At 38.7% G+C, this 72089-nt stretch overlaps 1 protein-coding gene across 1 annotated transcript; it reads left to right on the forward strand.

Annotated features, from left to right (window-relative positions):
- The first annotated feature begins 33712 nt into the window (after window positions 1-33712).
- On the forward strand, window positions 33713-41970 carry LOC135465655 (cytochrome b-245 light chain-like). The gene is made up of 6 exons (XM_064742948.1): window positions 33713-33906; window positions 35154-35223; window positions 36863-36937; window positions 37690-37773; window positions 38039-38120; window positions 40687-41970. The coding sequence occupies exons 1-6, from the start codon at window positions 33849-33851 to the stop codon at window positions 40858-40860; spliced, it is 543 nt and encodes a 180-aa protein (XP_064599018.1). The 5' UTR covers window positions 33713-33848; the 3' UTR covers window positions 40861-41970.
- Window positions 41971-72089: the final 30119 nt, after the last annotated feature.

The raw sequence follows: 72089 nt of genomic DNA on the forward strand, positions 1-72089 counted from the left end.
AACGCTACAGGTCGTTATTAGGAAATTGCATAACAAGTAATGTTTCAGCCTTTCAATTGAAAGTTCACAGACTTCATGCATACCGTTGACACATTGCAACCATACTATCTTTAAAACCCAGTTGATCGGTAATGTCAGCGTATCTATAATATATCTTGTACCATCAGATCTTGTTTTCCTTTATCAAGGAATAAATAAAAAATAATTACGCCACCTCGGCAATATTGCATTGTGCATCTTTTTCGTGGTGAGAACATGATTAAATATCAAGTCATCAAGAAATGAGACAATTAAAGAGGACATAAGATAAACACTTATCACACTGCGGTGATTCAACAAATTTGTGCAGTGTTATTGGTACATGTTACCGTTATTATCCCCAGTTGGTAACCGCGAGATTACCAACGTGAGACACAGTGATGTGACCACACAGAGAGTGATCAGCAAAGACTCCAGATTTGTCCCTGTGAATTGAACTGCATCGGAAGTGAACAATTATGTTTGAGGGTTACAAGGCGACAGGGCAGCCACATGCATAAAGAACGTGTTTATACGTTTTGAATGCTGAAGCGGAAGAAGAAGAATCTGACGAAGACGAAACCGTCTAAATTGCATTACAATGCGGCCATCGATCTAGAAAATCCAATGATTCACACAACTTGTCCAGAGGGAAAAAATGATTAGTCGTGTTGAGATTACTCTTATAAGACCACTAATCGATAACACAACCTTTCTAACGTTCTTTTATACACAAGAACTCTTGTAGTGGTATTACTGGTGGATAATCCGTAAAAACAATATTTTATCGGTGAGCCCGCAAAAAAAAGAATGTAGCAATCTTTCAGTTTTTGGAGGCGGGGATTGTGCAGGATTCGACTGGTGATCAACAAACCCTATTCTTGTTAGGATGGGTACATTATTTTAGTATGGTAATGTAATTGGGTTGGTGAAATTGCTGGAGGCCAGAGGTTAAAACCAATTCTGTGGTTCACCGACATAATTCATACATCACAATAACGAATGGCTCTTAATGGCACTAGTGGACACGGGCGTCTCAAGGGGACCAGTCATCCAGGGGGGTCAAAATGTCGTTGTGGTTAAGTCTAATTAGGTCAACAGGCCACAAACATCCCCATTAACCATACCTGGAAACTCGCAGATAACGCTTTCTCTCCACCCGCAATCAAATTCGGGTTGCAGCACAAACGATCATACTCCTACGCATAATTAACACTGTTCTGGTCATTCCGAATATCTCTTTTACATATTAAAGTTGTGTTAGTAACGTTAAGAGCGAACAAGAAAGGCTCCGAAATTGTTCATGTGGCTTTACCGTAATACAGATTTCTTGCATCGCACAAGCATGCCGTTAAAGGGATCCAATTCTTCTGCCATTTAAAGATAGCTTTAATCTTTTCAATATTTGTAGCCGATTCCCAGTTTCTACTTACCACTAAGATTCCGCGTAGCGTAAGATCGTGGTTCAGCGGATAATATGTAAAACTACAAAATAGCAGGCAAGTGACAAGAGCCGAATCTAGTTGTTAAAGGCAACCTTCATGTCTAACAATTTAAGTGTTATTCTAGTGACACAGACCATTAAGCCGACAGGCAGCTTCACATACGACAATCTGGGGCTAAGCGACAGGCCGATGAATCTAAGAGGATGATACAGCATATGCCTGTCGCCGGCTACAGTTGCTTGAGGTTTAACGATGATATTAAGCCTCAACCAAAATGTCACTAATAAATAAATAAATAAACCGCTAGATGGTTTCTGTGGATAACGTCAGATGGACAGCTTGAACTAACTCGCCAAGCATGTAAAGGGTTTCCGTCTACCTTTTGTGTCTTCGAAGCCATCTTCAACAAAGCTAAATCTCACGCATACCTGAAAACCCCCACTCATTGTAACACAGTAAAATTTCCTCTCCTCTACCCAGTACAACGGCAATCATAGCGTATTTTTGTCACAATATCAGGTATATATTTCTTTCAGTGTCGCAGACAATGAAGACGGTCCTTTTCTCCTTTTTATGCGCCTGCGTAGACATCACTGGACATATGATGCATCGTAAAATTCCCATTTAACCGGCTAGACTGTTAATGATGTCCATAAACAGCGTATTGGCAGACAAGCATCTCTTGAATAAGACTGATGCCTATGTCACCCCGTTTTCAAAGTGCACTGGGCATATGCGTTAAATATCTACAAGTATGCCTAGACCAAAAACAGAGACAGAGACACAGAGAAAAAAAATAAGCCATTGTTCTAATCGTGTGACGCAAGCAAATAGGTGTTACCGGCTGTCGCGCGCTTTGTACTAACGGTAAAAACCGAATGTTCCTCCAGTGTCAAAGAGGATTAGCTTTCAACGCCGCCTCTGCTTTTATGAATTAATCTGCTCTAATGACTTCGTACTTCCTACATCTAAAACAAGACGTTGCCTCTGAGGTAGACTATTTAGTTGATTCCCGGAGATTTTGGATGATTTCAAAAACTGTTCGCACAAATTTTATAATTTTTGTGCAAGAGGCAAGTTATGAAATTTATTTCTTGGCAATTTCCTCACAGAAGTGGTTCTTCTCCAACGGGGAGACACAGACGACGTATTGGATAAAATGTTTTCCCACATTATTGGATTTTCAGTTTTGTCAAAACCAATCAAGGCCGTTGAAGAAGAGATCAGGTCAGACACAAAGGAAGGTGAACACTGCATCGATAACTTTTTGGTTATAATTACTGTGGTTTAGAGCTATTCTTAGAGATAATTATACTCGTGCATCATTCCATCATCACAGGTGTCTCAGGAAACTGGCCGCAATCAACGACTAAATATAAATCCTTTTACTGCGCGAGGTGGCTGGGTTTTTGTTAATATCATACTTGAGTAGACGATTTGCTTGTCATCGACATAAAATTTGCCTTACTACTAAGTGACAAAACACATGTTGGAATTACTTTCGCTGAAAAGTTTCTGCCCATGGATACTCTCTATTCCATTTCAATAAAAATCATCTCTCTTACCTACCATTTTTGACGACTACCTTTTGGCAAACTTCTTCCCAGAACTCTCCGTAGTGCTCTGTTCAGGGCGAATCCTAGCTTTAACACTGCGTTCTTGAACCCTTCGATAGTCCCGCTCACTGCTGCGCTCGCTCTGTCGCTCTCCTGAAATGCGATAAACTCGTTCGATATGGAGACAACGGCGAAATCAATTCGCTGAAAGACTCGACAGCTTTACCCTCCCGCATATATGAGCTATCAGGTGAGGAGCGTTTGGCGGAGCAGCCAATGAACAACGTACGTGTCTCTCCCCCATCATTACAGGGAGACAAGATCACGTGACCAACGTTATGAGTTAATGCACGGCTGGCTGTGTGGTTGATAAAGCAGTATAGCCGTTCACAGGCTTCCAACGTCACACAGTACAGAGGACTTGTCAGAAGCCTTGCCGTAAGGAAAGAATCCTGGTTCTTTAGCATTTTGCACTGAGCGCATTTGATTGAATATTTGACTTCTTAAATAAGAGATCATGTTTTCAAATCTGAGGATCAGACTGTTGTCCAGGTGAACTGTGGCACCCAGGAACATCTATTTCGACTAGAGGAACTCAAGAGAATAACAACCTGTGCCCCATTGATAAGATGCTTAGATCGAACTTGGTGGTTAAGTTTCATAGTACATGGCGAAGAGCAGGTGTTTTATTTGTTTAAATTGCATTGGTTATTGATGTAATATTCATATTGATGTGAATATATAAATGTTTCCAACAGAAAACAAAACACAATCAGTGTAAAAACATATATTTACGATATTTACTGGCAAATCGAAATCATGTGAACTTATTCCATAAATTAATTAATTAACTCATTCCTCATGCCTCACTATGTTATATTTCGGGTGAACCTCAGTTACTTCATCACATAATATACCCGGCACGAAGGATTCAGATACTGTTATAATATGAAACTAAAAACAATCAATGTCTTCTCTTCTACGCCTGCGCAACACATACAAATGGTGAAAAGAAGGATAAAAATCTGTTGCTTATCTCTGGAATGCAAATTCACAGAGTTCTTTTGTTTCAAATCCTTAAAATTCTACACTCGTGTCCGTTAATCTGCTGTGGTTTTCTTTGAAGCTGTTTCTTTTTACTTTTTATAAGAAAGAGGATTGAACTTGGATATGTAGCTATTCATTCTCGACAATATCATAAGGAAGACTACTGTCAACTTACATTAAACGGTGACAATTACTCTTTTGTCCTCGATGTAGCTACATCTCCGGAGTGTGCGCCATGTTTTTATTTCGACCATGCTAATAGTTTTTTTACTGATAAGATAGCACAGTGTGTTCGGCGTAAACCACCGGTCTTTGGCAAGTTACTGACGAACTTGCCTACATGTGACGTACAGATATCCACACCATATTTGTGGAAGACAAATGGCCTTCAACGAACTTTAGGCTCATTGAATAGCCACACAAGGGCGAAGGCCCCACGGGAATTAAAAATACCATTTCCGAGACCGGTTTTTGATGCCGTTTTCCTGTATTCTAGTGACAGAAGGGCACGCCTTTATACACTATGTCACGCCCTACAAGTTCCAAAGCCCGGCACCAAACATAAACTAGATAAATGTGTGATATTTGATGAAGGGTTTCACAGGGAATAATTCGAATTACATGTCGGTGTTTGAAATTCTGTCATTAAATACTCAGAGCTCATTATCCACCCACACAATACAGATATTATAAATTATCTTAACATCTTAAAACATGTATACGTGTACTTTTAAACTTTAATATTGAATTTGAATATGAACCACAAAAGAACAAGTTACAGCAAAAAATTCTGGAGAGGGTTTCACAAAGAACACGTAAAGTTTACGCTTTCGCATTTGGCAATGTGTGTGGGCAGTTGACTCTCAGAGGCCGCCACAACATACGGCGGCCTTCGTGCACGTTAACTTGAGGTTTACGGATTGAGTCTCAACCAAAATGTCCCTGGACACGGAATTTCTAAATTCCTCTCGATCTCACTGCTTGTGGGTTCTTGGTGGCAATAAGCGGTTAACGATACCGATGTGGACGAATTCTCAGTATAATGTTCACCTGTTTTTCACTAGTAGCATGTAAATATCTGTACGTCACATGTAGGAAAGGTAGCCATTAACTTGCCAAGGGTCGTGTGTTTCCCACAGTCACTCTGGTCTCCTCCACCAATAAAACTGGAATTGAAATGGTGCAAGTAAAACAATCTTGAATATGACAATCATCAAATAAAGAAATCAACAAAAACGGAAGCGCTAGGTAGCATCTGTAAATAATGCGTGATGGATTAATTGTACTAGCTCTCTTACCATTTAAAAGTCGTCAGTCTTCTGTACCTGCTGTTTCTGGGAACCCTTTTGAACAAAACGAATTCATTAAACAATACAGCTAACGTAGAAAAGTGTCGCTAACATTAAATAATGTATATACAGCTGGCAATAGGGTTAAACTGGGATTTCATCGAATGAATAAATTGATTTGCAACACACAGCTTAAAAGGATTGTTGCAAAACCCAGTAACGTGTTTTCTTTGTATTCTGGTGAAACCAGATTTCTTTTTGAAGTCTTAAAATTCAAGATGCGTGACTGTTGAAAATAGCATGTGTATTGGCACTTTCTGCTATGTTTTTATGTGCAAATTAAATTTCCCTCCGTCTCGTGATTTGCGTGCAGAGACTTTAAGCGGTCAAGCGTTTCTTCATCTCTCCCTATCTGCATTCGACGTTTGCTAGACATCTGGATTCCTTACACGGCGAATACACAGAAAACATTCGCAAATGTAATCTGCTGAACTTAATACTGAAACAAAAAAGCCGAACATGCTATCCGCATTTAAATGCTATAGTTTCGCTAAAAGTTTAATGGTGTCAAATGGAAAAGTTTTCGCTTTTTCAAAAGAAGCCTATTTACAGCATATTAAAATATACCCCAGCCGCGGGATATTTTTCTATTTATTTATTTATTTATTTATGCATGTATGTATTTATGTATTTAATTAGTTAGTTAGTTAGTTATTTAGTTATTTAGTTATTTATTTATTTAGTTAGTTAGTTTTTAGCTACGTGTTCACGCATGCCACCGGCGTCAGATTTATGGCAACTGGAGTTCCCGGATTTCCGAGAGTTTCCCAGGATGTAACTGACATGTTATCCCCGATTCATGGAGTTTTACCTACAGGACAAGCTCAAAATGCATGTCATCTTTGTGTAAGGCAAATGATTTCCAACTAAATCCATGCACGCACCGTGCGGGGACCGATTATTGTCACCAAGGCCCAAAGGGGTGTCGATGAGATTCTTATCCAAAACTAAGGTACATTTAGTCACAACGCCTCCTGTGTCCTACGACCTACCCAATCAATAAGAGTATAAAAGTTAGCCCTGAACACGAAACCACGCAACTGGCAAACGCAATAGCTCTGAATTTAATCACACGTGATAGTACGACACTTTCAGAAGGGGTTTAATATTCGGGATTAAGAATTAGAAAGAGGCTTTATTCTCTTTTTTTTACATAATATTGATTTGATGAAATTAACGACAGGAGACATTAGGACGTTACAAATGATACAAACTATTTAAGTGGCAAACGTATATTGATCAAACATTCGTGGTGATGTTAAATATTGATTTTGAGCCAGAAAAAACACTACAATGTGAAAAATGGCTAAACGACATTGTAGGAAGATTCCTGAAATGACGGCATTATATCATCATTTTGACTATAATGATCCACCTCTTTGGGCATAAAATAATTGTTTCGGATGAATTATCTTTGTAGTAACATTCAGAAAGCTATGGCAGAATTTTATTTCTTGAGTTTTCCTTTATAATATTCCTTCATCAAACCTTCTGAGCCCTTGTCCGTTTATTTCTCAGTCAAAAAGATAAATACACGGTTTGTCGCTCAGTACTAAATGTAATTAAAGACTTACAGCATGAAATACGTCCCCTTATTATTTTAGCTCTGCCAAGGTTTCATTCTAACTGATCAGGTAAAGGAACAAATAGTAGCAATTTACATTGTGCTCCTTAGCACAATGGTTTCAGAAGAATTAGAAAACAAAATCTACGAGGATACTAAATGTAAGTTATTAGACGGCAGTGCTCTTGAATTACTCGAAATGCTGTGTTGTCATCACATTTAACATTAAAGTATGAAGTAACCCTTTATCACTCAGTAATGAAGTACGAAGTAACCCTTTATCGCTCGGTAATGAAGTATGAAGTAACCCTTTATCGCTCAGTAATAAAGTATATAATAAGCCTTTATCGCTCTGTAACGAAGTATGAAGTAACCCTTTTTCGCTCATTAATGAGGTTACCCTTTATCGCTCTGTAATGAAGTAAAATGTACGAAGTTACCCTTTATCGCTCAGTAATAAAGTATATAATAAAACTTTATCGCTCTGTAATGAAGTATAAAGTAACCCTTTTTCGCTCATTAATGAGGTTACCCTTTATCGATCTGTAATGAAGTATGAAGTAACCCTTTATCACTCAGTAATGAAGTAAAATGTATGAAGTTACCCTTTATCGCTCAGTAACAAAGTATATAATAAGCCTTTATCGCTCTGTAATGAAGTGTAAAGTAACCCTTTATCGCTCAGTAATGAAGTAAAATGTATGAAGTTACCCTTTATCGCTCAGTAATAAAGTATATAATAAGCCCTTATCGCTTTGTAATGAAGTAACCCTTTTTCGCTCATTAATGAGGTTACCCGTTATCGCTCTGTAATGAAGTATGAAGTAACCCTTTATCACTCAGTAATGAAGTAAGAAGAAACCCTTTATCGATCAGTAATGAAGTACATGTATGAAATTACCCTTTGCTCAGTAATGAAGTATGAAGTAACCCTTTTGTATCCGTAATGAAGTATGAAGCAATCCTTTATCGATCAGTAATAAAGTATGAAGGAACCTTTTATCGCTCAGTACTGAAGTACAATGTATGCAATTACCCTTTGTCGCTTAGTAATGATGTATGAAGTAACCTTTTTTGTATCCGTAATGAAGTATGAAGTAACCCTTTTTGTATCAGTAATGAAGTATGAAGTAAGCCTTTATCGCACAGGGAGATATGAGGTAATCTTTTATCGATCAGTAATGAAGTATGAAGTAACCCTTTATCGCTCAGTAATGAAGTATGAAGTAACACTTTATCGATCAGTGATATAGTAAGAAGGTCCCTTTACTGCTCAGTAATGAAGTACAATTATGAAGTTACCCTGTGTCGCTTAGTAATGAAGTACGAAGTAACCCCTTATCGATCAGTAATGAAGTATGAAGGGATCCTTTATCGATCAGTAGTGAAGTATGAGGTAAGCCTTTATTGCTCAGAATTGAAGTATGAAGTAACTCTTTATAGATCAATAATGAAGTATGAAGTAACCCTTTATCGATCAGTAGTGAAGTATGAGGTACTCCTTTATCGCTCAGTAATGAAGCATGAAGTAACCCTTTATAGATCAATGATGAAGTATGAAGTAACCCTTTATCGATCAGTAATAAAGTAAGAAGGTCCGTTATCGCTCATCAATGAAGTTACCTTTTATTGCTCAGTAATGAAGCATGAAGTAATCCTTCATCGCTCAGTAATGAAGTAACCAGTTTTGGACAGTAGACGCAGCTGATACCACATGACAATGGTATCATTTCGAAGGTGGCCGGGGTGGGGAGGGTGATGGGGGTGGGATGTCGTATCCGTATTATGTGCGGCTATCGTTCCGTCACGCCGTCGGGTAGCAGGGCAACTCGGTAAAGCAACGTTTTTGTTTCTCTGTCGCTATGTCACAATATGTTGCTAAAATATTTTGCCTATAGGCTGAAGCTCTACGTAGCGCGCTAAATACTGTGTCACGGAGGCCTCCATAAAATTAATCTTAAAAACCGAGATAAAACAGAAAAACATCTTAAAACTTTCTCGTAAAATGTTCTCCAAAATAAACTAAATCGCAGAAAACAAAGATATCTAAAGAATATATGCTTATATATTACTTTGTGCTAACCTGAACCGCCCCGATGCTCATTTTGTGGGAGGCTAGAAATAATCTAGCCTCCCACATAAAGTTGCTACTCTTTAAGCATTTACATGAATAGTTACTATAAAACCATAACCTTATTTATTTATCTATTTGATTGGTGTTTTACGCCGTACTCAAGAATATTTCACTTATACGACGGCGGCCAGCATTATGGTGGGAGGAAACCGGGCAGAGCCCGGGGGAAACCCACGACCATCCGCAGGTTGCTGTAAGACCTGCCCACTTACGGCCGGAGAGGAAGCCAGCATGAGCTGGACTTGAACTCACAGCGAGTCGACGAGATCGGTTTAATGCTCACTGGGAAGGCGTTTGACCTACGTCTGGGGCTATATGTGTTAACAGTTTAAAGGCTGCGTGTAAGATTACATTTAGCCCGAGAGCACTTCTTGCACGCTCGCCGTCTATGTATATGAGTTTTCTCTGTACGGAAAATAAGTTGTCCTTTCTAAAATCAACTATGGATTGTTCTAAATATGTTTAGTATTTCTGTCCATTGGTCGAACGGATATATATATATATATATATATATATATATATATATATATATATATATATATATATATATAAGGTCAATAACGTCAGTTTCGCCTGTAGGGAAAGTCGATTTTGAAATAGTAGAGTTTTTTTGTATATGAGAACAGTTAATCGTTCCTGCTAGCTGACGCCGTCAATTTGAAATCTCAGTTTTACTATACACCTTTATCACCTGACCCACTGCTCTTGTGTGTGAGACTTTTGTTCTTATACTTAGAAGCTTATACTTCTCATCGCCTCTTTGTGCAGTGACGTGCCTTTATCACTGCTCCAATGTAAATTACATTCCATCCGGATATGGAGGCTGTAAGAAATTATCATCACTATCGTAAAAGAAAAACACTCTTCAGAAGGTTTACTGTCAAATCAACAATCAACTATCAGAAAAGTCAACAACCATATAAATCAATAAGTAAATAAATAACACACAAGCACTTGCAATTTTCTGAACCGCCATGGGTGTACGTACATGTGTTTTCCAAGGCTACGTGTTAATAACCTAAATCTACACACTAAGTTCCCAGACTGTGCTTAAGAGAATGAGGGTTAAAAACTTGATATGTCTGTCACAAATGACTTGTAACATAAGTGTAGACCTAATTATAGCGAGATGGCAAGCCAGGTGACATAACCCTTGGCAGGATGAGGAAGCACTGATACTGTCTTAGACTAGGCGTTCGTGTTACCTATAGCCACCACCACCAATGAAATAAATCCAGATTTTAAACATCTTCTTCTCAAGATTAACACCGTTATTCCCATTAAGCGTTAATTACTTCGAAGTCTTTGAGGCCAGTGGCTAGGATGTTTGTCTTTCAGTCACACGAGGTATTGGTTAAAAATGACCCACCCATCTTCCCATCTTCATTCAGTGATGTGTGCCCTGTGGGTGGCCATGGTGAAAAGAATAGGGATACAGCTCCAGGGGCAAAGCTAAGCTTGCTGTACAAGTGGCTGAACCCGTAGTTTAATAAAAAGACGTATAGTACAGAGAGTGAAACCAGAGCAACAACTCCAGTATGGTATCTGGGAAATGGTAACACGTATAACCCATGAAAAACGGTCTCTCGTTAATTACTTTAGTTGGAGTTTCATTCTCACTAATCCTGTAAATACTTGAAAAGTATTTATTTATTTATTTTATTGGTGTTTTACGCCGTATTCAAGAACATTTCACTTATTCGATGGCGGCCAGCTTTATGGTGGGAGGAAACCGGGCAGAGCCAGGGGGAAAACTTGGATTCTGAAATCCGCAGGTTCTGACAGACCAATCCACGTACTACGTGAAAAGTAGCACATTGCACACCTCTTAGCACCTTGGGTTACGTAGAATTAAGTAAAACAAACAAACGCAGTTTTACTAAAGTTAACGGAAGTGTATTAGACGTCGTCCCTGGTCTAAAATTACTCAAACTTCTGGGTTGTCATCACATTTAACATAAAACAGCATTAAAGTCAAGGGACCAGGTGGGCCTGGTGGTGTCCTGGATGGAGCCCCCTGTCCTTTAGTGCGTCCTGTGGTTTGATGTGTTGCTGGCAATGCTGTAGTGAAATACTGACGCATATTTTCAAACCTGTTTCTGTGAGTAATTAAGGATTTTTAAATATGGAAAGTTACACAGCCTTGCATTCCGTTCTCTCAATAAGCGAACGGCAAAAATTAAAGCAGAGCACGGAAAAATTTTCTCTCACAGATTTACCGACACTGAACAAAAGAAAGATAGAAAAACAGTTCGACATAAAGAGCTCATGTTCTTGGATTTACGATGGACAATCATTTGGCTGCACGAAAGCGAATGACAGCCACAAACTCCAAACTGAAGAAGTGTCTCCATCATTTACAAACTCAACCGATTGTCTTGATAGACATTGTTGTTCTTCGCTTTATTTTGTCACTTAATTTTTGCAATCCTGTATTTGGTGATAAGGTAGCATGTTTGCCATTCTTTTGCTGGGTAATTAACTATTTTATTGATAATCCGTAATCCTTTTTTTCGCATGTTGTCAGTTTTTCATTGAACAGTTGGGAGAAGCAAAAAGGCGTATTCTGCAGAAGACTAACTAGCGCATTGTGCTTTTGATAGATCATTTCTATGTCGGCAGAGTACTTAGATGACAGTTTGCACAAACCGCTCTCTACATAATAGTGGGTGGATGGCTTTTAAACTTTATCGGTCATACCGTTGGTTGCCTGGAAACCACAATTATAACACACATTTAAAGACAAATTGATTACGCCTACATGTTTCTAATGGAAATATCGAAGTGGTCAGCATTCATTAGGCAGAATAATTTAGTTTCATACATGATCGCTGACCGGAACGGACGGTAATCGCTTTGTAAACATAATGTTCCTCTCCAACTGAGAAACGACCGATGCTGTAGCGCAATAACATAGAAGCTGTCCAGTCGCTATAATTCCATTATGGTCATGCTGGTAATTATGCAGTTGGATCATAGGCAGTATATAAATAAACTGTGAAGTGCCAACGTCCACAATAATCATCACACATTTATCCGCACTATTGAAGAATACCCGCGCATTTGTGGCAGATTTGTGTATGGTAGGAAACCATCCAGACGCCCGGTTAAACTTCCGTAGATCGCCATACGCTCAAGATAAAAAATGTTATATTTAACAAAAAGTTTATTGTTTGAGTAATCCAAGAATATGTTTTGTTAATCTGTTATTTCAACATAAAGCGTATTATGCATTATACTTATTATGTATGATATTACAGTATTATGTTATAATAATACAATATAGCATCACTCAAACAAAGGACTTTCTGTTAAAATCTTTTTATTTATTTATTTATTTATTTATTTGGAGTTTTACGCCGTTCTCAAGAATATTTCACTTATACGATGGCGACCAGCATTATGGTGGGAGGAAACCGGGCAGTGCCCGGTGAAAACCCATGACCATCCGCAGGTTGCTGGAGACCCAAAATCTTTATCAAGTGTGCACACAATAGAACTTGTGGCGTTTAGAATCAATCGTTTTACTCTTAAATGAACCATTAACCATGGTCATGGAGCACCCATGGGATGCATATTATCGTCATAGTCGAAACCAGGAGAAAACTATTGCTTTGTTAAGCCGTAATTTTCACTCTATGTTATCATCGGACGGCGGGACATTGGGACCTGTGTGTAATAGCGAATGGCTGGCGACGGTATATGGTTGCTATCGGTAAAAGCCGTGACGTTAACTTTAGTACATACAAGTACATACATGTTGTATGAAGGCATCAATAATAGCCACAACTGGGAAATTCAATTCAAAACTGCGGAAGAGTATAAAGTGTCCAATAGAATGGCTTCAATATAAGGAATACTGTGTTATATTCAACATAATATCCCGTTAATCTAATACGCTCTTTATCCTGAAATAACAGATTGACAAAATATATTGTTGCAATACTCAAATAGTCTTCTTGTTAAACTTAACATTTTGTTTTTAATTCTTTGTGGGGCGGGGGGAGTATGGCGGTCGACGGGGGTTTAACCTGGCCTCTGACTGGTTTCCTAACATATATAAACCTAGCACAAATGCGGGATATTCTTCAGTAGTACGAATAAATGTATGATCATTATTTTTGGCGTTGGTACTTCACAGTTTTATCAGACACTGATAAATATGACAACAGATCAAAGAAAGAAGTACGAAAACGCTCAGATATATACCAGAAAGACAAAATATTTAAACAACAGAGTATTTAACAGTATACATGGATTTAGTACAATTAATTTGACTCGTGTTTATTTATTTTTTTTTATTCAGTTGGTATTTTACGTCGTGATCTAGAATATTTCACTTATATGACGGTGGTCAGCATTATGGTGAGAAGAAACCAGGTAGAGCGCAGAGGAAACCCACGGACATCCGCAGGTACTTGGCAATAAGTACATGCAGGCAAATCACATAACATAATCGGGTGTGGATTATAGAATAAAACTAAAAAGGCTAGTATCTACGGAACAAATTTACAGATTACCGAGATGGGGTTAAGACGTCAACATAACATCCTTTGTACATGTGTACATTTTCACTGTTCGAGACTCTTCTCAAATTTATCTTTTCCACAAAGAGGGAGCTTGTTGAAAAATTTCCTTTCGGAACAATCCAACTTATGTGTTTTAATGGGCCAACTTATTTTCAATGACTGTAAGGGTTTTTTTTCTGAAAATAAATAGTTGCAAAAGACTATTGTACAGCCTACATTGCTCCCAACTGCAGTGGGGAATTTGAAGCAAAGTCTTACCAAATACCTACATATAGATTCTCATTTTCCGCTTGCGTGAAACACGCTATAAATGGTGTTGTTGTTACGTGTAGTCATTCTTCTAAATTCAGGCTATTGTCAGAATTTATGTTGAAACGCCGAAGGCTGCTTCAAGGCATCCAACTGCTTCCTTCTGCTTAGTAGAAGGTCTGAAGGCGTATGTATGGTATCTTCGTAGCATCACATCGTCTTATCTTTGATGGGTTGGTATAACTGGGCTCAAAACGACAATCTGTCTGTTCCACACTTTCCAAAAAACAAATGAACACTGACTTTTACAATCCTCGAAGAAACTAAGTGGAAACAAAGAGAGATCGTTTTTATTACCCCACATTTCTTTTCTCTTATGAAACTGACGGACATAATCAAAACACTGTAAGGAGTAACAAGCTATTTTAAATGTTACTCCAAGTTTTACCTTAACTTTTCCCCCATCCATAATGCTGTCGTATAAGGGAAAAATATTCTTGAGTACGGAGTAAAATACCAATCAAAATAAATAAATAAATAAAAATTGTGACTTATCTGCAAATGGGGAAGAATCGTTTAAATACATCTTGGATAGTCATTCCATTCTAGATAACCCCCACAATTAAATGGACAGGTCCGTGACCCAAGGCCGAGCAGTTGTCAATCTTTCATCCAGATCCTTGTATGAGTTTTCCTAACTTCCTTGAGGGGTGATAATTACTGACTCCTGACGTGATTGCCACGACATTATATTGCCCAGATAAAAGCGATATTGATCTGGATCTTGGTTAATATTGTTTTTATCTGGTCGATATGATATTGCCTCTATCGAATCAGCAGTCACTTATTGAATTTGCGTATTGTTACCGAGTCCACACAGGCTGTGATATGCATAACAACTACTCCAGAGGACAAATATGAACACGCGTCGCGCTGTCGTAATGAGCATGCTATATTGCCGCAGTACTTAAAGAGCTCCACGTGATATTTACGATTGATAAAATAACACTTGTGACTTGAGTCTTACACTTGAGGCGTTTATACGAAACGTATCTATTTAGAACAATTTATTAACTACTTTTGATTTTTTTCTGTTTGTGTTTCTCAACAATAAAATGACAGGAAAAGAAAACCCATTTGTGGTTACAAGCTCAGACGCATGCGTATTTGAAAAATGCCAAGAATAAGGAGGATACGATCCCCAAGATCAACAACAACAATAAGACCATCTCTCTCTTTTTCCACAGAGTTAGATGTCTACTTTCTGCTTTTACGTACAGATTTAGGTTATGACTGAAAACAATTCCAGGTTTCGATAGGCTATTTAAAACCTTGGTGATAACTTTTCAGTTTTTCTGTTTTCTTTTCTTTTTGATGACGCAGCGTGGATTATGTTTACCTGAACTTTTTATAAGTATATTATGACGGAAAAAACGACGTAAAAGAGTAAATAGCTATGCAGTAAAAAGGCGCAGAACTACTTTGCTAAGAGCAACAGAAGATTTCTCCAGAGTTTCTGTTGTTTTTAAATCATGATAATAACCTATCATGGATTGAACAGTAGTATAACACAGCAGCCAAAAGTCAACATTAAAACATGTACAGATCACATGTCCCGATTTCCTTGGGGCCTCCGTGGTCTGGTGTTTAGCATGCTCGTACAGCACAACGAACCAGGAGCCTCTGACCGGTACTGTCTCTAGGACAGTGTGAAAATGCCACAACGCTCAAACTGCAATCAAAAACTATTTTCTAATCTCACGTGGGGGTAGCTGTGTCAACACGAGAAGACTTCCGTTTCTATCGGGCACGTTCACTAAATGTCGCTGGAATTGTAAATATGACGACTTCCATCGTGTCCATAAAAGACACATTCGATTTTCGACAGAGAGCGCCATTAGTTACCAATCTATCTAAACTCTATGGGATTGTCCCTTTTGTTTTAGTACAGTCAACTTAACAAGATCAATGTTTTAAAACGCCACTTCCTTAGCTAAACTAAACCATGTAACATGTGAATCGCCCACTCCAAAGAGGGCATTAGGGACGATGTTAGTTTCAGATGGGCATCAAACTGGTTAATCCACACTTGATCCTATACCCGCAATACGTAATATGAGTGCGCCATAACATTCCCAATATATAGATCGTCTCGTCCATTCTTCTATCCCTACCAATGTACAAGTTTAGGAAAATTGATTTTCAGAGGCTAAATGTATACTTCATGTCATCGAAATCCACTGTAGAAAACACTTGACATATTTGTGGTGACATCTCTACTTGAGCATCTTTTATCCTGAGTTTTAAGGGTTTTCCGTTTTTGCCGGTATTGATCGAACGATCTCATAACAAAAGTTGCAGCACTTATATGCAGTAGCACCCTTTGTGAATGTACCGCATAAGTACACATAACTCAGGAGCACTCAAATAACATAATACGGTCCTCTAGTAATCTGCTACGATTCTTTGATAATGTGCAGACAGTTGAGCTAGAAGCAAGGTCGTGGGAATAAAGGACCGACCGATGCGCTGTCCGGCTAGACATGTGTGGCTGATGAGGTATTCTTTTGAAGGTCTCAATGCTTTTCACCACTGATTTCAACACTTCCTCTTCTAGACAAATGTCTAGTCTGTGATGTGAGAGGTCATTTATTTTCTCAATCTTTTAGTTTAAATATTTAACCAGCTTCGTCTGAACAGACGGATGGATAATGGCTTGCAGCAGATATATCGTGATAAGAGTAGATATGCGTCAAAGTAAAGAAAACCAAATGTCATGTGAGTGTCAAATGGGAGATTCTGCGCTAGATCTGTTCGCAGTAGGGCCGCAAAATCGCGGTTTGCCGTTGCGGAAGGGATGCACTATCTCTTGTAATGTACCTAGCACAGTTTTTGTCTTCTTCGGCGTAGACGAATTACGCACAGTCAATACAACTTCCGCCAAAGTCACAAGTACGCTGCAACCAAGTTACCCTGCCTTCTTCGTTAATGTTACAGAATTATCTTTGCCAAAACATGTGACGCAGGTGACAGATAAAAAAAAGAAACATTTCTTAAGTGGGCAAAGTTGAAACATGAAGAATGCATGATCTACATTGAACAACACTAGGGCGAAGATATATACTCGACCGCTTCGATAGCCTTATGTCGCGAATACGCTGCCGCCACTGAAGTATTATGTCGAAGACACCAGACATGACACCCTACCAAGTCACATTATGCTACCACCAAGCGAACCAGTCAGTTTCCTTGCTCTAACCTCTCAGTGCTGAACGCCAAGCCAGGCATCAACTAGCACCATTTTTAAACTCTTTGGTATGAAACGACCCGGGTTTGATCCTGGTTCTCTCCAGAGTAGATGTAGATTAAAACTTAACCATGCAGCATTTATATATTTATAGATCTTATTGTAATCCAACACAGTTAGCAAGAAAACCAAGACGGCAGACTGAGTAGGGTTCTACTGTGGTTTCTTGGGGCGTCAGTGGAGCAGTGGTTAGCGTGCTTGCGCAGCAGAGCGAATGAGGAGCCTCTCGACAATGCGATCGCCGTGAGTCCAACTCAGGCTGGCTTCTCTCCTATCGTACATGGGAAGGGCTGCCAGCAATACGCCGGGCTCTGTCCGGTTTTCTCCCAGTAAAGTGCTGGCCGCCGTCATATAAGCGAGAATTCTTGAGTACAGTATAAAACACAAAGTAAATAAATTAAAATGTGTCTTTTAACGGCTTACTGATTTCTAAGCTGAAATTGTCTACAGTACCGGACACCCAAACCACCTAGGGCATCTAAGAAATCAATCTAAAGATAATTCAATTTAGTTCAACCATTCGATCGATGTAAACAAATGGGCTTCATTCTCGATGACCAACATAGGATTGTTATATAGAGATGACATTTAATGACGCGCATCGATCGATGAAGGTAACGGAAAGTGAACTAAAGACTACCTTTACATTTATTAAGGCCAATGTGGTGGAAACTGAAGGTGAAATAACAAACATTAGGGAGATTTTGCACCCCAAGCATTCATTCATTCATTCATTCATTCATTTAACTTCCTGTTTCCTGCCATGTTTAACCATAGGTGGTGTTAAGCAAGGTGACTAAGACTCCGAAGTCATCGTTCAGTCATCACGTGGGTAAGGCATTATTTCAGTTCTGATTCTATGAGGCTAATCAGAGTACCACGACTCTATGCTACTAATCAGAGTACCACGATTCTGTGCTGCTAATCAGAGTACCACGATTCTATGCTGCTAATCAAAGTACCACGATTCTATGCTGCTAATCAGAGTACCACGATTCTAGGCTGCTAATCAGAGTACCACGATTTTATGCTGCTAATCAGAGTACCACGATTCTATGCTGCTAATCAGAGTACCAAGATTCTGTGCTGTTAATCAGAGTACCACGATTCTATGCTGTTAATCAGAGTACCACGATTCTATGCTGCTAATCAGAGTACAACGATTCTATGCTGTTAATCAGAGTACCACGATTCTATGCTGCTAATCAGAGTACCACGATTCTATGCTGCTAATCAGAGTACCACGATTCTATGCTGTTAATCAGATTACCACGATTCTATGCTGCTAATCAGAGTACCACGATTCTATGCTGCTAATCAGAGTACCACGATTCTATGCTGCAAATCAGAGTACCACGATTCTATGCTGTTAATCAGAGTACCACGATTTTAACGCCGCGTGTCTTCTCCATATAGTTGTAATATAGCTAGGATGGGACATAAAGCCATATCCATTCATTTATTGATTTTTCAGCGCTAGTTGATGTTTTAATTAACAATTTTAAAAGCCACTTTCCATCCCAATAGGTTATAACAGGCGGTGTAATGTATCGTGTTTTCAAAACCATTTGCCTTCCGCTCATATTGTCTGCCTTTGCATATGTCATATACGGAAAAGTTCGTTATTAACTTGCCAAATGCCAGAGGTTTACCTCTGGCACTCCGGTTTCCTCCACCTTTAAAACTGATGTACCATCATAACAGTAAAAGACAATCGTCGACTTGGCATTAAAAGGCAATCAGATAAATCAAATACATGCAACATGATCATAATCTATGTAATGTCACGTTGTTGTCTTTTAACGTACCTTAGGCCTACTGATGTAGATGGACAATGAAGAGAAACTCCTGTCGACCTGTTGTAGAGAACAAATAAGATTATAGTCTGGGATGATTGGGAATTGTTACAAAGACTGACTAATTCCCCACTGACGTACTGTCCCTTACTACGCAGACAAAACATCACATAGGATAGACATTACATATTGCTTTCGCTTTCTGGAAAATGTGTTTAATGGGTTACGTTAATGAGGAAAAGGAATGTATTTATCTACATGTATGATGAGGGCTTTACGGCGCACTTAACAATTTTTCAGTTACATTACGACGAGGAGTGTGCACATGACTAGGTAGTATCTTCTTGTGCCAATGCGAGTCCATGCCGCCAAAGTGCTGCCGTCACTGAAGCATTATGCCGAAGACACCAGACATGACACCAGGCAGAGTCACATTATACAGAAGCTGCATGGGCCAACCAATCCTGTTTCTTTGCTTTAACCTCTCAATGCTGAGCGCCAAGCGATACAGCAACAAGTATGGTCTACCGTTGATAAAGTCTGGTATGGCCCGACCCGAGTTTTATCCCAGTTCTCCCGATCTCGAGGTGTAAGAAAAAAGACTTCATCCACTTGTAGCTTTCAGATACTGACCAAACTTATGCTGATGACAAACCCAATGTTAGGAGGCATACCGACCGCAGGTAGTGGATCCTTACTACAGCATGATACTTCAGTACATTTGTACCAGAATAAGATTTACAGCATAGAGCGTAAAACCAGACCAGTGGCGCCAGACGCTTGGCACTCAGCTCTGAGAGACTAGGGCAAGGAAAGATGACTGATTGGCCCAGGATCAGTACAATGTGACTGGGTGGGGTGTCTTGTCTGATGTCTTCGTCATGATACTTCGGTGGCGCTTTGGCGGCATGGGCTCGCCCTGCTGCAAAAAGACACATATATGTAGGCCTACACAAATCCAATGACTCCTTGCCGTCATATGACTGAAAAATTGTAAGTACGACATAAAACTTCAAGCATAGATACATACATACATACATACATACATACATACGACTATCCAACTACAAGGCTTCGTTTAGACGTAAGGCTATAAGGTTCGTGTCTGCTCTGGCCATGCTGGACGTGAAGTTCATGTGGGGCGAAACCGCGCTGTTGACTGAACGTTGCATATTATTGGGTAGGCTCATGTTTATTCGTGTTTACGTAATATGTATCATTATGAAAAAAATATCACATTGATTGATAAGCGGGAACTCGTATTACTTGAACTGCATCGCCAAATGTGCCACAATGTTTAGGTTCCTAAGAGTGAGTGAGTGCTTGGGGTTTAACGTCGTACTTAGTGCGGGTAATGTTGCAGGACAGATTTCCACCATTCTTTTATCTGGTGCTGCTTCACTGAGACGCCTTACTGAAGGTAAATAAGCCGCCCCAACCGAGCCATTATACTGATACGGGTCAACCAGTCGTTGCACTAGCCCCTTCATGCTGAACCCAAGCGAGGAAGTTACAACTTCGTCTTTAAAGGTTTTAGATGTTACTCGACCCAGGATAAACCCTGGATCTACCGCTCCCGAAGAAGACGCTCTACCAACTCTGCTATCGGGGCCGATTGGAAGAAGAAACCCGCATGATTGACTTCCATTATACGTGCTTACTCTGTTTGTCAGGGCAATGGGTCATTTTTGGAAAAAAAAATTCTACGTTCACAGCCCAGGTCATACGCTGCATGCTGTTCTTTGCCGTAAGTCGTTTATTATATTGTATTCCTGCATAAACCAGGATTCTGCTGTTTATTGGCTGGTTTACTGTTAAAGCATCCCCGAGGCCTGTTCCCCTTTGCATTGTTTTAATGGTATTGTACATCAAACGTCATGACAACACAGCAATTTAGGTAATTCTCGAACAGCAACGTCTAATAAACTGTAATCAACATCATTGCATTTGTTTAGCCTAATTCTGCCTAAGCCATCGTCCTAGTGTAGTGCGTAATTTGCTACCATTTACGCATATTCATGAACAGTTTTAAAAACACCCTAATTACGGTACATGTTAATTGACGCCGTAAAGTGAGGCCGAATTTCACCTGTTGCGTGTAACTATTTGCCAATTATCACACTGTTGTCTCAGCTCTGGTTTTACTCTCTATGCTCTTAGGCTTTTATTATACAACCCATAACTCATCGAGCTCCCAATACATTGACTTGTATTAGTGGAAGTTTAGTTTTGTATGTATTGTCATGAATCATTGTTCATCGCACTAAGTGTCCTAACAACGAACGTATTAAATCTAAGATATTTCATGAGGCACAACGTAGTGTACCTATATATTGAGGTCGATGTTAATAATTGATTGTCTATACATAAATCACCTGGGATATTCGATATCAGTAAGAAATTAGTAAGCATTGTGACAGGATATACAATTAAGCTGGGTAACTCCAGCATACGGGGGAGGTGGATACAATTGCAATCAATATTGTTTGACCAACGTGTATTTTGACAACAACAACTATGTACACATACATAAAGATAACATCCTAGATTTATCTATAAGCAGGCATTACGGACTGTGCTTTGTTGCAAGCACGCTAGCACACAAACCACCCATGCCACGAAGGCCCCTAGTAACACTTATTGCATACGCCATAACTGTACACACAAAACAATTCCAACAGACATCTGAAACAATTATATAGACGAATGCCGATGAAGTTTGCTGGCAAACCTTCCCACGTAGGAATTTCTTTATTTATTTATTTGATTGGTTGGTACGCCTTGCCCAATAATATTTTACTGATGGGACGGCGACCAGCGTTATTGTGGAAGGAAACCGGGCAGAGCTCGAGGTAACCCTCCACCCTCGGCATTTTCCTGGTAGATCTCCCCACGTACAGCCGGAGAGGAAGGCAGCATCAGCTGGACTTGAACTCACAGCGATCTATTGGTGAGAGGCTCCTGGGTCATTGCGCAGCGCAGGTGTACTAACCACTTCGGCCACGTAGCCCCCGGAGTATTGATTATATTCACATCTGTCGGTCTCCACATGGACATCAGTGGTGAAGAATAACGGTGGCCAATGTATGTTGCAGCCTGTAGAACAACTTTTTAAACTTAGCGTATGGTTACATGAAGGCAAGAATTTTCCTCAATACTATGTATGTAGCAAATTTGTCAACATATCCCAAAAATTATATCCCCAAGCATTTCTAGCAGTGTCATGCCATACCACCACTTACAGCTTGAACGTTTCTCGACAGCATACCAACCTGGAATTTTCTAGGGGCCACGTACTAAATGCTGGCAACCTTTGTTGTTAAATAAGAGTTTAGCAACGCTGTCGTTATTTGCTAGTAGTGAATCCAGGCCCCGGCAGACAAAAGCCAAGGCAGACAAAAAGCCAGGCGGACAAAAGCCCCGTCGTCTTAATTAACCGACAAATATATCCGACATCCTAAAAAACATGATGTTAAATACTTTTTTCCATCTAAAAAATACGTAAATAAAATGTATCAGTGATCTTAATCCTAAATCGGAAGCATTCTATTTTAATTCTGTAAATTCAAATTCATACATTATTCCCCGGAAATCTGGAAAATTGAATGTTAACTTCATGCTTTTGAACATCTACACTTGAAAGACTGAAACAGGCATGTTTTGTTTCTTTTGTTTTCTGAGATTAAAACCATCACTGCTACAAGTATTTGGAATCAACCATTTTCTTTATAGATGTTAGCCTATAGCATGTAAATTTCCGGGAAAGGAACAATATTTGTGTTTTTAGAACAGCAAAAAATTCTAACACAAGCTGCAATACAGCAATTGTTTATCATACTTGTCAACTTCTTTACTTTTCAGATAAGCCTGGAACGTAGGCCGAGCATTCTGTATACCACTGAGAGATGTATAGCTCTTTCCCATGTCGTCAACAACGGTTTAATACATGGAGATTGAACGAGTCAGAAGGGTTATATAGATTGCAAACATGTAATGACATCCAGATAATTTGAAATCCAGATAAGCCTGGAAAGTTGGTCGAGCATTCTGTATAGCACTGAGAGATATATAGCTCTTTCCCATATCGTCAAAAAACGATTAGAATACATGGAGATTGAATGAGTCAGAAGGGTTATATAGATTGCAAACATGTATTGACATCCAGATAATCTGAAATCCTGATAAGCCTGAAATGTAGGTCGAGCATTCTGTATACCGCTGAGAGATATATAGCTCTTTCCCATATCGTCAAAAAAAACCGTTAGAATACATGGAAACTGAACCAGTCAGAAGGGTTCTATAGATTGCAAACATGTATTGAAATCTGAAACGTCACTTCAGGGAGCACTTTTTTTTCAAACAACTTATGTCATTTACCATATACACTTAATACTCATCGAGGGGTTTATGTCCGGTGAGTTTTTTTTTTTTTGTCCGCGGGGTGTTTTGTCCGAGGGATTTTTGTCCGCCAGAGCTTTTGTTCGTCCCCGGATAGTAGTGCATGCTGCATTGTACTTGTATGTTTAATTGTTACTAGCTTCACTATTAACATGATACGAATACATAAATGTGTTCAAAGTTAACTTGACTGAGTCAGTTATGTGAATATCTCTGTCCAGTAACCAGCCATCAGTGTGGGTAATGCTGGAATTTAGATTGGGCTAATCGGTCTCTGTTTGTTACTGCAATCTTTAGCCTGAGGATCAGTCCGTTGTTTTCAATGTGTCGCTTCACTGTAATGAGTGAGTCAAGGTGAAACTTTTTGCGTTTGAACACGACTGAAATGAAAATCTCAAGAGGTAAAAGGCGTGTGTTTTTAGTTCAATGACATCAGTTATCAACACTTTCAATTTCTTTTTGTGACACTTTGAAATGGAAAGCATCGTGAACTGTAAGATTACCACCGAGAAAACATCAGGTCATTTACGCCCGCCTCCTGCTTCAGGCAATCACGCGCATGTGCGTAGGAACTCGCTTATTAACTGTTTTGAAAGTTCCCAGACAGTAATTTAATTCTACGTTAAGAATTAGCTTCCTGTGAAAGATGTCTTGTACAGGATGACGTGCTGGTCTCTGTATTATATACGCCTATGTGATGAGCAGCCGAGAAGCCACGTTATTTCTGTTGATTAATTTATGCCATTGTCCTTTAACGCAATACCAAAGAATTGTTCACTTATAAAATGGACGTCAGATTTATGGCTGGAGGAAAAGGGGGTGACCGCGTGGAGAACCACCGACCTTCTGTAAGTTACTTACCATCTTTCCCAAATATGATGTACAATATGATGGCGAAAAACAAGTGCACTTCAACCAACGTTAGACTGCGCAAACGACTAAACAAGCGTCGTTGGCCACTTCTTGTCACCAAAGCCTCACAATCAGTGAGAGCGAGGAAATCTACACGAATTCCCTGTCCACGGCTGGTTACTTTTATTGAGTACTAATTTATTACAACTTATTATCGGGAATTTTCCCCTCCACTTATCCACTGCTTTCTCTTCACGGAGAAACCATTGTAGAATACATTAAATTGCTTGAGAATGTATGACCGTCCTTGGGGTGCATTATACCCTGAAATAGGGACACAATACCAACTGTGTTGATAGCCATGTTATTATATAAAGCTGTGACTGTTTTGTTTTGTCAAACAAACGAATGAAAAGAGATAAACTCCACAAGGGCGGTATTGCTGTCAAATGGCGGAGAGAGCACGTTTGAAGATAAATCAGACGAACACATTTTAAACTACATAAGGAAATAAAAGTCAGTTAAAATGACCTTGAGATGACACTATATACAAATCTTATACAACTATATTGCACAAGTATTTGGAATATCTAAATACAGTATATTACCAGCATCGAAACAACCCCGTTGGGTCACACACAGACATGGAGGTCACAACATTTTGTCCGTCCCTTTTCTCTGGTGCCTCCTGACTTGCCTATTCATACCGCGGCGTAAAGTTCATGTTGGGAGAAGTCATGTTGGGAGAAGTCTGCCATAGAAGGAGATTTACATGTTACCCGATAGACTCGTGTCACGTGTCTCATTGCTTTCAAGAAAAACCTCGTTAGCTTGATTTTACATTGTATATACGTGTACATGGACTGTCATGTAGAGTTGACAGATTGTTATGTTACGTTTATTAAGTTATTTGACTGGAGCTTTGTCGTTGTGCAGAAGAACTTTTCATTTCTACGCCACGGCAGTCAGTTCTTTGGGTGGAGAACAACGGAATACGCTTGATTAATCGCAGCCAAAGTCGCAGTCGAAGCAGCAAGAACTGTATTCAAAACCGTGAAATCACAGGTCAACGACCTGATATATAGTTGAAGCGCGTCAGCGCTTTAACCATCAGAGCGATGCAGGGAAGACCCGATCTTATCTACAGCTATAGTGTTTTGTTATTCAAAGAACAAAGGCTGTATTCAGACCAGCACGATTCCGTGCCATTTGGACAGGCGATGTGACATCAATGTTATTTGTTAACTCTCAGATGGACCCAGTGGTCATTAGATGAAGACAATTTGGCCAGGAACTGCAAGAGCTGTGGCTTCCTGGTTGGCTCTTGTGACGCAGGGATGAGCTGGACGACACGCTGTACACCAATTAATCACGGATCTTGTCACCTACAACCCTGGACATGATCCCATCTTTACCACGATTTCTCATTGATAGTTATTTGGTGTCCACAAAGAAGTCTAGGGATCGACAGTGTCTACCAAAAGGGAAACGGTAAGCCAAAGAACTGGTTTTGATTTGAATCTCCCACAGGCTCTAGACACCGAGCAGCTTAGCTTTTCTTCTACCAAGGTCTAGTTCCCCGAGTTTGTATACGACTCGAGCAAGACATGAAAACTTTTATTTTATCAAAGCAACACAGTGTCCATTTTGTGAATGAAGAGGCCACAATGTCCACATTGTGGTTCGGTTGCTTGATTCTACTTTTGATAAATACTGATGTATTTATATGATTAACCAGATCTGGAATAAATGCTGAACAGTGTTATACTAGTCTACATGTACTTGTATGAGCAAGACTGTGTTGCTAACTAGAAAAAACTTCATTCCTAACATTTTAGCCTCAGGCCTGGGGAAAACTTTGGAGAGAAAATATGATGGGCATAACTGGCTGTGATATGTGGCACAATTCGTCAGTAACATCCCAAACGTCGGACTGTTTACTTCGAGCACTCCGTGTTCCACCATCCATTCAACTGACCAAAAAATTAAAAAAAATTGAATGTTTAAGTATTGCGTTACACAACAATCAAACCAATCAATCAATCAAATTTACTCGCACAAAAGAGAGGTATTGAAAAAGGAGAGCACCCCTGTAAGATTCTTGCTGACCTTGATACGTTTTAAAATAGCTTTGTGTTTTATACAATCATAAATTAACGCCTAAAGCTTGGGCACATGTTTTTAGTGAACCTCAAGGGCTTTGTCCAAGCAGTAATTACACGCTGGTGTTTAATCCAGATTTTGAATGACGTATGTCTTCTTCTGTATGCCTGTAAGCCTTTACGTTTTTCACTGGGGATCTCATTGGCTTATCAGTGCGATAGCGTTGTTCTTTTGGTGTTGAAAACCTATTTTGGTACCATGTTGTTACACAAAGCCTACAGTACAAGATAACGGAACCCGGAAGTATATTTACCTTTTGTAAAACTTCGTCAGTAGATCTTACTATGGAAGGTCGTACAGAATATTCTACGTTTCGCCTGAAAAAGTATGCACGATTAATTTGGGTGGATATTTTTTTTTGCTTCGTTAATCACTGATTGAACAGATTCATACAAATGAATTCCAGAACCTTGAGGCATTTCCTTTCCAGAGAAGGTAACTCCTTAGGGTAGAAAAATACCAGGCAAAAATATTTTATGACCTGCAAGGCATGTTCGTAACTAATCTACAAAGACAAGCAATTTGTATACAGGAGCTTTTAAAACAATGGGAACTGTGAAATCCCATAGTTGCCTGGGACACTTCCACACGGATATTATTCAGTTGCTTTTTCCGTTCATTTAGACGTTTTGGGTTTTTCATCGTCCTCATTAAGCTGCGTTTCTCATACCTTGGTGAATTGCGACTGGGGTTGATTTAACATAGAGACAACTGACAATTCCTCACAACCTTCAATATGAACCCGTGATCATTTTGTTATAAATTAATATACTTCAGTGTAAACATGGTAAACTTTTCCCCCAGATTTCCACGGGGAGGGCGATGGATGCTTGCGAAAATTCTAAGGAAAGTACAGAAACAAAATCTAAATTTCATGACGCTTTAAGATTCTGAAATGCAGTTTGTAAACCTTGTTCATCAAGCAATTTTCGACTACGGCGCAAAACACCAGTCAAATAAATAATTAAATTATTCATGACAGGCTTTCAGGAAAGGACGGCATAAGTTTCCTCCGGTCTCTAACACGGTTCGTCCACCAAACTACAGGTATCTATCCGTAATTGCATGTTTCAGTATATATATATATATATATAGTAAAATATTTTAATTATTTATTTATTTGATTCGTGGTTAACATCTTATTGGAGAATTTTTGATAATAATTTTATGAGTGCAGTAAATTAAAATGCCGGCTGTAAAGCGCCTCCCAAACAGTGAACAAATTATTCGCCACGCACGTGACGTGGACTTAAAGACTTGTCTGCGTTATTATTAAAAAGCTAATGTTCAAAGGCCGTTATTCTGTACAAAAGGCATGCACAACGGGCGCCATGCAGCGCACATAAATTGTCACCAATACCACCAAGTAAGCTAAAAATCAAGTGTCCACGGATATTGTGTAAAACCGTACTCTCTAAAAACTACTGTGTACTAGTGGTACACACTGTTCTGGTAAAATGCACATCCACATAATTTTGTGTACCGGCTGTACACAAATTGTGTAATTCATGTAATGCATCCATGTACACTGACGTGTGTATGTGTGTGTGTACTGCAGATACATATGTCATTGTGGATGTGCCAATGTGTACACTATCGTTTTAGAGTAGTCAGTTAGAAAGAAAGAGATTAAATCCACGGCATGAACTGACTAACGGAATACAAACAAGTGTTCACGAGATTTTTGTTATATCGTGCGCACGACATAATAATGATATCTAATGCACGAGATAATTGCTAATATAATATAAGACAATACTATCGTGCGCATGTCTCAACAAAGGTCTCTCATTGACCATTTCTGTTGGTCAATTACCTCGTGAACACAACTGATCAAAACACAGCACAACTGACTTTTTCAAAGTTGTGTTGCTTTTTTTAAGTTATTTGTTTTTCTAACCGTGTCATTTTTACGGTTTCGTAGTTTTCAAAATGCGCGGGTGTATTTTAATCTCTCTGGACCTGTTCTTCTAGACTTCGCTGAATTAATGTCAACTTGATAAGCCTAGCTATATAATCTTTATAGAAAAAGACCTTTAACAATTGAAGCAGGCATGAATTAGTAGACTACTTTAAACTATACATAAATATTCTTTCATTTTTTTTTAGATATTTATGAAGAGAGTTAAAGGCGTTCAAACGTCTGAATTCTAAGGAGAGCTTTATGGACTGCACTAATAGGACGTTACAGGAAGTTTTTCCAGCTCTAATCACGACATTGAATGTTGAATAACTCTTTTTACCCATGAATAAAATATTACTGAAATAATGTTCTCAAGAATTCCTTGCTTCTGGTCAACATCAGGAAAAAAGTTGATGTGACGTCAGAGTTCCTAGATAACTTAAATATCTGAGTGCCTTTCCCCAACTCTTCAAAAAACTCTAAAAAATAAATAAAATAAATGAAAGTCATTTTATGCATAGTTATCAGTAATCAGTTGTCTTTCTGATGAACCTTATTTCACATTTATCTTTTCTTGTACTTAATAAAGATTAGAACCACATAATCGACAAAGTAAACATACACAAACATACGTATTAAGACAAGACAATTAAGCTTCCCTTTAAAGACCTACAGGGTTATATTAACCAGTCTTCGTTTCAAACCGTCATGTAAGCTAAATCTGATTTCATTGCATGATATCTGCTTGGAAACCTTGTTGAAGTCCATAATCATAATTCAGATAATATCCGATAACTAATGCTTTTAGCTGTGCTGCAGAAGGCCTGTCAGCTGGGATTGAACTCACAGCGACTGCCGTCGTATAAATGAAGTGCCCATGAGTATGGCGTTGAATGACAATTAAATAATATTGGCTTCGTGCTTAGTCATTGATAGGATACGCAAATATATGATGTCGGACCACAACAAAGGGAGATAACCTACTCAAGAGACACATTTGACGCCGTCTGCAGGATTCGAGAATATATCTGTACTCCACGTGACTGTTGTTGTCCAATGAAAAGCGGAGTATTTTGTCTGATGCGGGATACATACAGTTCCCTCTCCCCTGCTGTGGGCTGCCCCTCCCTATGCCACGCCGTCGGTTTCCTTAATCCATTTAACTTACTGGTAACCGTTACTTCAGCATATATAATTAAATGCGAAAGGTTGTTGGCTGCAATATATAAAACACCAATAAAATATAAGCATATGTTTCTTGAAATAATAAATATATTTCGGCTTTCGAAACAGAGCGTTATATAGGCCTCAATAATTTATTACTCGGGAAACCAGGCAATATTTTAGGCCTGCATAAGTTTTGCCGCGCAGTCAAAGAATAAATTTGTTAAAGGACACTTACTTAAGGACATATTCAAGATGCGATAGCTATCACATTTATAAGTGGTGAGAAACCTTAGCCGACATTTGGCAAGTTACTGACGGAATTTTCAAACATGTAACGTACCTATATGGACACGACACTGGTTTTCTTTTTCTTCGCCCAACGGCCACACACGCGTCGTTGGTCCCTAATTCTCACTGGGAATGAAAGCATGGGTATATGCAAAGTCCATGTCCAAGGACAGGTTTGAACCCCGTCTCGTGTGTACATGTACATGTACCATACCGCGATTGAAAAGCATGCGTCTCTGTCCACTATAGACCATTGCAGGTTTCCCAAAGAATACATGCTTCAAACTCATAAATTTCCAAAAGGTCAATGCAGTTAGGATTTAATCAAAAACCGGGTAATCTCGCCAGAAGTCAGCTCGGGCAACACGAAAGAAAGATTGGCGAATAACACAGCGGACTATCAGGTTTCTTGGATGCAATTTGTCCGCCTTGGTTATTTCCATGTAATAAAACAGCACTGTCCAAAGCCCCGGATCCGCACTTCACTGATTTAATGGGTCGTAATTTCAACCATACGACAGGCTGCACAGAAGAGGATGGCGTTAAATCTGATTTCAGTGGGCGATTAATACGATGATCTAATTGATTTTTCTTGCCTCAGTTCAGATTGAAATCGATGCGTGGGTATATATTGGCATGATTGGCCGGTCATAGATCAGTGAGTATACAGATCTATGCAGGTTGGTTCTACAGTGCCTGTAATGCGACATTTTTCTCTCGCTTTCCGTTCCATTTATTACGTTGCGTGTTTTCTGATGCATAATTGTATGATTTTTCGTCATTCATTACCACCGCCCATAGGTAAAGACAGACCTATTGTTAGGTTACTTTACTGGTACAGCGCTGCTTGGTAGCCTAGACAAACTAACGAAATCTCAGTGATGAAAAGCCTCTCCAACTAACACGAGAACTGGGTTCGAACTACCGGCCAGATCATTGGTCCAAGTTTTTAATGGACAATGGATTTGTCCGTCATGTTGTAGGCTAGGCCTAATAGAAAAAGAAGAAAAAAAAGAAGGAAATTCTTTCCCCAAAGTGAAAGACACATGACCTAGCTTAACATTCCTCAGATAATTTGCATATGTACTGAATACTGCTTAACCGCATATGCCTAAAATGTAGGCTAGCCATTTTTATAAATGGAAAAGATGGAAAAGATCTAGGTAGGCCGAGGCCTATATAGGCCCTATTATGCCTTATATGCAGGCCTCCTTTTTTCTATACGTAAGTTTAGGGTCTACCGGATAAGAAAATGTCCAAATTCAGAGACCAGGCGGTTAACGCTACAGTATGTAATTTTCTATTTTAAAAATTAACGGTTTCATTTTTATACTCAAAGGAGAGAGCTAACTCCCGTTAGGCTTTCATTCGTGACATTCTAACAGCCAAGCGGTCTAAGGGAGACAACTTCTGGTCATCTTTAACCTTGGACGTTTCTGCGAGTAAGAGCTCGATCGGAAACTTGTTAAACGGTAATCATTTGTAAAAGGAATATTCGGAGCAATTTCATAACCATCTAAACTACTGATGCGCTCTTAATGAAAGTCAACTGCCATGGACATCACATCCCAAGTGTTGTAGCTGGACCTATATTGGTGCAAACCGGAAGTATATTAATTTTACCTCCCTTTTGTTTTTCGCAATGAGAAAGTCAGAATTGGCGAGGGGAATTGGGGGCTAACTTGTTGGCGGCGGGGAGGAGCCGAGGAGGGGCTGGGTTAGGGGGCGCTGGTTGGCCATACATTTTCAATCGAATATCCAGATTACTAACAAAATACAGAAAAAAAACCGAACTGACTTTAGCATGGGTTCCAGCGCACGTTAATATTCGAGGAAATGAAATTGCAGATCAGGCAACAAAATCGAGTCTACAGGAATATCAACAAGATATAGACGTCCCCCTGAGCCAAACTGAAATATATACATTGATCAATACCCAAATTAACAATCAGTGGAAAGAGGAATGGGATAAAGAATCCCGCGGACGGTGGCACTATAAAATATTAAACGGAACGATTACAAAATTAAATTCGTTCCAATTACTGAATAACCAAAATGACAAAAATATATCACGCCTGAGACTAGGGAAAACAGGGCTCAAAGCACATCTAGCAACTATAATCCAAAATTCTTCACCAACTTGCCCAGCCTGTCAAGAGCATAATGAAACCATAGAGCACTATTTGCTACAATATATTAAACACAGAAAAGAACGAAGACGATTGACAGAATGCCTGAAAATCTACAAATGTGAGCTTGATCTTCAGGCTATCCTTAACCCCAAACCACATCTGAGAGCACAAATTTTTTCATTACCAAAAGAATACATAAAATCGACCGGTTACGAAAGTTGAATCTAATTAAACACTATTGACTAACAACGGCTATACCTTGGTTCTGAGGGCCGTTTCTGCTCTGGTCAACAATACGTCACTATTCTCTGATTAAAGAAAGTGCATTTTCCGAAATTGTCAAACACATATAGGGGCCTACTAACAACGGCGATACCTTGATTTTGAGGGCCGTTTATTCCACAAATACGTAATTCCTTCCTACAATTTTATTCCCAACCATATCGGCGAAACCTTCATCTTGAGGACCAGTAAAACATCTATGAACCGGATTTGCAAAAACATAGCACAAGAAAACAATGTAACCACAGAAGCTGATTACTGTAGTGATTAATAAAATTTCTCCATTTACTAATTCTCCCACTCGTTTGTTGTTATTATCTATTCTTATTAGTTGATATTTATTTTCTATTTATTTACAAATGTGAATATGATCACACGAGGGCAGACCCTTTATCAATTTTTGATTGGTAGCTGTACAACTAATATGCTCCTGAGTATCTGTTTGATCAAATATCTTCTTGCTTAAGATATACACTATCTTATAAACAAAACCCCGTCGCTTATCAAAACTTAACCTTCAGGTAACTCGGCAAATTTCGGCCCACATTTATAACACAAAAATCCATAAAAAAATTAACATGAAGCTGATAAACAACCAATTGGCCACCTTCTGGAGACATAGGGGACTGATCCGACCAGAAAAGCAAATTCTAACCAATGACGGAGAGCACATAAACACTCTAGGCCAGGAACTGTTCTAACGGTCTATGAAACGTGCTGTCTGCGCCGCCATGGGAGGCCACGAATAAAAACTGGAAATAGAAAAGGAAATCAACTAAAGTAGAAGAAGACAGGAAAAACAATAAGAAGACCCAAGGGACGAAAGAGAATTAACACCAAGGAAACGAAGACCAGAAGCATGAAAGACATCATAACAATAGGACTATCTCTTGTTTCAACTAAGTAGATGAGGCCTGACATCCTTGCACCTCAGTTATACTTGTCGCACCTGTTACAGGCACAGGTTTCCAGTACGCTGGTTTTTCCTGGACGGCGCCCGGTATAAGTGGCGGGAGCACCTGAACTCCACGTCACAGAGTAGGAAGCCGGAGAACAAAACTGGTATCCAATAAATAAAAGCATTAGGCCCCTACTTTTGTTTTTTTTACTGTGTCATTTTCTGTATAGGCAACTCAATGTAATTCTGTAATGTTGATCTATGTATTTCTAACATAAAGATATCGTAAATCTTTGTAAATAGCTTACCATTTATCCCCTTTCTAATAAATAACCATGGCAGTATTTGAACTTATACAATAAGCTATATACAAAAAGGATGAATTCCAGCAACTGACTCATGTAGCCTACATATGTGAATAGTATACCAACGCACTGCCATTATCCACCAAAAATATTCATGTGTTAATAAAAAATAAAACACTGATTTGATGGGCCACGATATCCGCCAGGAAAGTGACCCTAAAACCAGTATTTAAACCAAACAGATTTATTTATTTAATCCTGTGCTTCAGCCGAATCCAGTCTTTAGTTAGGGTTTTTGCATGTTCCATTCAGGTGTTGTGGCGCGTATGACTCAAACGAGGAAGTGCGTGTGAACGAAAGTTTGAAATATTTCAACTTATTTAAAGACACACGGAAGTAAGATTGAAGTCAGTTTAACTTGAAACGACTGAGATACTTCGACTGTCTCTAACAACAAGAGACAAAGATGGGGCAAATAGAATGGGCGATGTGGGCAAACGAGCAGGCCATAGTCAGCTCAGTTGGTAAGTAACACCAGCATTTAAACACTGAAATTTAGTGTGGCTCCTTTACCAGAGTCGAGTTCGTTTTTCATGTTCGTAGAAACCTTCTCTCAGTAACCCCTGGCTGACGTTACAGTTGCATTCCACAACTGACTGGGGACGTAAGGGTCTTACTAAACATGGAACAGCAGTGAAGAGCTCAACAGTATTCTTTATATATATATATATATATATATATATATATATATTTTTATATATATATATATATATATATATATATATATATATATATTGACAAAGAAAGAGGCAATACAGATAGGCACAATTTCTGATAAATGTCACACCAGGAGATCGACCTTTAAAGGAATGACTTGCAGCTTCCACAAATATTGAAATGTCTGGATTAAGAAACATAATGCCAGTAATTTTATCTATAGCTACATTTATAAATCTAAGTGATTATTCAAAACCTCTCTTTAAAAATATTGCTGGACTGGAGGAGTGTCATAGCCTTCTCATAATCTTCAGTTTGAGGTGGCAGCTTTTCAACTGGTGGGTCATTTATATTAGCCCCAGGTTTGCTCTGTAGGCCTGTAGTGGACTGGCATGGTTCACTGTGAAAATCAGGTCTTTTGACCATTATTGAGATGGAGTCTTTGATTCAATGGTTTACCGTTTACTGACTCGGGCACCCTGGTTCCTCCACCCATAAACCTGACATGACTACTGTCATATAAGTGCAAAATTCTTAAGTACAGTGTTAAACATCGATCAAATATATACATATTCAAGATCTATATACATGTATCATTTTAAAAATGTTAAGCAGATTCAAGGGTTCCCATAATTACTGGCCAGTCATTGTATGACATGTATGAAGTTACTAATATATATAGGAATGTTTGTGAGCTAAAGTTAAACTTGTTAAAAAAAATCAGTGGCTTATCCTGGGTACTCCTGTTTCCTCCACCCACAAAACCTTATTATGGCATTTAGCAACAACAAAATAAATAAACCTATAAATATTGCCTGATTTTAATTGGTTAAGCTAGAAAGATGACTAACCTATCCTTCATCAAGGCAGACTTATAGAGTCATAGAGTTGTACCTTTTTATGAAAATCCCTTTAAACCACTTTGGTGGAAAATGTGGTTTCCCCTTTCATGAGAATCACACATACATGCCTATGCATACAAACAAGTCAATCCAACCACTGCCAGGACATATTTATGTTATATAGAAATAATTTTCTTTTTCTTTTGTTTCAGTGACGATATTAGGAGGAATAATAGCAATTGCAGGACAGTTTAACCGCTGGCAAATTGGCATATATGCCATGTATCTTTTACACACAAGGTGCAAACACTTAAACTCTGTACCGTATGTCACCTAAACTTTGGTATGTAAAAAAGTGCATAAAAGCCTTAAAATGATACCTTTGATGACGACACATATAGTTTTTTTGATACCGATAGGCAATTAGTGAAACTTCCAAAAGAAAAAAAAAAACTTTCAGAATTGTGCCATATCTGTGAAACATTTAAGTGAAATACATTTCATGTAAATGTAGATGTGAATATAATATATGATGACACAGCAGTTACCATGGTTACATCTATTGACAGGGAGGTTGTGAATTCAAAGTGTCTTGTCACCAAAGGTTAAAAAACCAGCCTTACCAAATCTTCGACCTGTGATGTGTTAAAAGTGTCAGGTTTTATTTCCTGACATTAATTTGCTGATCTGTTGTCTTAGCGTTTTCTTCAGGAACTTCTCAGCTTTTTAACATTCAGCTCCTCAAATTTTCTCATGCCTACACATGCCTACTATAAATAACTAGAAGTGAGTCTTTTTTTATACCAAATGTTGTACAATATATTTACCTGGCATTTTTGACATGATACAGTAGAATCTTTTGTACCTTTCCTGCCATTAGTGGTAAAAGAGCTCAAATTTAGAACTCCCCTATTGATTGGTAAAATGTATATCAGTTTTTGACTGGTCGTAAGATTTTGTCATTTACCTTCAAGTTTAAGAGTATGTGGGAAGGTCTGGCAGCAACCTGCGGATGGTTGTCGGTTTCCTCCCTCCATATTACTGGTCGCTGTCATATAAATGAAATATTCTTGAGTGCACCATAAAACACCAATCAAATAAATAAATAAATAAATTTTTTAGAAAGTCATTCTGTATATTTAAAGATTCCTGAAAAAAGTGTGTTTTGAAAGGCAGCTAAATGTGATAAAATGTCACCCTTGATGCTGAAAGTTGCAGTTTTTCAAAGGGATATCACACAACCTTCCAAACAACATCATAACACCTTTCTAAGATCAGTGGGATCTTGCAAAGTGAACAGTTTACATGTATTGGTATGGATAAAATGTTATTTCAAATACACTTGACTACCTCACAGATTAAAGAACATTTATATACATGCATAAACTAATTCTTCAACTTTTTTTAACCACCTCTGCAACCAGTATTTTGACACATTCCAAGAGAACTATGGGACATAGAGAAATAATTTCCATTGTGTTAGGAAGCTTACATCTTTTGTGACACAAACAGATGAATTCGGGGTTTTTAGTAATAGTTGTATCGATAAATTATACTGAAAAAAGTGCTTGAGTTGTTGGAAAGGTTGATGATTTACAGCGCATTTATATATTACTATATACAGAGTTTACAATTACATGAGTGGTAAGGTCTTCCAGCAACCTGCAGATGGCCGTGGGTTTCCCCTGGACTCTGCCCGGTTTCCTTCCTCCATAATGCTGGCCACCATTGTATAAGTGAAATATTCTTGAATACGGCGTAAAACACCAATCAAATAAATAAATAAATAAATAAATACAGTTACATGTATACAGGTGTGAACCCAGTGGGGAGAATACAAATGTAGACAGCACTGGACTGTGTTGTGATTTACATGATGCTGTGTCATGCAGAGTCATTTCCTTAACTAACTGATGAACAGATCTGTGGGCTTTCTGGTCTTCCTGCTTGAGTACCCGCGGGGGAAGAGACAGAAGGGAAATACAATAGAAAGAATGTAAGTAAGAAGTATTTCAAACAAAGACTCTGTTGTTACAGTGTTGGAGTTACTGTGGTTACTCTAAGTGGGGTGTTTGCTCGCAGTAACAGTTTTGATACTAACGAGACACTGATGATCACTTGTAGAATAGCTTTGTCATGTCATATCAGCATATTAAAGGGAGACAACTCCTTGTTACTGCTTTCATTTTACCTTTGTATACATATACATACATACATACTGTATGAGGTTAATTTTAGCAGGTGACAAAATTACTGTCACACATGCAGTGTAATAGGCATTTGTCATAATTATGATGATATAATTTTCTGTGTGTATTGTGCGCTGTTTAACATTGGAGCTAGTGTGCTTGTATCCATATCCTTCTGAGTTGGCTGCGGGTGTATAAAATTAGGAGGTTTGTGTGGGGTTCAAATCCAACCTTAGTCCAGGAATTGAAATAGTCTTTTTTTCTTATATTATTTTTATCAACAATTTTATGGCTATTTGTGCAGTCTAACATTCACTAAAGACTAACTGTCTTGTAACACCAGTATCAATGTCACATATTTAACTCATGTGGAGGAAAGTTTGTCAGTAACTTGTTAACGGTCAGTGGTTTACCACGGGCTGTACATTTTCCACCAGGTGTGAAACTGACAAACATAAGTTGAAAATTCTTGAATTAAGAATTAAACAATAGTCAAAAAAACGTATAGGCTAAGCATTCAATATACATGTACACGTATATGAATATAACATATTTACAGGTATCAACAGTACATGACCAGAGTAATCCGTTGCGGTGGCCCAGTCACCAGAAATTACTACGTGCGATTTGTACTTCATTTGGTGTGAGTAACTCCATGGATGAGTGACTGAGTGACTCAGTGTAAAAAATCATTTGGCTGCATTCAAGTAAGAGGTCATATTCTGAATAAAAGGGTCATGTTCAAAACAAAAGGGTTATGTTTAAAACAAGAGGGCTATGTTCAAAACAAGAGGGTCATGTTCAAAACAAACACATGTAGCTCTAATAAAAGTTGTTTTCAATTTTAATACGCATGTATGTTCAAGATGCATATTAAAATTTATTCATGCAATTGTTTTTTTTTATAGAATTTGTGTGCCATTAGTTTTCATTTTACCCACACTACTTGGCGGGGCGAGCCTGTTGATCACAAGTGCAATCTACTTTGTGGTAAGTACATGATTATTACCTTCGTCACAGAAGATCATGTCCTTGCCAGCATTTGTTTCTCTACCTGTCTGTCTGCCTGTTAGAAATGTTTAAGGAAAAGGGTATGCCCCAATATGGAAGGAATTTTGTGCAGAGATCTATGGACCTTAGACTAAGGACAAACTCATTAAAGTTTTGTGGTGGTTCCGTTTGGGATGTATCTCTGCAAATTTTTATAAACAACTCTTCACTGTTAACCGTTAAATTTAGGACAAAAATGTAAAATATCATCGTTGACTGAAATGGATACATTTTGCTGGGATAGAGGTGTGCACTCCTACCAGTATTATATGTATATTCTGTACTTTGCTAATTTGTATGGCAAGACTGATCTTAAGTCATTGTAAATCTTGAAACTTTTCAGTCACTGTAAATCTTGAAACTTTTCAACCACTAAAACACTTTTTTTTCAGTGGAATTTATACACACAACTATTACGGAAATGATGCTAAAAATGATTTGTTTGTGCCATTATAGATGCATACTTCATAAATCTGTGCAAATTATTTCTCTACACCCCATAATTCTCCGCGAATGTTTCAAAATATTGTTTGTGGAGGTGATTGAAAAGGTTGAAGATTTAGGGTACATGCTACACATACATGTATGTGATCCCCTGTTGTAGATCAGGATTAAATTTTATGTCAGTTTTGTGTATTATATTAAAATTAAGTTTGCTTGAGGCCATAACACATGATTTTGGGATTTCTGAGAATTTGCCAACATATCTAATACTTTATATCCCCATTATTCTTACCTTACGTTTTTCTCCAGAGCTGTGGCTACACATAAATCCAAATCTATCAGTTAATAAATTATTTTGGTTGCCTAGCAACAACATCAGTGTGATCAGAGCCAAAAAGATGATCCCCTTCATTCCTTCTCCATTTATGTTCTGGTTTTTTTTTTTATATTTAGTGTATTAGTATTAATCTTGCAATATTACATGTATGAATGCTAATAATAAAAGAAATAACATGCAGTTTTATATTGCATTTTCAAAATCTTTATGTGCTGTCAAAGTTCAGAGTTTGACTGGATTATTCATCTGCTGAGGTTAATACAAGACCGTGAAAAGCATGGAAATTGAAAATACCTTCGGACGTTCTTGTAGTTGGGCCTGGGAAAGCCTCGAAATTCAGAAGCACTTGACACACATACTGTGGGCTGATCACTAAATTGACTACAGAACCAATTTAAGTACCGTATGTAGTATACTGACATTCCCTTGAGGAAATTTATTTTTCTGTAACTTGGAAATTGCTTGAGTGAGTGAGTGAGTCCTTGGGGTTTAACGTCGTACTTAACAATTTGTCAGTCATGTGACGACGAAGAAATTGCTTGACATGCAGCACCAAGCTGTCACGGTGTATATGTACAAGTTCAGGTCCTATTGTCATTTTACGTTGATTTAGGCTTGTCTAACTGTGAAATAGTTATTCCAAGCCTACCAATTAGGCGTATTTGGTTTATTTGCCCTAAATGACGTAAAATTTCACCCCACAAAAAGTGCAATTTTAAAGACAAAGAAATGTCTCAAAATATTACTTTTCGTGCAGAAACATACAAATTTCCAGTAAAATACCATCCCATTTTCCAAGCAAACCTGAAAGCACCATTCCAAAATCTATACACCTCTCTGAATCATGAAAAATGGGTAAGTTAGTCATGGACAAAATATTTATTTGATCTGTTGATTAGTGGTTTACATTGTACTCAAGAGTATTTCACCTAAACAACAGCGGCCAGCATTATGCTGGTTGAGACCCACGACCATCCACAGGCTGCTGGCAGTCCTTTCCACATACGGCCGAAGAGGAAGGCAGCAAACATTGGACTTGAACTCAGAGCAACCACATTGGTGAGGAGGCCTCTGGGTCATTCCTGCACACTGGCACAATAACCAGATGGACTACAAAGCCGCACCCCCCCCACCCCCCTCCGCAAAGGTGTATGAATCCTGCTCACGTTTGGTTTGACTATTCCCTGTTTTTTCCACATTTTTTCACCTGCTTATTTTGCTTGTTCGTCTTAAAACACCTGCAGAGTGCCCTTGTCCGACAGAATGCTTAATTGGGGCTATTAATGTTCAATAATGCTTATTGGACTTTTTCGCTAATGTCCAATGAGGACCATTTGGCTTCCATCAGTAGGGTGTGCATATCTGTACATTACATGTGAAAATCTATCCCTAACTTCTGTTAGTCAAAGAGAAGAGTACATGCATATAGCGATTGCTTTTTCTGTAGGTCAGGTTTTCTCTAACTCTGTCAATGACCACATGGCTGAGTTGTGTTGACCATGTGAGAAGCCTGTGAGTAGTGCATGTATCTTTTGGCTCATCAAATATGTAAAACTCTGTATATTATACCTGCATGCACATGTGTTATAAATGTATATTGTATGATTATCAAAATCAGGTTAGAGAAGCATTGATGCTTACAATCTTTGATTGTAACTTCACGTGTTTTTTTCCCTTTTTTACAGTTAAGTCATTTCCATATCCTTTTTTGTTTTATGACTACAGGCTGCAATTAAAGGAGAGGAATGGAAGCCAGTTGGTCTTGACAGGAAGCAAAGCCCTTCGAAAAAGGCTGGTCCAAAAGCTTCTATCAGCCGCCCACCCAAGAGAGCCCCGCCTCGTGGTCCTCAGCCAGCCATAGCTGAGGCAGAGGAAACAGAGTTGCCCAACAAATACTGAGTTCTCTTCCCTTTGAACACACAGCCTTGTCTTTCCACACTCACTGTCATGACTGAATATCATCAGGATGTTTGACTCATGTGTGAATATTTTGTTTACATATACATGTAGATGTGTTAAAGATCAAACAAAATACAAAACTGATAAAACAATAATTATAGTATTATGGTGATAGAATTGTATAACCTTCATTTCAGCATGGGAAACCTAGCTGGCAATTAATTGTAATCATGAATATTGTGAATTTACTGAAAGGAGAAGAAGACATAAAAATGATGGCAAAGTCAAAACTTATTTGAAAATATTATCTTTAATATTTCTTTTTTTATTTCGAGAGAAAAGGGTATTTGAAAATATTTTTGTACGGTGGGTAGTTGGGACCAACTTTGGTATTTATCGTTGCCTTAATTATGATAATATTCATGAACATAATAAAAATATAAATATGATCCAAATTGAGGTGTAATTCATTTGTTAGCAGAAAAGAACAAATTGTAGTGCAAAAATATTTATTAAACCTGTGTTACATCCTCATTTATGACATTAAACGAAGACTTTAAATGCCAAAAGGTAGCCCAAAATACCCACAGTACAAAAATTATTTTCGAGTGTCTTTTTCTCCTTAAGGAAAAGTCGGAATAATACTGAAGACCACATTTAGGAATAACCTTTCGCACCCTTTCATCTGAACTTTATGTCATCTTTATGTTTTCTCCACCTTTAAATTATGTCATTGTTAAGTCGAATTGACTGTAATTCTTTTGACGTGTGGCTCTTTTATTGTTGAATTATTAAGTCTTTGGACTCCAAACAGAGCCAGAATGCCCTGCACAACAATAACTTACCTGATAATACTAAAATGCTTTTACCCACACATACACATGCAGGTGTTGTTCATATGACTTCAACATTAATCATTAATTGAGATATTTTCCCTATTAACAATATATTTATGAGAAAGAGTGTGCCATTTAAAAATGTCACTCACGTAAAGTTTTTACAATGTATGATTTTTTATTTTGTATTTTTGATACCATCTCATTCATATTCTATGCCGGATAACCATGCAATGATAAACACTTTGCAGTTTGTCCATTTTTTTTAAACCCCAAGTCTGCATTACCGCACCTTCCATCATTTTGTAGGCAAATCTGAATATGGTTTAAACCCTCCTAATGCGTAGTTTGTGTAGATGAGGGCGTCAGTATGTAATGGATTAGTTGAGTATTTAGAGCGTCATGGGGGTGGAGGTGGGGGCTGATGAAGTAGTGGAGGATATGCCACTCTTCCGATGGCCGTTTTGTAGAAGAATGCATAAGTGTTAACACATGTTGATTGATAAATGATATTATCGGACAAAATGACCTGGGAAGTCGTTTAATCTGAAGATTTTCTGCTGTTTTCATTTTTTTTTTTTTGGAAGGATATATTTTTTCTGTAAAAAGTTATATATGATATTATACTTTCAGCTATATTTTAAACTGAATGCAAACCTGCACCCCTAGGAGTGAAATAAACATATTTTTTTATTAACCATGCGTTGAAAGCTTATTTTTCCTCAGCTAAGGGTCATATTACAATAGCTTAAATGTTATGGGCAGTTCACCAAGGAGTTTTTGCTCGCTTGTTTAAACTACATACGTAGCATATGTCATGTCCGAAGCGTTGGCCTCCAGTATAACAACGAAAGCGATGTTAAAGTAAATGTTACAGTTAGGGGTGGTATCTTAAAAGTACTGCATATATTGAGCTCAGATTGTGCACACATAGAGCACAACAAGACGGAGGAGATGTTCCATCGTTAAATTGTGTATCCATCTTAAATACTGTAAATTACAAAATTCATATCTGAGGGTATTGATTTATTTATTCATTTGTTTTATTTGATTGGTGTTTTACACCGTACTCAAGAATATTTCACCTATATGACGGCGACCAGCATTATGGTGGGAGGAAACCGGTCACAGCGCGGGGAAAGCCCCCGACCTTCTGCAGGTGGCTGCTACACCTTCCCACGTGCAGTTTAGGGTAATAGGATCAGTGTTTAAATAGTTCTAAATATTAATATGTACAATAGTACTACACACATACAAAGCACAATATCACGAGGGGGTGTCCGGTCGTTCGATGCTCAGTAATGTTCTAATGTGCATATTAATTACTGTATATTACCAAATCCACGACTTCAGTACTTAATCAGCTGAAGTTTTACAATCTTGTCTCCTGTACAGGCAGTATCATTGCCAATCCTAAGTTCATGTATGTGTTAAATGCTTGGGGAAGAAATCATTAAAATTCACTGTCCAATTAAAAGATGAAAATACATATCTTAACAAATTTTCTGAACTATGACGTGTATTTAAGAGGTTCATAATTTACATAGCTAACATGATATAACGCAGGCGTGTTTAGCCTTAATTGTGTCATTCACCAGATGAAATTCCCAGTCTTTCAAGCAATGTGTGTTTATAAACATGTAGATCATTGCTCTCCATTTTGTAAGAATCGGTGCGAGGCGAAATATGTGATTAAAGCTCTATCTTTAGATAGTAATGGTAAAATGTTGCAATGAACAAATTTTATGTTTCTGAAATAAATGCAGTCTCCGTGAATTTATCTACTTTTTTAATGGTCCACGTGAGACCTATGACACGTTTCTAATGGCCTTATTCGATAGAAGTATATATATATATATATATATATATATATATATATATATATATATATATATATATATATATATATACTCCAGGATCTTTCACATGCACGATGCTGTTCAGTTTTATGGTGGAGAAATTCGGTTTAAACCATCGACCCTTGGTAACTTACTGACCAACATTCCCACGTGAGACACACAGTGGTGATGTTGAACGAACATCCCAAAACGGTCATACTAGATGTGTATAATGTCAACAACAACACTCCATGCCGATAATATACAATCTCCGTGCACCTCACTTAAAAATGAAGGCTATCAGCTCCCACACGATACTGAGGCATTGTGGGAAATAATTTAACATTACGACATTCTATAACCACGATAATTTATAACCACGATAATTCATCATGCCGATCAGTACTATGAGTTCTAACCCCAGTTCAATGTTTAGCCCAGAAAGCATATGACACACCTAGCACATAACACATGTGATATGTATGTTGGCATCTTGCCAAAACCTGAACCTGTGATGGCTTATAGCCTTGTACTCCAAACTGAACCTGTGATGGCTTATAGCCTTGTACTCTAAACTGAACATGTGATGGCTTATAGCCTTGTACTCCAAATTAAGGGTGGAAACAATACGTCCACGGCTACTATCAGAGTTAATTAAAACACAAATTCCATACGTTAGGAAAATTTCATTCACCTATACATTTCGAACCCAGCCTAACATTTGGTGCATGTACATACACGAATCTGTAAGTCATCGGGTATGTGGAAATGGCAAAATCTGTATCGGTAAAACAATTTTCAACTAGTACATGTAATCCATCTGTTGAAAGTTTCGATTGGAACGAATAAAATCAACATCCGCCATGTTCTCAACCAAAAATCCCAATTCTTTTACTGTATATTCATATCCCTCAAGTACATAAAAACGCTTATGTTGTATGATTTTTTGGTTTGACTTGTGTTTTACGCCGTACTCAAGAATATTTCATTTATACGACGGCGACCAGCATTATGGATGGAGGAAACCAGGCAGAGCCTGGGAAAGATCCACGACCACCTGCATGTTGCTGGCAGAACTTTCCACGTACGGACGGAGAGGAAAACCGCAAGAGCTGGACTTGAACTCACAGTGACCGTATTGGTGAGAGGTTTCTGGGTCATTACGCTGCTCTAGCGCGCTAACCAATTGAGCCGCGGAGGCACCCCATGTTTTATGAACACAAACTTGTGTTCTTTCCAACAAAAGCCTTGTTTCATATTCTTGAACAACTCTAACTTGTGGTGAATTAACACGAGGTTTTGGTTGTGTTTTATTTTCTTGCATCACAAACACGTGTACTTCACATTTATATACCACATGTTTGTGTTGGGGTAACATATTTCTTTGTTGTTTGCGGTGTTTGATTTCAAATCAAATATTTTTTTGCCTCAACAGCCGCCACGTACATGTACCTTGCCGGCAGTTCGGACTGACAGCAAGTCGGGAGTTAGATTGGTTTGTTGGAATCAAAAGTTTGGGTTGATTACCTTTTTAGGAAGGATTGCCAATGTAGATTTGGACATTTGTACAAACCGCGAGACTTTGAGCATCAGTGCGCTTTTACCAAATTCCAAGACCGTTTCTAGTTTTAAAGGTTAGAGACATTGTCCTCGAAAATAATTACGTTGGGGACCTGTACTGCATAGTTTGTTGAACCGTGTAATTCGTTCTTCTGCATAATTTGTTTTATTACGCTAACCTTTGTCTCCAGTTGTTGTTCGTGTGAATCAGTAACTGTAGATGTATACATGGGGGCTGAAGTCCTAGTCAGCAATTTGTTTGAGGAGTCCTTAGGTGAGTGCTCATATACGGTGTCTTCTTGTGGCAGAGCGAGTCCATGCCAATCAAAGTGCTGCCACCACTGAAGTACCATGCCGAAGACACAAGATATGACGCCCCACCCAGTCACATTATACTTACACTACGCCAACCAGTAGTGTTTCCTTGCTAACCTCTCAACGCTGGGCGCCAAGTGAGCAGAAACAGGTACCATTTTTAAAGTGTTTGGTATGACCCGACCCGGGTTTGATATTGAGTCTCCCGACTTCCAGGAGGCCGATCCCGTCCAATTGTGATCGGTGACCTTTTTGGCTACATGTTTACATGTGTACACATCAAAAAGCATCTTTATCTTAAGTATTTTTACACGTGCCTGAATGTGGTAAATATTAGACTGAGGTCAATAGCATGCATGTAAATATTGGCAGGCTTCGTTTATATGTACGTAGACACAACATCACACATTGAAATGTGCTAACATGCCATGTATGTATATATACGCGAAAACGCATCATTGTTTTAAGTATCTGATGGAAGTAACTATAGATACTGAACTGACTGTCATAAACGAAACGAAAAAAAAACAAACAAACAAAAAAAAAACAATAAAAAAAAAACAAAAAAAAAAAACAAGAAAATTCAAAGGATGTATATCCCATAGGCCAAATTTCCCCATGGAGAAAGCTGGTTTCCGAACTTGAACGGAGGGCTACAGAATGAATGTGTGCTCAAACTGTTATCAAAACTGAACAATCTGGAAATCGGTAAATATTTCAAAAACCACACAAAGACCCATCGATATGAAGGAAATAGGTGCAAAATCGATGTGGAACGTATACACGAATCCGGGATATTTTAGAATTAAGTCTGCAGTTTTACAAATTTTTTTTCAAAAAAAGGTGCACACAACATTTCATGCAAATCAGGTATAGCACCTGAAAAAAAACGTAATTGCACGGCAACTAATGACCAATAAGAATCAGGGACGTCGCTAAATACGCGAAACTTATATACAAGCCAGGATTCCTTTAGAATTTGACCTTAAACCAGGATTCTACTGGCGGACTGAGCGTCCCAGAGAATTGGTTCCTTCTCATTGTTTTCCTCAGATTGTTTATTACATGTGGTGACAACACAGCAATTAACATCAATACACACGTTGCTGCACTGTTTAAGCATTTACATTAACAATAAGAAAAAAAGCCTATAGCGAGGTAGACCTTGAACTAACATAGCATATATGAGTCCCACAGTAAACTGATAAGAGGCCATATTTCCCCGTTTACGTGTGACTATTTGTCAACTATCGCCTGATTTCAATGCTCTGTTGCCACTTTGTAGACATGTTTACCATTAATGTCTACGTAAAGGTTGATATACAATGCCTTGTGTTGCTATGGATACATCACACGAAACTTTGGAGGGTTATTCTGAAAGTAAAGGGTCATATTTCACATTTAAGTCGTGCATCATGCAGCTGACTGGACGGATTTGGGCGCAACAAAAAAATTTATTCACTGAAACTGGCGCTCTTTTTTCACCCAGTACGTCAACGAAAATAAGACAGCGCCAGAAAGCAATGATCTGATCTGAACCGGGAGCTGTGCGCATTGATCACAAATGGCACTCTTCCCTAAATGCTGCATGGCAGGCGAATCCACAGTAACAGCCACAGTAACTGCAACTGACTTCAACAAGTGTAAGAGGTTTTTTTAAAATAGCATCCAAAACCATGGGATTAAAAACATACAGGCACTCGCTCAAAGGGACGTGTAAAAATAAATTTTGCTGGCATTCTAAACCAAGGAAATGTCAACATTTATATCACACCGTTTCGCACTATTCTCTAAACAGTAGAAGGCCATTCCAAAACAAAATAGGCTATGGATTTATCTCTTACTGGCTCATAGCTAAGTTGCTCTACGAGATATTCAAGCATTATATTATATTCGACAATGTTAAAAAATGTATTCCACTTCGAATCTCATCTGCACCGAGAAATCTATATAAAAAAGTGAGCAAGTAATCTATTTATCGCTTTTGTTGCGGGAGCATATGGCACAATGCTCGTCCTACATAGTGAGTCCGTATTCTTCGCTAAACGCATATATTCCTCTATAACGTACAGTTCTAAAATTAAACTGTATATATCACTTTGTCAGCGATAGAGGAAAGACCGAAATCGGACATACAATGAATACGTATTTATTGTTAAATATGTTTACTTCTAGCATTACCCTTTTGGATCTATGTAAGCTGCCCATTTGGTTTTAACCTGGTGACATCCCTAATGCTTATATTACTTTTCCCGCATACAAAATTCGCTATCGGAATGTATTGCATTAGCGGAATGCATTCGTTATCGGAATGTATCCTTTAGCAGAATGTATGCGTTAGCACAATGTATATGCGTAAGAGGTATGTGAGCATTACAGCAATGTGCGAATTAATGGAATATATGCGTTACCGGGATGCACATGTGTAACTTAGCGGTATGTATATGTTAGCGGAATGTATGCCTTAGCGGAATGTATGCCTTAGCGGAATGTATGCCTTAATTCAATGTATATGCGTAAGAAGAATGCAAACATTACAGCAATGTGCGTATTAATGGAATATATGCGTTAGCAGAATGCATGCGTTAGCAGAATTTATGTGTTTGCGGTAAGTATGCCTTAGTGGAATGTATGCGTTACCGGAATGTATTCGTCAGCAATATATATATGCGTAACAGGAATGTAAGCGCTACAGCAATGTTCGAGTTAATGGAATATATGCGTTAGCGGAAGCGGAGTGTATGCGTTACCGAAATGTATGCGTGAAGGAATGTATGTGCGTAAGAGGAATGTAAGCGTTACAGCAATGTGCGAAGAAATGGAATACATACGAGTGTATGTGTTAGCAGAAAGTATGCGTTAGTGGAATAAATGCATTAGCAGAATGTATATGCGTGAGAAGAATGTAAGCGTTACAAAAATGTGCGAATTAATGGAATATAATTAAATAAATTTAAGTAATAATATAATATACGTTAGCGGAATGCACAGGTGAAAGCTAGCGGAATGTATGTGTTAGCGGAATGTATGCGTTAGCGGATTGTATGTGACAGCAGACTGTATATGTGTGAGAGGAATGTAAGCGTTACATCAATGTGCGATTTAGTGGAATATTTGCGTTAGCAGAATGCACATGTGTAAGCCAGCGGATTGGGTTAACGGACTGTATGCCTTAGCGGAATTTATGTACTTACGGGGAATATAAACGTTAGAGCTATTTACAAGTTTACGGAATGTAAGTGTTAGCGGAATGTATGCAATGTGCGAGTTAGTATAAGCTATGCTTGAGCGAAAAAAAACATGCGTTAGCAGAATGCAAGGAGACATCATCCTCCTGTGCCTTAAATGCATGCAGTGTAAGAAAACTGTAAGCATAAAAATAAATACATAAATTAAGAATTAAAAAGATAATTGAGACCACACTGTGTCCTGCAGTTACACAATCACTGCTTCTTGTGGCTTTTATTGTTGAATTATTAAGTCTTTGGACTCCAAACAGAGCCAGAATGCCCTGCACAACAATAACTTACCTGATAATACTAAAATGCTTTTACCCACACATACACATGCAGGTGTTGTTCATATGACTTCAACATTAATCATTAATTGAGATATTTTCCCTATTAACAATATATTTATGAGAAAGAGTGTGCCATTTAAAAATGTCACTCACGTAAAGTTTTTACAATGTATGATTTTTTATTTTGTATTTTTGATACCATCTCATTCATATTCTATGCCGGATAACCATGCAATGATAAACACTTTGCAGTTTGTCCATTTTTTTTAAACCCCAAGTCTGCATTACCGCACCTTCCATCATTTTGTAGGCAAATCTGAATATGGTTTAAACCCTCCTAATGCGTAGTTTGTGTAGATGAGGGTGTCAGTATGTAATGGATTAGTTGAGTATTTAGAGCGTCATGGGGGCGGAGGTGGGGGCTGGTGAAGTTGTGGAGGATATGCCACTCTTCCGATGGCCGTTTTGTAGAAGAATGCATAAGTGTTAACACATGTTGATTGATAAATGATATTATCGGACAAAATGACCTGGAAGTCGTTTAATCTGAAGATTTTCTGCTGTTTTCATTTTTTTTTTTTTTGGAAGGATATATTTTTTCTGTAAAAAGTTATATATGATATTATACTTTCAGCTATATTTTAAACTGAATGCAAACCTGCACCCCTAGGAGTGAAATAAACATATTTTTTTATTAACCATGCGTTGAAAGCTTATTTTTCCTCAGCTAAGGGTCATATTACAATAGCTTAAATGTTATGGGCAGTTCACCAAGGAGTTTTTGCTCGCTTGTTAAACTACATACGTAGCATATGTCATGTCCGAAGCGTTGGCCTCCAGTATAACAACGAAAGCGATGTTAAAGTAAATGTTACAGTTAGGGGTGGTATCTTAAAGTACTGCAATATATTGAGCTCAGATTGTGCACACATAAGAGCACAACAAGACGGAGGAGATGTCTCCCATCGTTAAATTGTGTATCCATCTTAAATACTGTAAATTACAAAATTCATATCTGAGGGTATTGATTTATTTATTCATTTGTTTTATTTGATTGGTGTTTTACACCGTACTCAAGAATATTTCACCTATATGACGGCGACCAGCATTATGGTGGAGGAAACCGGTCACAGCAACGGGGAAAGCCCCCGACCTTCTGCAGGTGGCTGCTACACCTTCCACGTGCAGTTTAGGGTAATAGGATCAGTGTTAAATAGTTCTAAATATTAATTTGTACAATAGTACTACACACATACAAAGCACAATATCACGAGGGGGTGTCCGCTCGTTCGATGCTCAGTAATGTTCTAATGTGCATATTAATTACTGTATATTACCAAATCCACGACTTCAGTACTTAATCAGCTGAAGTTTTACAATCTTGTCTCCTGTACAGGCAGTATCATTGCCAATCCTAAGTTCATGTATGTGTTAAATGCTTGGGGAAGAAATCATTAAATTCACTGTCCAATTAAAGATGAAAATACATATCTTAACAAATTTTCTGAACTATAACGTGTATTTAAGAGGTTCATAATTTACATAGCTAACATGATATAACGCAGGCGTGTTTAGCCTTAATTGTGTCATTCACCAGATGAAATTCCCAGTCTTTCAAGCAATGTGTGTTTATAAACATGTAGATCATTGCTCTCCATTTTGTAAGAATCGGTGCGAGGCGAAATATGTGATTAAAGCTCTATCTTTAGATAGTAATGTAAAATGTTGCAATGAACAAATTTTATGTTTCTGAATAAATGCAGTCTCCGTGAATTTATCTACTTTTTTAATGGTCACGTGAGACCTATGACACGTTTCTAATGGCCTTATTCGATAGAAGTTATATATATATATATATATATATATATATATATATATATATTATATATTATATATATATATATATATATATATATATATATACTCCAGGATCTTTCACATGCACGATGCTGTTCAGTTTTATGGTGGAGAAATTCGGTTTAAACACATCGACCCTTGGGTAACTTACTGACCAACATTCCCACGTGAGACACACAGTGGTGATGTTGAACGAACATCCCAAAACGGTCATACTAGATGTGTATAATGTCAACAACAACACTCCATGCCGATAATATACAATCTCCGTGCACCTCACTTAAAAATGAAGGCTATCAGCTCCCACACGATACTGAGGCATTGTGGGAAATAATTTAACATTACGACATTCTATAACCACGATAATTTATAACCACGATAATTCATCATGCCGATCAGTACTATGAGTTCTAACCCCAGTTCAATGTTTAGCCCAGAAAGCATATGACACACCTAGCACATAACACATGTGATATGTATGTTGGCATCTTGCCAAAACCTGAACCTGTGATGGCTTATAGCCTTGTACTCCAAACTGAACCTGTGATGGCTTAATAGCCTTGTACTCTAAACTGAACATGTGATGGCTTATAGCCTTGTACTCCAAATTAAGGGCGGAAACAATATGTCCACGCTACTATCAGAGTTAATTAAAACACAAATTCCATACGTTAGGAAAATTTCATTCACATATACATTTCGAACCCAGCCTAACATTTGGTGCATGTACATACACGAATCTGTAAGTCATCGGGTATGTGGAAATGGCAAAATCTGTATCGGTAAAACAATTTTCAACTAGTACATGTAATCCATCTGTTGAAAGTTTCGATTGGAACGAATAAAATCAACATCCGCCATGTTCTCAACCAAAAATCCCAATTCTTTTACTGTATATTCATATCCCTCAAGTACATAAAAACGCTTATGTTGTATGATTTTTTGGTTTGACTTGTGTTTTACGCCGTACTCAAGAATATTTCATTTATACGACGGCGACCAGCATTATGGATGGAGGAAACCAGGCAGAGCCTGGGAAAGATCCACGACCACCTGCATGTTGCTGGCAGAACTTTCCACGTACGGACGGAGAGGAAAACCGCAAGAGCTGGACTTGAACTCACAGTGACCGTATTGGTGAGAGGTTTCTGGGTCATTACGCTGCTCTAGCGCGCTAACCAATTGAGCCGCGGAGGCACCCCATGTTTTATGAACACAAACTTGTGTTCTTTCCAACAAAAGCCTTGTTTCATATTCTTGAACAACTCTAACTTGTGGTGAATTAACACGAGGTTTTGGTTGTGTTTTATTTTCTTGCATCACAAACACGTGTACTTCACATTTATATACCACATGTTTGTGTTGGGGTAACATATTTCTTTGTTGTTTGCGGTGTTTGATTTCAAATCAAATATTTTTTTGCCTCAACAGCCGCCACGTACATGTACCTTGCCGGCAGTTCGGACTGACAGCAAGTCGGGAGTTAGATTGGTTTGTTGGAATCAAAAGTTTGGGTTGATTACCTTTTTTGGAAGGATTGCCAATGTAGATTTGGACATTTGCACAAACCGCGTGACTTTGAGCATCAGTGCGCTTTTACTAAATTCCAAGACCGTTTCTAGTTTTAAAGGTTAGAGACATTGTCCTCGAAAATAACTACGTTGCGGACCTGTACTGCATAGTTTGTTGAACCGTGTAATTCGTTCTTCTGCAAAATTTGTTTTATTACGCTAACCTTTGTCTTCAGTCGTTGTTCGTGTGAATCAGTAACTGTAGATGTATACATGGGGGCTTAAGTCCTAGTCAGCAATTTGTTTGAGGAGTCCTTAGGTGTGTGTTCATATACGGTGTCTTCTTGTGGCAGAGCGAGTCCATGCCAATCAAAGTGCTACCATGCCGAAGACACCAGATATGACGCCCCACCCAGTCACATTATACTTACACTACGCCAACCAGTAGTGTTTCCTTGCTAACCTCTCAACGCTGGGCGCCAAGTGAGCAGAAACAGGTACCATTTTTAAAGTGTTTGGTATGACCCGACCCGGGTTTGATATTGAGTCTCCCGACTTCCAGGAGGCCGATCCGGTCCAATTGTGATCGGTGACCTTTTTGGCTACATGTTTACATGTGTACACATCAAAAAGCATCTTTATCTTAAGTATTTTTACACGTGCCTGAATGTGGTAAATATTAGACTGAGGTCAATAGCATGCATGTAAATATTGACAGGCTTCGTTTATATGTACGTAGATACAACATCACACATTGAAATGTGCTAACATGCCATGTATGTATATATACGCGAAAACGCATCATTGTTTTAAGTATCTGATGGAAGTAACTATAGATACTGAACTGACTGTCATAAACGAAACGAAAAAAAAACAAAAAAAAAAAACAAAAAAAAAAACAAGAAAATTCAAAGGATGTATATCCCATAGGCGAAATTTCCCCATGGAGAAAGCTGGTTTCCGAACTTGAACGGAGGGCTACAGAATGAATGTGTGCTCAAACTGTTATCAAAACTGAACAATCTGGAAATCGGTAAATATTTCAAAAACCACGCAAAGACCCATCGATATGAAGGAAATAGGTGCAAAATCGATGTGGAACGTATACACGAATCCGGGATATTTTAGAATTAAGTCTGCAGTTTTACAAAATTTTTTTCAAAAAAAGGTGCACACAACATTTCATGCAAATCAGGTATAGCACCTGAAAAAAAAACGTAATTGCACAGCAACTAATGACCAATAAGAATCAGGGACGTCGCTAAATACGCGAAACTTATATACAAGCCAGGATTCCTTTAGAATTTGACCTTAAACCAGGATTCTACTGGCGGACTGAGCGTCCCAGAGAATTGGTTCCTTCTCATTGATTTCCTCAGATTGTTTATTACATGTGGTGACAACACAGCAATTAACATCAATACACACGTTGCTGCACTGTTTAAGCATTTACATTAACAGTAAGAAAAAAAGCCTATAGCGAGGTAAACCTTGAACTAACATAGCAAATATGAGTCCCACGGTAAACCATAAGAGGCCATATTTCCCCGTTTACGTGTGACTATTTGTCAACTATCGCCTGATTTCAATGCTCTGTTGTCACTTTGTAGACATGTTTACCATTATTATCTACGTAAAGGTTGATATACAATGCCTTGTGTTGCTATGGATACATCACACGAAACTTTGGAGGGTTATTCTGAAAGTAAAGGGTCATATTTCACATTTAAGTCGTGCATCATGCAGCTGACTGGACGGATTTGGGCGCAACAAAAGAATTTATTCACTGAAACTGGCGCTCTTTTTTCACCCAGTACGTCAACGAAAATAAGACAGCGCCAGAAAAGCAATGATCTGATCTGAACCGGGAGCTGTGCGCATTGATCACAAATGGCACTCTTCCCTAAATGCTGCATGGCAGGCGAATCCACAGTAACAGCCACAGTAACTGCAAATGACTTCAACGAGTGTAAGAGGTTCTCTTAAAATAGCATCCAAAACCATGGGATTAAAAACATACAGGCACTCGCTCAAAGGGACGTGTAAAAATAAATTTTGCTGGCATTCTAAACCAAGGAAATGTCGACATTTATATCACACCGTTTCGCACTATTCTCTAAACAGTAGAAGGCCATTCCAAACAAAATAGGCTATGGATTTATCTCTTACTGGCTCATAGCTAAGTTGCTCTACGAGATATTCAAGCATTATATTATATTCGACAATGTTAAAAAATGTATTCCACTTCGAATCTCATCTGCACCGAGAAATCTATATAAAAAAGTGAGCAAGTAATCTATTTATCGCTTTTGTTGCGGGAGCATATGGCACAATGCTCGTCCTACATAGTGAGTCCGTATTCTTCGCTAAACGCATATATTCCTCTATAACGTACATTCCTAAAATTGAGCTGTATGTATCACTTTGTCAGCGATAGAGGAAAGACCGAAACTAGACATACAATGAATACGTATTTATTGTTAAATATGTTTACTTCTAGCATTACCCTTTTGGATCTATGTAAGCTGCTCATTTGGTTTTAACCTGGTGACATCCCTAATGCTTATATTACTTTTCCCGCATACAAAATTCGCTATCGGAATGTATTGCATTAGCGGAATGTATGCGTTATCGGAATGTATTGCATTAGCGGAATGCATTCGTTATCGGAATGTATCCTTTAGCAGAATGTATGCGTTAGCACAATGTATATGCGTAAGAGGAATGTGAGCATTACAGCAATGTGCGAATTAATGGAATATATGCGTTACCGGGATGCACATGTGTAACTTAGCGGTATGTATATGTTAGCGGAATGTATGCCTTAGCGGAATGTATGCCTTAATTCAATGTATATGCGTAAGAAGAATGCAAACATTACAGCAATGTGCGTATTAATGGAATATATGCGTTAGCAGAATGCATGCGTTAGCAGAATTTATGTGTTTGCGGTACGTGTGCCTTAGTGGAATGTATGCGTTACCGGAATGTATTCGTCAGCAGAATATATATGCGTAACAGGAATGAAAGCGCTACAGCAATGTTCGAGTTAATGGAATATATGCGTTAGCGGAAGCGGAGTGTATGCGTTACCGAAATGTATGCGTGAAGGAATGTATGTGCGTAAGAGGAATGTAAGCGTTACAGCAATGTGCGAATTAATGGAATACATACGAATGTATGTGTTAGCAGAAAGTATGCGTTAGTGGAATAAATGCATTAGCAGAATGTATATGCGTGAGAAGAATGTAAGCGTTACAAAAATGTGCGAATTAATGGAATATAATTAAATAAATTTAAGTAAATATATAATATACGTTAGCGGAATGCACAGGTGAAAGCTAGCGGAATGTATGTGTTAGCGGAATGTATGCGTTAGCGGATTGTATGTGACAGCAGACTGTATATGTGTGAGAGGAATGTAAGCGTTACATCAATGTGCGATTTAGTGGAATATTTGCGTTAGCAGAATGCACATGTGTAAGCCAGCGGATTGGGTTAACGGACGGCATGCCTTAGCGGAATTTATATACTTACGGGGAATGTAAACGTTAGAGCTATTTACAAGTTTACGGAATGTAAGTGTTAGCGGAATGTATGCAATGTGCGAGTTAGGATAAGCTATGCGTGAGCGAAAAAAACATGCGTTAGCAGAATGCAAGGAAACATCATCCTCCTGTGCCTTAAATGCATGCAGTCTAAGAAAACTGTAAGCATAAAAATAAATACATAAATTAAGAATTAAAAAGATAATTGATACCACACTGTGTCCTACAGTTACACAATCACTGCTTCTTGTGGCTTTGCTGTAATGGACACAGTTCTATTGCTGTTAGTTTTGAGAATAAAGCTCCCCTGGCTTTCCTGTGCTGCACACAGTGCTGTTGAAGTTAGCCGTTTGTAGTGATTTTGAAGCCTTACTTTGTTGAACTCGGTGTTGTCGAGGTTAGTTGTGAGTAGTGTTTTTAATTATTGTCTTGATATATTGGACACAGTGTTGCCATGACTAGTGTTTCTTAAAACCTTACTGTTTTTGACACAGTGCTGTTGTGGTTAGTTGTGATTAGTTTTTCCTAAGGTCTTGCTGTATTGGATACAGTGCTGTCGAGGTTAGCTTTGCTTTGTGTTTCTTGTGGAATTGCTGTAGTGGATACAGTGCTGTCGGAGAGAGTCATGTGTAGTGTTTCCTTTTGGAATTGCTGTATTTGATACAGTGCTGTCTGAGAGAGTCATGTGTAGTGTTTCTTGTGGAATTGCTGTATTGGATACAGTGCTGTCGGAGAGAGTCATGTGTAGTGTTTCTAATTATGGTTTTGCTCTACTAAGCACACTATTGCTTGTGTTAGTCGTGGGTAGTGTTTCTCATTGCTTTGCTGTTTTGGACACAGTGTTGTCGCAGTTAGTCGTGAGTTGTTTTTCTTGTGCTTTTGCTTTTAATTTGAACAAAATACCGCGACAACACCGTGTTCAAACTAAAAGCAAAGCCAGTAGTGTTTTCAGTAAAAGTCGTGAGAGGTGTTTTTATTGCTGCCTTGCTATATTGGACACGGTGCTGTCGTGGCTAGTGTTTCTTAAGGCCTTACTTTTTGGGCACGGTGCTGTCGAGGTTTGACCGTTTTTATTGTTGCATTGCTATGTTGGACACAGTGCTGAATATTGTTTTTGTGGCCTTTCAGTTTGGACACAGTTCTTTCGAGGCAACTCATGAGTATTGTTTTTGTGCCATCTATGCAGTCGACGTCAGCCACGAGTAGTGTTTCTCTTGACTATGTTAGACTGCACGCAGTGCTGTCGGAATTAGCCGTGCGTAGTGTTGTTAAACGTGACTAGAATTTTTTGTGGACTTGCTGTTTGGGGCACTGTGCTGTCATTGTTAGTCGTCAGTGGTGGGGCTTTTCCTTGCCATATTGGACAAAATTCTGTCGAATTTAGTTGTAGTGGGTTTTTGTGGCATTGTTTTTATTTTGGGCACTTTCATGCTCTGGTTAATCGTAGGCAGTGTTTTTTGTTGAGGGGAGGGGGAGGGGGTGTGGGGTGGAGAATTGGGAGGAGGAGCTGTATTGAACTTACTATTAGTGTTTTCTTGGTTAGCCTTGCGTCAGTCTGAGGCAGACATCTGTAACCTTTGTTGTTACAATAACCCATGAAAGTATGGCTATCTTACAGTAACTGTTAGCTAATTCTTATGCCACTTTGGGCTAGGAGAGTCATAGCTGTTGTTTTTTGCCAGCTCAGTCCAGCTTACTGCAATAAGTTTAACCAAAGCACTATACGGCCTCTAACTGCACAGACAGACACGTACATCATTCGTTTGTCCTTATCTCAGAGATCGGTTGGCCATTTTTCCAGCTTAACTTCCACATTAATCGATCTGAATCGTTACATTCGTCCTGTCACCTGCGCTGTCCTCAAAGTCCCAACTTTGTACCCCACAAAAAGGTGTCCCATGATCTTTAAGTTATTCTAAATTCATATCACCTCACAATGCGGGAATAATAAAGACCATAAGGTCCTAATTAACTGACATGCAACCGATACATCTTGTCGGACATCATCAGAACATTTTTTAATCACTTGACTCCATTGTTATGGTGAACTCCACTGCCCTTCACAAAATAAAGATTATCTCCTTTATTCACAATAGTCGATTATATTTCCTTTCTGTTCATTATTAACACAGAAATTAAAGTCAATACTCCCAACAGTTTGCCAGTCGCCCTTTAAATGGTGTACATCTCACTGGTTTTAACGGAATCATTCCACGAATTTATCTTTTTCTGGACAACGCCGAGTGCGTCCGAATTGAATTAAGAAAAGGCGGCTAGGGAAATTTGGCTTGCTGCCGATGCGTCAGGTACATTTGTGATAATTGTGACATAATAATCTTTATTGTTCACGAATAATAATATGACACGAAGTGAGAATTACTGCAGGATTAGATAAAATATATTTTTGTCGAGTACAGCCTTGACACATTGAGAAAATCACACTGGAAAAGACCGAGTCCAAGTTAATGAAAGGAAGAGTACACATTTGTATTTCTGAAAGCTAAGCTGGAAAGAATAAAACAGATCTAGTTTGTCCTTCGATTTTCTCCCCAATTGTTCATCCGATCAGCTTCACACTTGATGGATGTATTGGTGTCGGAATAAACCCACAGAAGAACAGTTCCGAGCGTTCGAAAACTGTGTGGACTGCGTAAACAGTTTAGGAAATGATGGTGCTTGCGTATTTCATGCGCAAATTAGCCAGTGATGACATGGTCACAAGTCTTTCTCATTTTATTTGCATACATTGCTCAGGTGTGGCAGAATAAGAGCCATGATATTTAGATACCATAGCAATAACTATGAAATCACAGGCAATCTTGAGTAGAAACACGTGCTAGTACAAAAGGAAAAAATACTTATTGACAAGTGGGGAACATGCGTGTCAGGAATGGCTGTCTATGAAACAATGAATCGTTAATTTCAAGAAAATTTAGATCGAGGATCAATTAAGTAGAATTTGAGCATGAAAACACGAACATAATATAAATTCTAATATTCAAAACTTACCAATAATCAACTTTATTTGATTTAAATACACAAATCGGAAAAAAAACCATTGCGTGGAATGTGACAGTTATTGTCATATGTTGTATGTGTTATCTATGTTGTAATATCAGATGTGTTGGTGCTGTGGTGAACAGATCAAAATAATATACGAAACGGGTGACAGGAGAGTGGCTCACCCCTTGTTGTCACCAAACCTTCACAAGCAGTGAGAGCGGGACAATTTACAAGTTCCTAATAACACTAAAGCACTGCTCGCTCACGTCCGCGTGCTCTAATGCAATTATCATTATTGTGTTATCATTATTATTTACAATTTCCCTGTGAGTCAAAGCAACAGTGGAAGAAAAGAAGAACCGGGAAGAAGAAAATATTCCATAGAAATACCACTTTCTATACATGTAGCCCTCATAAGAGCGATAGTCTGTGACCGAAGCCTACGATTGGATAGCTTAAAAAACTTTCTAACGCACAAGTTATTTGACATTCCCGCGGGCAAGACACCAGGTCAATGGACAGCTACTTCGATTTCAGTTTCTCAACAACATAAACACATTTTGTCTACCTCCCTAGGTCATTTGACATTTACCGCAGACCTAGCCGCCTCTAAACCTATGTTCAGAGTTTGTTTAATACAGCTCGCTTCGTCTGAAAATGTCTGCTAGCAAACCAACCTAGCCACCGATGCCTTCATTACGTTCAGGAACGGCCAAGTGGCCTGGAAGTGACAGCAATATGCCGGGCGTAAGACAAATGAGATTTCCTGGGGCTTACGTTTGACAGCAGACGCCAAGGTCAATAGTTAGGATATTACAGAGCCCAAATGTGCACTACCTTTACAGTCTCTCTGCCTGTCTTAAATGAATTATTGGCCGAAAGGTCAGTCGGCCAAGACGGGATGCCTTCAAGGATTCTTCCTACCGCACATGTAATGAAATAAGGTACAGCTGCAACCGAAGTCTTTGTCTGTTGGGAGACTAGCACAGATAGTAGATGCTAATTATTGAGGCGCTGTTGACTACCCGATGTAATGAGCGCCATTCATTTTGCTCCATCTCCATCTAATGGCTGATTTATTGGTGTTGAGAAAAGATGCCAACATCAGTTCAATATCGGAAGACTGCATTGCATGCCGACCTGCCTTTGGGAGGTGTTTTGGTATAAATTATCCGCAACATTTTAGGATGTGAGTGATTGTTCCAACCAGAAATTGTCTAAGGCAGAGAGGCCTCAATCTGCAGAAGTCCAAAGCAACAGCCATGTATTCCTTCGCCCATTTAGATTGTTTAAAAATATTGGCACGTTCATTGGTAGATTTATTTGGAAAAATATTCTAAATTGGCATCGGCGTATCTCGAGCTGATTGACCGAATGCCATTTTAACAAATGCCAGAGGATATTCTAAAAGACTGGCAAATTGAGGAGACAAGAATAACAACCGAATTACGTGTGAATGTAATATCTGAGCATAGTAATATTCATAGCGTTTGCATGTATGGCCAGTGTAAAAACGGTATCCCACTTCCACGGAAATCACGCAAGGGCGTAACAAAATTTCTGTAAGACCTGTTATTTTACTCAAAAAGATGCAGCCTAGATTTGTAGTCCTCATTCATGCATCCTAAAACAGGGCTATATAGACCTGTTTGCTTTTGGAAAGAAGTGATTTAATGTACATAATTTAAACAACACAAGCGTCTTATATGACCAAATATTAACGTTCAGGTATTTGGGTGGAGAGTGGGGTATACCTGTACCTGAACATTTTTACTGTTACTATCGCAGTGTAAAAGATTACTACTTCTAGTAAAAATACCTTGATTCATCTTCTAAATGTAGAATGTTTACTGTAAAAGGCGAGCATTTACACAATATCTGTAGCACCTACACAGTAACTGAGGACATTCTAACAATTTGTAAACCCTTTACTCGTAAATTCCCAAGGTTCTCGCGAGACTTCGGCGAAAGTCGAATACCATTTATTGGTGAGGGCGGTACTAGAATTGCCCAGTGATTGTGTCACCAGTCTGACCTATCGGATCAGCGTATTGTCTTTGGTCTGTTGCTTCAAAGATATAATCAACCCTTCAAATTTTGAATTTTGTCAGCAAGCTAAGTATCACAGCCAAACGAGATGGAGTTGAACGACTGCGACAATTTTTAAGCGTTTATATATACCAGCGTAAACCCAACTTCCGGCTGTAAGAAACTTCAAGCGTGAGCTGTGGAGTTTGTTTTGTTACTGTGTTCAAAACTGGCCACCCCTTTCAGGCCGGAAATCTACGTAAAGAATTATGTTGAATCATCAAGCAGTCAGGGCATGGACGGCAGAACCCCAGGATTCAGATGCGATTCACGACAACGCAAAAGACAAAATACCATACATACGTCTGTATATATGCAGGAAACTGGAATGCTAGGGCCAAACAAGTGACTTTTGGCAAGTTACTCACTAACTTACCCACGTCTGACCCAAAACACGTATTTTCCACACCATATTGAACGCAAGTGAACGAATAGTAGATTATGCAAACGACCACAAGAGCGTCGTTGACGGCCGGAACGCTGGAAACCACATAAATGCAGAAGACTACCGACCTTTGGAAAGATACTCACAAAATTTCCTGCTTCTGACGAGTATTCTCCTCACCATATTGCTAGAAGACAACTAAAAGAATATATCAGGCAAACGGGCACACGAGCACCGTGGACGAGCAGAATGCCCAGCGTTATTTACCGTCCAATGGAAAACCACCAACCTTTGGCAAGTTAGTCCCAAACTTCCCCACACGCACATCACGTGTTATCAACGCCATATTGGAGGAAAATTGGTGGAAAATGGATTGTGTAACATAAGATATATATGAATCACAACATCTATTTATTCAGTGAGCGACGTCTATTTGTAGATGCTCATGCCTGTGTCTACATCGAAACGTCGCTCAACGAATAAACAGAAGCTGTGATCCATATACCTCTTTTGTTATCCGATCCAGTTTCTAAATGTCACTAAGAGAAGGAAGACTAGACTTCGCAATCGGCTACACGTCGTCGATCGGTTACGTCTCAAGGACCTAACCGAGTTTTCTGATGAAAAGGATTAAAGTAACCGTTCGGTTCAAATTTACAACAGACAACCTTGGTTAGGCGACTGGTAACTGTAACTGTATATGGTCGCTGTAATGTTTAGTCTTTTTTGAATACCTTCCATTCATTCCCTTGTTCACCCAGTCCTCCAGACTTTCCTCTAATTGATATGTCTGTCTTTGTCTTCCTTGTTCTTATTTTGAAATGTACTTGTATGTGTGGCGTAGTAGGAGGGGGTGCTTCAAACTTTCCGAAAGCCATTATCGATTGTGTATCTTCTTGGAAGTCTCTTGTATATAATCTCTCGCATGAGTTTCAGGATAGTCGGTACAACAGCTCTCAGAGGCGGATAGCATGTCTGCTACCCTGGGAGACAGATATTCGGTCTGAAAACTAATTTAAATCCCTGCGAGTGTTGGCTGAATTGTCGCTGAAAACATTTCTTGTGATGATCACGTTATTCATCTTTCTGGAAAAAACCATAGCCGAGCAAATAAACAAATAACAACCGATTAATTAGTCCTTTGTGTACGAGTCATCTGACTGCATTGTACGACTGTCTGTATGCACAACGTGGGCCTACAAGTCTCTTTACACGGTTTCTTTGTCCATTCTTACCTAGTCTTCAACGACTTTGTAGCTTGTGTTTACGGCTATATGCTTTCAAAAATATTGATGCGACTATCTCTCTTGACACGAGCTTCAGCCAGGCGATTTATCAGAGATCCATCCCACGGGAAAGACAAAGGAGATTTCAAATGGGGATGCAAAACAACAATTGCCGTGTTTTTGAAGTTCTGTTGTCAATATTAGGCTGTCAAAACAAACCGACGAGGCATGTCTCAAGAAGTCAGCCATCTGAAACTTCTTAGGATCTTCGGTACTCGCGTACCCCGTGTCTTCTCCGTTGTCATGGATTTATCCAGAGCTGTTGTTCATCTTGCCTCAGGCTGATCTACAAGAACATGATCTTGACCTTTACCTTGCGATACTTGCTGTCTTCATTGCCCAAAACGAAAGTAAGCAAGTCACAATGTCTTGAAATATCTTGACGACTCTTATCCTATAGCGACTCTTTCCACTTCCAACACCGAAAATCGATTCTACGAAATTGTCTACAGATTCATAATATTATTGATAAAAATAATGTTTTAGTGTAAATGTCAAATATTAAACAAAAAACCTGAATGAACCCCACTTATAATAGCCAGGACTAACTTCCGGGATCACGAAGCGATCTTAGACTTCAATCATAATATCAAGCCAGATTAAAATTGTTGTTTCATATGATACAAGTTCAAAATTTTGTTTGACAACGTAAATTCTGGGCAACTCTTTCCGGACTCTTGACTAGTGATGTCGCGTGTTCGAATCCAGCTCTCAATCCATGTTACGTTGAACGGAGCGTCTACAAAAAAGGGTTTCACACATAAATTCAACTTCATTTGGGATTTTATTCTGAATTTTCACGTAACTGCTCAAATAGTAGCAACGTATACATCCCCTAGCGCAATGGCTTAAACCGAATTTAGTAAAAAAAAATACAGTGATGCTGGTGGCAGTTCATCAGACGTAACTGGTGTAGAATTACTTAGAATGCTCTGTTATCATCACATTTAGTTAACTGTCACATGAAAACAACGAAAGGACTAGATCTCGGGCATGCTTAACCCCACCACCGTTCACCAAACAGATCCTTGCAACTGGAGATGCGCAGATCAAGTGCTCCATCCAAGATAAAATGGGATGGGACACGAGAAAAACAACAACATAGATAATTAAATAAATTTATCTTTTCTGTTGAGCACGGCGAAAAACACCAATCAAATAAATAAATAAATAAATAATTAGGGTACATCTTTTATATTACGTCAGTCATAGATGAGTCATGTGCGTACTCTTTAAATAACGCCAGGTTCAGCAAAATGCGCATTTTCACGATTCTCACACAATGGAATCATGAAGAATGCGTTACAGAATATTGTTGAGTGGACATGTTTATGTATCTGCACAGTAGTCATAAAGTGGACATTAATTAAAATCCTGGCAGTCTTTCCGGTTTATTTTTATCCCCACAGGAAATCTATAGACCCAAGGATAATGAGCTACGTCAATTACGTCAGGTCTCTGCTCTAACACCTCAGTGTCTCCGGTATCGTGAACGAGTCATACCTTTGCACCTGCAGGCAATGACACTATTTCTGTTGAAAATTCGCGTCATTCGGTATACATGAAGGCTATTCAAACTTCCTTTATGTGCTTACGAAATAATTGTGTTTCACCGCAAAAAAAAGGTTTACAATAATCCCAATTGCTCATGAACTGTATAAAAAGTCTTGCGTAAAGAACTGAAACAAACCTAAATCACACAGGACATCAGAAAATCGTTATACAGTGCTTTGTTTATGTTCTGAATTCATTGATATCATATTATTTTCCTAAACTCTTTGAAATGGATAGAAAAAGACAGAAATTACAATAATGTTTGATGCACCTTGACTAGAGGTGTATACTTTGGCTGCAACTGTACAACCAAATGTTGTACGTTGTTCTGTGCTTCTCATGTACGCAAAGATAACTGTAAGTCTGGAACAATGGGGCTCTAGGGCCGAATCCAGCTTTTACCTGTCCGGCTACCGTTTAAGCAAGAGTGTTATGGCAGGCACATAGCGTGTTTAAGCAATTTTTGACAGGCTGTGTTTGCTCTCCACTACCAACAAACGTTACTATAGCCTCATCTAAGTGTGTCTTTCTTTAATGCTGGGTCAAACGCCAACACTATCTGCCAACCACGCAAGCTTGAATGAAATGGCGCGTTTTGGTCATATTTCTACTTAATCAGAAGTACTTTCGGTTTTCTCTAATAAGCAGGTTTCAGTCGACATATAGCATACTGGTAAGGTTTCAGAATTGGTAGACTCAATCAAAACGGGAAAAAATTCCGCCTTAAAAATTTATTTTGTTAATTTTTTTTTCGTGCACTCAGGAACCTAATCTGTTAAATTTAACATAACCCTAATATTAAGCCTTGTGGATCATGCGAGAATGGAATACGTTATTATAACGGAGTATTTGCTATGGACAACATCAATCCCGGTTACATTAATTAAAGTATTCTATTAGATTAACAGAACATTCTGTTATAACATGTTTGTTTGTACCACTATTGTATTCTATTCTGCCCTCATTCCGAAAGCTTACTCAATATTTCAGGATAGGTTTCTGAGTGAAAATAATATACCAAAAAATACAATGTAATGCCATTATGAGAAATAATGCGAAAATAAACCACAAAACTGGTGTGAAAACTTGCTTAAGACTTAACTTTGCTGATGTCACTGTAATATCTCGTTAAAATGTAAGACGTACATATCCAGTTCTCCATCCAGGTGGTCAGGGGAGGAAAATACAGCTGCAGCCGGCTTTCAATATGGCCGGAAGCAACCTTCCGGCTGAATTGATGAGATTTGGTTTGCCCACAGGGGAGAATGTCGTATTGATGTATGTTGTAGTACGTACCTGAGGGGTCTTTTGGAACGGTTGTGGGTTACATATACATCATGCGTAACGGAATAAAATTCAATATTTCCTTGATAATGATGCGTTTCGTTCTGGGGGCTTCGTTACAACATCGTGATCGCTAGTCTGCGCCTATAGGATAATTAGCCAAAATACCAAGGCCTTCCGAGGCGTACTCTGTGCTCTGATGGAAAGCGACCATCTTGATAGATTTCGGAGGGTGTTCAGAACAGAGATTCATTATATTTTATTCATTTATATATCTTATACATATGTAGCTTAGTAAAGTCAATAAAACTATTTTGCAGCTGTACAGACGAATATACAACCAGAGTCCAAATCTGAATCATCGGCGACTAGATTCGATTCGACTGACTGACTTGTTTAGACCATACTCAAACAATTTACATTTTTACGAAGTCGGTCAGAATAATGGATGCAGAAAAACGAAAACCACCTACCTGGCAAGTTACTAGTGAATTGTCCCACTTGCGACCCAGAAATATGTAAACAATAAGTTTGGAAGACAAGTGGTGTGCAAATGAAAGGAAACTATAGTTCTCGTCAAAATGCAATATTTACATTTTTGACACATCGTCATTTTTATCACTTTTTGTATAATTTTACCAATTAATTTGAAGCCACTCTTTTATCGACACAATTTGAAAAAACAGCTTTGAGCAAAACCTGTATGGTATAGTTCGTATCTTTATGGCAACGAGATGTCTTGCCTGGTGCGAGAAGCAGTCAGCGCAAAAACACACTCACCGAGACTATGAAAACGTGAAAACTGTATCATGTGATTTTCTGCTTTCTTTTAACATGGTGAATAAAATAAAACGACTCTTGCAACGTTTGTAAATCTTTTATTACATTTCACACATGTAATTGTGTTTCTTTATATCGTAAGCGAATTCATAAGAATTGTTCAATTGGACGATGGCGGTCAGATTTAAGGATGGAGGAACCCGGAATGTCCTTTTTAGCCAGCGATTTTTGGCAAATTATTGATCTTCAACGACCGTTAAATTGCACAAACCGCCATAAAAGCAGTCGCCAATCGCTTATTGTCACTAAGATTCCACGAACGTGAGTTCAGGAAAACCTACAAAGTTTCTGCAAGAAGGCCGGGCTTGAATGACCATCTCGGGTTTCCTACCGACTGAGCCCCCACGCTCATTGTAAACGTGAATGCACATGTTGCATCAACACGTTGCCTGACTTTCTGGCTTTCTGGTCGTTATGTTGTTTTAGGGCCCAGTACTGTGCGTTCAAGGAAGGAAATAGAATAAAAGAATTAAGTCACTGAATAAGAATTACATTCATCAAATGCACTCCACGGAAGTAAATGTAATATAACTATACTGAAAATGTTTCATGGCTGTAATTACATGCACTACCCCGTCCGCTTTTTGTGCGAAAACAATTTTATACAGGATAGCTTATATTTCATGTCTGTACATGTAGATGTAATGCAGTGGTGGTAACACTTACAAATGCCGTATTTGTATCAAGCGTCGTAATGTCCAGAGCCAGGTTGTCTTCAAACAAATTCGCCGTCATTTTGGTCTGTAGGCAAATAAAATGTTATTCATTTAGATCATACCTACAGGGACAAATACAGTTTCAGCATTCTATTTGGGCAGGGGAGTGGGGGGGGGGGGGACTTACTCATAATTTGCTTACACTTTGAAGTGCAAACTGTTTTCATTTTCTCATTTATTTTTATTTTTCACGGCAGCAATCCACAATCGCGGTAAAAATAGTCCGGCATATACATGTGTATATAATTTTTCATTTAATATCAGAAAATTTGCCAATCAAAACCTAGCCTCATACGAGCTATATCAAAACTGTATACACAGGATAAATCTCATTCAGGTATTAAGATATATCGGTGACTGTAGGTTTGTACCGCTGACTGTTCGTAGGTTTATACTGTCGACTGTTTCTAGGTTTATACTGATGGCCGTCTGTAGATTTATACCCGTGACTGTCTGTAGGTTTATACCGGTGACCGTCAGTAGCTTTATACGGGTGACAGTGTAAAGTTTATACTGGTGACTGTCTGTAGGTTTGTACCGGTGACCGTCTGTAGGTTTATATCGGTGACTGTCTGTAGGTTTGTACTGGTGACCGTTTGTAGGTTTATACTGGTGACTGTCTGTAGGTTTATACCGTTGACAGTGTGTAGGTTTATACCGTTGACAGTGTGTATGTTTATACCGTTGACAGTGTGTATGTTTATACCGTTGACAGTGTGTAGGTTTATACCGTTGACAGTGTGTAGGTTTATACCGTTGACAGTGTGTAGGTTTATACCGGTGACAGTGTGTAGATTTATACTGGTGATCGTGTATAGGTTTATACCGGTGACTGTCTGTAGGTTTGTACCGGTGACCGTTTGTAGGTTTATACCGTTGACAGTGTGTGGGTTTATACCGTTGACAGTGTGTAGATTTATACTGGTGATCGCCTATAGGTTTATACCGGTGACTGTCTGTAGGTTTGTACTGGTGACCGTTTGTAGGTTTATACTGGTGACTGTCTGTAGGTTTGTACCGGTGACCGTTTGTAGGTTTATACCGTTGACAGTGTGTAGGTTAATACCGGTGACCGTCTGTATTTTTATACCGATGACCGTCTGTAGGTTTATATCAGATTAAACGGCCGTTGTATGTGTTATTCTTGTCTTCGTATATTTTGATGGAGTGGGAAAAAATGCAAAAAAAGAAAAATAATAATACTAATAATAAATAAATAACACAAACATTTTGGTATTTTATTTATGAATGTCTTGTTCTCCTATGTGCAGTTTATATATGTTATTTATAATGGTGTGGTTTTGTTATATTGACCTGATGCGCTTAGCCTTCTAACAGGAGAGTAATTTGAATTGTAAGTGTGTACCAAGTGTCAGTAAAACGGGGCCAGAGTAATGAGCTGCGCAAAGTTTGTGATAGTTTGACTTTGTGGAAAAGTCCTCAGGGCTCTGATTAGCAAAACCTTCTGTGTTCCATAAATGTCATTATGTTTAGTAACACTGTGGATTAAGATTCTTCAAATATCGAAGTATTTAAAAAAAACTTTTAGTTTGCTTCACTTAATTTTGATTTAAACATTTCATGTTTTATTGGCTGAAAGTGATGTTTTGATGCCCCGTTTCACAGTGATTTAACGATATCAAAAACAGAAGATTAATGCACAGCAAAACCTTGACCTCACGAAGAAACAATATGGCCTCAGATCTTTCCATAATTTTCCATAAGCCACAATGTTAACGTTTAATGTTATATCTCAGAACATGCCGTCATCAATAAACATTGGGACCTGCCTTGCCCAATCTGTGAGAAAGCGGCTAATAAAAACTTGACATAGGTTGACTCTAAAAACTTAGACCTTCTTATCCCCAGGAAGGGTGCGTAGGAACGTTAAGGGGACGCCACTCACAGCCTCATCACTTGTGTGCTCTCGCCAACGATTTCAAACTTTCATCAATAAAGCTCATAACCCCTCGAAGTTTAAAACATTCCCAGTATTTAATGCCAAGCTTGCACCTGTACACCAATAATGGCCGTCTGCGTGCAAAAAAGACTTTATACCTTAAAAGACGTATAATAACATTCGGAAATGAAAGTTGTACAAATTCCAAATACCCTGCCGCACGGTGCCATACAGTAAACCTTCAGTAACCGTTCACTGATATGCAGTAATCGTTCAGTGTCGTGTAGTAATCATACATTGCCGTGCAGTTACCATGTCTTGATGTAACCGTGTTCTACCCTGAGGAAACCGCAGAGAGCCGTGCAGTAAACAAACCGTACCGCACAGTGCCGTGCAGTGAATGTATAGTGCAGTGAATGACCATGACCGTCCAGTGAATGACCATGACCGTCCAGTGAATGACCATGATCGTCCAGTGGCTTTGAGCAAGCGTTCAGGGTTCGCTTGCACAGAGGGATAGTAAGTTTAAGTTAACCGCAAAGGTCTCCTATAGTCGCCTTGCTTACAATCGCCCCAAAATGAACGCTACGTAAAAATACTTGTCCTAGGTAGACTGTTAGTTGGAACTTTACGACTCGATTTGTATAGATGTGCAATGCAATTGTCTCAAACACATGCTAGGGGCATTTTTTCACATGTTGTTCTTGTTAGCTGCTGAATCATTATGATGTAGAACTCTTTTGAAAGTGAAGGCAAGAAAAGTTATTAACTCGTACACAGGCCAAAGTTGTCAACGAGTCAAATGTGGCCTAGGATCGCAAATGTAACTTCAAAAATTTACAATCGCCTTTGTGCAAGCGGCGCAACATGTTTTTACAATCAATTGTAATCTCAACTGTATCCTCCACAATTGACTGCAGCTACGATTTGTGTGTGCCAGCGACACTTGTGGCCTAGAGTAACAGTTCAGGGCTGTAGAGTAATCGTTCAGTAAGCGTGGAGTGGCGTGCGGTGAAGGTTTTTCTGCATGTATACAAGTAATTCCTGTATTTTACAAAATCAAGAGTCTAATTTGTCTTATCTATTTGATTGGTGTTCTACGCCATACTCAAGAATATTTCATGAGATTAGAATACGGTGCGAGATACACTGTTAATATCGCTAAACTTAGGTCATAATACGTGATCAAAGATCATATGATTTGTTGTTGTCAATTTACCTTAACGTCGAATAGAATGTGTTTACACCAGCACTGGGCCCCTGGCCATCTCCTTCAGCTGGTTGTGCATGTGTAAAATTTCCCCTGACCCCAAATGTAAATCTTTCAATTCGAAACTGAGAGGATGGACAAATTTCTCACGAGCATTATATCTTGGACAAAATGTTAGCGCAATTGCTTGGCGAGTGTGTTTGCTAGGCCTTTTCGCATGCAAGCATGAATGAGTTAGATACTCAGAGTGAGGCGATTGCTGGCTCCTTTGAGCTAGTGCTACAGGTTAAACAAATACGACATATGCTCTGTGTTAATAATGGATTTGACCTAAACGAGAGCCACATCAAAAAGGATATTATAATATTCTTAGCTGATAGCGTTGTTTTAACAATTAAGCTTAAAACTAAATGTACCATTCGAGGTGCCGGTTCAGTGCCGGATGTGGACAGCGAGTTTGTATATTTTTCTACTTTAGGATCAAACGTGACGGTTTGATCACAAGCGGCATTCGATGTGCCGGTTCAGTGCCGGATGTGGACAGGGAGTTTGTACATGTGGATTTCGTGAGCCAACGATGTTGCCGCCGGGCCGTGATCGCACTCTATCGTTCATTAATTGAACACTAAATATTTGTACGTCACATGTGGGAAGTTCGTCAATAACTTTGTAGGTAGCTGAGCCACGCTCTCAGGTAGCCTTTACCCATACTACAGGAAGCTATAAATCCTTCTCCCTTGATGTCTAATTATCCTACATTAAGGGATAGGACTGCGATGCAGAGTTCTCACCTAATGTCGCCAGGACTCTCCGTGCAACCCTCTCCTCAAATGTCGCGTTAGGGAGCAATGCGACATTGGGAGAGTCAACATGGCATAGTTCTCTCAATATTCACTTATAAATAAAAACACGAATATTAAAAACAAATTAAAGAGGGTGGCGTTCTGTTAAAAATCTGTGAGTTTTCTAGTTATCAACGGAGATAGCGTTTATTTTAAGGCTAAAAGGTTGGCTCCCACTGAATAAGGGAGGGCTCATGCGTGATGGTATAGATTAGAGGAAGTGAAAGTACGAAAGATAGAAAGACAGAAAACACTGCTTGGACAAAGTGAAAAAATTATGTCCCTTGAAATCGTGGGGCTTCTAATCAACCAGTAGATGGACTAAGTTCCCCACCCACTGGTTTGCCCTATGCACTTAATACAGCGAGCGGATGGAGAAAGATGGGTGAAAATCAAAGAACGATGTTTTCTTCCGATGGATGTTGGTTTTGTCATGTTTTTTTCTGATTGCGTTAGAAGCAGTTATCAAAGCCATACAAATCACCTCATGACATTTGTGACTGTCTCACAGATGCAATGACACATTTAGGGCGAGCAATGGTGGAGTTTAAGTAATAGTTAAACTACAACCATACTCCCCTCTAAAGGCTACACGGGCGCGTTAATTTTTCCGTACTATATATGCGGCAAATTTGTCAAATTCAACCTCAAAAATATATATCCCTTTCTTTCACGTGATACCATGCCATACCACAACATGCAGTCTGCACTTTTCTCTTCAACATATCAAAAAGTCAATCTAGCATGAGCAACATTTTGGAACTGTGGTTGGCCGGAAGTGAAGCTATCGCATTTCGTTACTTTGGTAACTTCCAAGGGGTGGGTCAATGGGCACAAAGATTTCGGTTCTGTCCAACTCAAACAAAATTCTGATACTAGTATATATTGACTAGGGGGAAAATAACGGTGCAGACATTTATAGTGTATCAACAGCCTAAAATATCTGTATGGCGGTATTATCCAATCAGTGGCTCTTCAGTTCGGAGGCCTAAATAGCCATAAAATAACAGAATAAGCCATATATAGCATAACTGTTTGCAGCACTAACATAATCTTTTCTGTAATAACTCGGGAAACATAGGGCATGTTCTTCTAGTTTCACAGATTGTTTAGAATTTTCTCACACATTTGCCGAC

Source organism: Liolophura sinensis, chromosome 5 (genome assembly GCF_032854445.1).
Source record: "Liolophura sinensis isolate JHLJ2023 chromosome 5, CUHK_Ljap_v2, whole genome shotgun sequence".
In the NCBI taxonomy this organism is placed as follows: Eukaryota; Metazoa; Mollusca; class Polyplacophora; order Chitonida; family Chitonidae; genus Liolophura; species Liolophura sinensis.

What these genes read in the sequence shown, in the direction of transcription:
- LOC135465655 (XM_064742948.1), top strand. Translation starts at nt 33,849, where the DNA reads ATGGGGCAAATAGAATGGGCGATGTGGGCAAACGAGCAGGCCATAGTC. An exon ending in GGCCATAGTCAGCTCAGTTG is followed by an intron (nt 33,907 to 35,153) that starts GTAAGTAACACC and finishes CTTTTGTTTCAG; the next exon opens with TGACGATATTAGGAGGAATA. An exon ending in CAAATTGGCATATATGCCAT is followed by an intron (nt 35,224 to 36,862) that starts GTATCTTTTACA and finishes ACTGATGAACAG; the next exon opens with ATCTGTGGGCTTTCTGGTCT.